General features: G+C 42.1%; 1 protein-coding gene across 1 annotated transcript; it reads left to right on the top strand.

The window, feature by feature from the left end:
• The first annotated feature begins 32,626 nt into the window (after positions 1-32,626).
• GABRP (gamma-aminobutyric acid type A receptor pi subunit) lies at positions 32,627-69,862 on the top strand. The gene is made up of 10 exons (XM_006015731.2): positions 32,627-32,676; positions 48,418-48,519; positions 52,853-52,971; positions 56,659-56,726; positions 60,739-60,956; positions 61,638-61,720; positions 65,526-65,663; positions 67,571-67,723; positions 68,450-68,643; positions 69,548-69,862. The coding sequence occupies exons 2-10, from the start codon at positions 48,464-48,466 to the stop codon at positions 69,860-69,862; spliced, it is 1,344 nt and encodes a 447-aa protein (XP_006015793.2). The 5' UTR covers positions 32,627-32,676; positions 48,418-48,463.
• Positions 69,863-72,089: the final 2,227 nt, after the last annotated feature.

Here is a 72,089-nt window from a genome sequence, read left to right as displayed (position 1 = left end):
CATTCTACTAAAGAAATGGATTTCACAGTCCTTTTATTCTGTTTTCTGTGGAGCACTCCCATACCTGAGAATAAGAAGGATAAGAGAATAAGAAGTTAGGGAGGAAAATTTCTGAAAAACCTCTCCTGAAAATATTGCTAGCTGTTCCCTGATAACCTCCAATTTGTTTGCCCTTGCTTTTTTCTGGGTTGGGCCTTTTTTTTTTTTGGTTTTTCTTTGCGCATGTGTATAAGACCTGGTTAAAAAATTAAACAAAGAAAAAGCAACAACAACAAAACCTGCATGAAGGGCCAGATTCTAGTTTCTTCAAAGACATTATCATTTAAGTTAAAATTTGAATTCTGATGGCCTCAAAGGCTAAAGGCCATGTTGTCTAGAATGAATCATATGTGTGTGCTGGTATTTGCTATTATTCACTTCTGTGTGCATTGCTCATTTAAAAAGGCAGGACCTGAATGGCTGAATACCAGGGCTTAGAGTAAAAAAAATTGGGATATATTTCCTCCAGCACCACAGTGGCCTTAAGCAATTCATTCCACCTCTGTGTGCCTCCATTTTGTGCTGAACATATAAGATATTAAGTCCTACTTACATGGCAGGGTTATTACTTGGCCAAATTAGTAAGGGACTTAAGCATGATATTAAAATCTACTGTCCCCTACTTTATACTTGGTGTTTCTATTTGGCTTATGGTTAGTTAGAGGACGGTTATAAAATTCAGATCTGGGTCTTATTTTGCATTCTAAACAGTAACAGAATTTGAGGATTTGCCTCTGCTATAAAGGCTTAGGTATATTTCTATTAGTAATGTTGGAGTGTGATCATTTTATGAAAGGGATTATATGATAGAGTTGCCTGCTATAGCAAGTGACTGGCCTCAATAACCCAGGAATCCCATCCAGTCCTATGTTCCTCCATTTAGTTAGTTATTAGTGATGAGCAGTAGTTTCTTAATGATGCATTTTCGCATACTAAGATGGAAATAGTAAAGTCTTATTAAAATATAATTAGTGAAGCCATTGAGTGCAGTCATTTGTGGCACAAGGTTCCTAATGCAACTAATATTGTCCTGCATGTTCCGATAGTGGCCTAGAGCTCTTCCTGACCCTCCCAGTGATGCATTTTTCAAACACACAAAACACGAGGGGAGTGTCATTTGGGAGGTCTGCATGGTCAGCAACACACAGCATTTTTTACTGTACAGATCACTCTGTAGGCTTTTTTCTCTGTGTCAAGAAAGGATGAACAGGCTTAAGTGAAGGTTGTGGCTGGGTTTAGAGGGAAAAAATGCATGAAGCTACACTTTTTCTGCTTTATTGAAGTAGTCCATAGAAGAATGTGTCTGGCCTCAATAACAATATGACATTGTGATTTCATGTCATATCCTGACTGTACCTCTAGAAAAAGTTCCTCTCATTTTTCACAGGAGAAAACTGACAGATTTTCTGTGACATTAGTCCATTCCTGATATGCATGTTTCTTCATCAGAATAGGCTCAGCGATCTTCCCCTGCCTTCCATGCTTTATCATCCAAATAGACTCATGTCATGATATGGGAGTATTGACCTCAATGTTATTAGACTGACTTCATGGTTTGCTGAACTATTGGCTTCAGCCACAAACCTATTAGCTCAGTATTAGTATCCAAACTACTTTAATGAACTGAAAAGAGTTGCTTTAATGAAAGATGGTACATTTGAAAATTTTAGCATTGTTCATAGGTATTGACCTGACACTTCAGATCGCATGAAAAGAAAAACAATCAAACTCTGTTATGACTATAGAAATAATCATTCAATTCAGCATAATTTAAAGGAAACTCAGTTTGTCTCATGACAGCCTTGTAAACATTTAGTACTTTGACAAATCCCTGGAGGAACTAAAATTTATTTTTTGTACATACATATGATCAAATTGGTTTTGAACATTCCTGAATGTTTGAATGGCAAGAGTCCAGGAAGCAACATTTTGAATTTTGAAAATGGGTGCAAATATTATTTCTCATGTTCACCTAATGTTAAAGCAATGGTTTTAGAAATAACTGTCCCTTCTTCTTTAGCATACAATATTCAAAAAAGCAATAAAAATATATCCATGATGTTTTCATAATCAGGTTTTCTTTAAAACTTTCCTATGTGTGCTATGCAGGTGCTCAGTCTGGAACTCTGATTGCTGATGGTTTTCCTGGTACTTTTTGGGTACTGTATTTTTAAACATCCTGCATAACTTCCTTCAGGCTTCAAGTATCTGTGTGATGATCTAACATGACTCCAACAACAAGAGACCATAGTTCCTTTAAGGAAACCAGACATTTCTATTCTGTGAATCATATAAATAAGCACCACCTCCTTAGTTACATAAATAACAATTGTGTTGATGTTGTTCTGTAACATAAACTGAACTTGAGAGAGATAGTTAGCCAAGTTAGTCTAAAGTCAGGCAGAAGGCAGGGCAGGATAATACCTTAGAAATTAACTGACTGATTCACAGAAGCATGAATTTTTGTAGAGAACAGCCTACTTCATCCAATGCTTTTACTGGGCAAACAGAAAGCAGGAGTCCTGAATAGAAGGGCATTTAACTATGAAAGCTAGGAGGAATAGGGCACTGCAAGATGGGGAAAGATAGTTGAATATGTCAATTGGGATACATTAATCCATTGAGGGGCACAAGAATTATAAAAGCTAGTCCAGGAGATGGGATAAGAATTCAGTCTCCTGTGAGACCAGACTTAACACAAACCAGTCTGTGGATGATTTTGTGTTCTGCAATTTTACATTCAATTTAGTTCTTAAAGTTTTATTATCTGAGAACAGCTACTCTGAGAGCAGTGACAAAATGTCCAGAGAAGTTAAAATCTTTTGCCATGGGCTTGTGTGTCTTTCTGGAAATTATGTCAGATTGGTGTCCACTCATTCTTTCATGTAGGGATTGCCACATCTGTCCAATGTAGACAGCAAAGGGGCATTATAAGCAGGTGATAGCATCTATGATATTGGTACAGAAACAAGTGAATGAATCCTGAATAATATAATCTGTATTGTTTTGTCCATTGATGATGTGGTTTGTATGGATGAGGAAGCACAGCTGCTAGCATCTGGCTCTGTAGCAAGTTTTGAGACTATGGATTCTTATCCCATTACTCAGGCTAGCTTTTATAACTCCCATGTCCCTCAGTGAGTTAATTTGCCTTATTTATCCCTATTGACCTATTCGACCCATCTTTTCCTCTCTCATCATTCCCCCTCCTCTGATCCTTTGTACTGAAATTCCCTTCTATTTACAATTGTTGTTTTCTTCAAGTCCAGTCATAGCATCTGAGGAAGTAGGCTGTTGCCTACAAGAACTCTTGCATCTCTGAACCAGTTAGTCACTAAGGTACTATCCTGCCCTGCCTTCTGCATTAATTGAACTTACATAGATTTAAACAATAGTAACAGTAATGTAAAGACTAGAACTATACGTAGATCTTAGAAAAAAGTAATTTGTGCACATCCCGACTAGAACGTTGAATCCACGTGCATGTTTTTCCACACACACCTTTGTGATTGTCTTCCGTCAATATTATATTATATTATATACATTCACTAGCAGACATTCACGCAGTAACAGTAGGTGCTAAAGGCTTGGATGTGCCTTTAAGAGCAACCCTGAAGAAAAGGTAATATGAAAGGTACTTTATCTTAGGAGCGTCAGACTGGATCAGACCCATGGTCACGTTTCTGCCTCTGGCCAATGCCAGATGCTTTAGAGAACGATGCACAAATCCCTCCATATGGCAGACATGGGATAATTCAAACCCCATGACGGTCTGCTCCTAATTCCCCAAAATTTGGAGATTATTTTTAACCCTGAAACGTGAAAGTTTTTTATCCCTTCCAAAATGTTTGTTAGGAATAGCTTTAACCAACTTTGGGCCCCTGAGAAATCCCATTATCAATATTCCTCCCTTTCTTATTACTTCCAGGAGGAGGGAATAATACCTCATTGTGGTATTCAACATTTTCATGCAGTCATTTTCTAAATGTAGGCTATACCATGAATGCTTTTGCAAAATTTTTTAAAAAAGGTCATGATACATGTCAAGTAGCAGTTTCAGGATCTGAACTCAACTTTCAGAACCTCTGACATTTACACAGACCTAAAACTTATTGTACCTTTTGGCTGAATTATTTTACATCTTGCAGTCATTCAAAGCTAGGTAATGGTTTACCCCAATAAAGTAGAATTTCCTCATTCTTACTGTAACAACAGAATTGTTGTCTGCACATTCTCCGTATTGCTATGCTGAGTTGTTAAAAGTGAATGCATTGCTTAATCACACCTAACACCAGTTGGAATTATTTTTAAAACACAAAACATATTTCTCCAACTTATTGTCCTATTGATAAGGCATTTTTAAGATTGCTGAACCTTGCCTTTTCTAGTTAACGAGGTAGTCATCTTTTGGATGACGCACCTACTACAGCTGCAGATAAATGCAATGACAAAATTAATGTGATCTTCAACACAATTCTCTCTCCAATTTTGTTTCTCCTAGAAATAAAGCAAAATATTTGTTCATGGGAAATGTATATCATTCATCTCAGTCATTCTTTCAAATGCTTGATAATCACATTTTTGCCAGATCCCCACACCCACTCCCTAAGGCTTTTTCAATCATGAGAAATACATTGATAATAATGTATTTGCTTCCATAGTTAATCATAATGCTATGCAAGGTCACACTGTGATTACATAGCAGAGACAAAAGTAAAGTCCAGGAATACTTTGCTTTCCAGTAGACAAAACTTAAATAGAATTTGTAATATTCCAAGAAAACCTACCATACAGGGTCAGACGGAGGCACCAGGGCAAACTTACAATGCCTGGAAATGCTGCCATTAAGCTGTCTGCATTGTTCCCAGCAGGCTGCCCCTAAACTTAAAGCAGTGCACCTACATCTCTATGGCCTACTCTAGCTAGGCTAATTAGCTTTCGGGGCTAATTAGTTTACCTAAAGCACTATATAGTTATGGCTATACAGCTTCCTGTTTAGGAAGCAGTCATCGTGGAGCAACAAGCCCTGCTTGAGGGCACAGCTGTCACCCATCATAAATTTATCATGTAGACATTGGTCTTAGAGTCTCAGTTCAGGAAAACTGAACTTCAACTGAAGGCAATGGGGTTATGCCCATTTACACCAAAGGCGGATCTGCCCCTGAGGCTCTGAATGAGAAGACTAATTCCTTACATGGTTAGAGATGGCTTAAAAGGTGATTTTTGGATTCTAACTGCATCGGGTAAAATTGCCCTGGCAAAACATCCAAGTAATCTCACCAAAATAGTGTGGCTAACTGACATTTTTAAAATGTATGGGTGTGCCTGATCTGACATACATGCATAAGTTTTATATTTTAGGTTGAAATCACTTTACTAATTTCTTATTCTCATGGGAAAAATGCTTGGGGTGAGGATTACATGGAACTGCTTAAGGGATAACAAGCTGCCATGCTAACTTTTTGTGTGACAAGCTCATTCCTCAGGCACTCATTGAGAGGCGAAGCCTAAATTCTGCTATCCCAAACTCCACAAGTGCAGCTGCTTCTGTTTTCAGCTGAGCCATTCTTCTCAAAGAATATACAAGACTTTCTAGACAGCAGCTACATAGAATTAGGCCAGATCCTGAAAACAATTATGTATCTGAGTAATTCTCTCTCTACATAAGACAATTTCCATTAACTGCAATAGAACTACCTACAGCTAAAAGTGCTTGTGGGATCTGAGCCCTAATGGTGGACAGTTTTGTGTAAGAGATTAAATATCTAGGTACCTTGCTTTACCCTTCTGTAAACAGAGTACAATACCATTTTCTTATCCCACATGAATATTTTAAAGCTAGTGCTATTAAAGTACTCAAATATTATATAGTCAGCAGTCTGTCCAAGTCTAGCAACCCTTCAGACTATTATGGTTAAGGCTCATCAGTTTCTTTAGCCAAGGGCACACTGCGGGTGGTGGAGTTGGCATCATCTCCAGCTGGACTCTCTAGCCCAAATGACCAACTACTCATCTGCAGCTGAGGGCAGCCTCTTGCATAGTTGTAGAGCAGTCTCAAAGGCATAGGAAATACCTTAATTGCTCTTCTGTACCACTGCACCTTTTATGATGTAGTACTGATACCAAAAACAGTCTGCTGGGTCTTCTTACCTTCCACCAACATGGAGCCATCTCAGGAACAAGACACCTCAGTTAGTGTGCAGCAATTCTACACAATAGGCAAGAAATCAAATCTCCCACCAAAATAGGAGCCTTTTATGTCTTTGAAATGTAATCGGTTATGGAAACTGAAATTTGATCAAGACCAACAACTTGTTCTTACTTCAACTGCAAAGGATTTTTTTCACACCCACACACAATTGTCCTCAGGACTTAGTGCAATATTTCATCCAATAAGTTCTGAACCGTAAGGATATTATTAAGTTTCCCATGCATGGAAAATATATACTTTTGATCTAGATAACTGCTGTTTTGTCTTAAGAAAAGCAATCTGTCCCAAATATTTTGGAAAGAATTAGAAAGGCAGTGATTCATTCATTGTCTAACAGATAGAAAATGGCACCTGCTCATGCTGAACGTGCATTCAGAAGCAGAGTGCATAGCACAAAGTTCACACGTCTTTTATTAATGACATAGTTAGAATTCAGTGAGGCAACAAAAAATTTGCTGGTGTCACAAAATGATTTAGATGAATGTGTTGGGGGAGAATAATGGAAAGTTCCAGAAAACTCTAACAGAACTAGACATGTGTGCAACCAAAGAAATTGATAGTTCAAAATATTAAATAGGAAGGAGCTATTCAACTTTTTTATACCCAGTAAAGTATCTGGATAAGGTGTAAACTCTTCAGGAAAAAATATAGTTATCACTAGATACTATTCAGTAAAGAAGATGTCTTAACATGCAAAGTTCATACAAAGTAGTGTGTAGTGGAATATAATTTGTTGTAAAATAGATGGTAAATTGTACTGGAATGGAAATTCATGATAATATACAGCTAAGACAGACAGTAGGCTTTCCATGACTGATAAAGAATTTTTCTTCAAAATTGTTCTTTGGGAACATTTTGATTATATAAAATTCTTCACAAAAAATTGTCTGCTTTCCATAGAAAACCTCCAATTGGATGAAAAAAATATCTCCAAAATATTTTAATTTAAAGATGCTGCAGTGCTGTATGAGAGCTGTTGGCTTGTGTCTCCATTCTGCTATACAGGCTGGGGTCCCCAGAAGAACCACAGCACCCAGGATGCAACCTCCGCATCAGGCAGTACCTTGTATCATTTTACATGGAGACTACAATGCATCAGGAGAGATGTAGTCCCACCAGAATCTTAGCTCCCAAGAGAACCCTTGGTGGCATTTTTTAATCTAAATATTTTGGAATTTGAATTTATGCTAAAAAAAAAAAATCAGAAATTTCCTTATGAAAAAAATCAATAGCTCTAATCCCTATTTTTTAAAGATGCAAAGAGAAAGAGAGAGGTGAGGTTTATTAAACATCCCCAGTGAATCTTATGTCTTGTGGTTGATAGATCCAAAAATGTGCTATATAAATAGCTCCCCCTTGTTCTGGACAAGATTATCCCCACAGCAAAAATCATATGCATCAGGTAAATCTCTCTTCAGCCTTCAACTTAAGGCACATGCTGTTTGTAGGTCAGGGACTGACCTTCTGTACCTAGGTGGATTCCACCAGTAAGCATAAAAACATGTAAAGATTTCCAATAAACAATGGGCCAGATCTCTAGCTAGCATAAATTAACTGATTTATAAAGATTTCAGTGGCTACATTGATGCAGCTGAGGATCTGGCTCAAAATATGTCAGATAACAAAGAACTGTATTGAAAGGAGATCATCCTGGCACTAGGACAGAACAACTATTGCTTTTCAATTTGTGAAGGTAACGGCGTTCCATGCCTCTAATAGTGGCTGACCAAATAATTGTCTGTTCCACACCTTATCTTTTCATCCAGCAGTAAGTTGTACCAACCTTTTAAAAAATGTATTTTTCGTATCAATAAATATGTAATTAGGAAAAAAATGTGCATTTAGGCATGAACATTCAGTGCTGATATATGGACAGATAAAATAATCCTTTCAGGTTGTAATTGTTGCCACTAGGGAAATGAATAAATGATGTTTCAGGTGAAGTAGTCAAGCTGCACCTGGTATTAATCAACTATTTTTATTTCTACTTATGATGTTTATGTAACCCATAGGACTAGAGTTGAGCATTGAAAATGTTAAAGCATTAGTCCTGGTTAGGTCAGAGGATATTTATCATTGATTTTTTTAATATAGAGCACCCAGAATATGCAATGTGCTTTTCAGACAAATGGAACAGACACAGACCTTGCCTAAATAATTTACAGGCTCAGGCGGGATTTTCAAAAGCACTCAGCATTATGCTAACTCTGTTTTTGTTGAAGTCAATAGAGGAAGAGTCAGGGCAACCCTGAGTACTTTTGAAAATCCCAGCCCTGTTTCTCCATTTCCTATACGCATCTTAATATTTGAACAAATTCTGGATGAATCATAAGGGTGCAGGCTATCACTTTTAAATCATTTTAACAAAGAGAGTTTCTGAAGTCTATGGCTATGGACAGATATTCAAAAAGCCTGAGCCTGAATTGATTCCGTCTTGGCAGGTTAGTCTAACCTACAGAGTGAACTGGTTTGCAAGTGGATAGATGTTTGGCACATGCCTGCAGTGGCTCAAGCCAGAAGCCTGAGGGTGCTAGAGCAGCCCTCCCTTCCACAGGGAAACTGAGTTGTGGAGGCGGGGCATGGCCAGGCCCCAGCAGGCCCACCCCAGCAGCTCCCTGACAGCTGGGAACAATCCAGGCACACAGGGTGTTACTTTAAATTCCAATTGCCAAATCAAGATCAAGACCTTATAAAGGAAGATAAGGCAAGATGCCACGTTTATTGATTATATGAACTAGACATAGAGGTTCAGACACACCACTCATATAGACACACACAGATTGTCCATAACATCATTACACACAGGCACACACAAACACAAAGCAACCATTCCATTCAGACATTATAGTTACCAGCAGCAGTTGCTCAATAATAGCACTGGGTGGCCGGCTCAGGCTTTATTGAGAGAGAAAAGATAGCAGCTTGGAGCAGGATGGACAGACGCATCTGTGCTCCAAAGAAACAGCAGTTGATAAAGACTCATCTAACTTGGTATTTTCAAAGCCTTCTTTTATAGGGGTTGTCATCCTTTGTTTCAGTGCTTTGGGGTTTTTCCATACCCAACTTCTGTTTTTGCGGTTGTTCTTCTCCGTCTTCAGCTTATCTCAGCCTGAGGTCAGGTTGGTCGTAAAAGTTCGTATCTCAGCCTTGGAGTGTCCTTGCTGCCCATCTGGCAGGATGTGTGCCTCCCTCCTCCTCATTATCTCCTTTGTGCCCTAGGCCTCAAAGGGATTCTTCAGCCATCCATTAATTAGTTTACTGACTGGTAACTTACATCTGGTGCCCTGTTGCTTATATAAACAGTTAAATCTTCTTCTCCCATCTCTATGCCATTCTCTCACCATTCACCCTTTCACATACTCTCATTCAAAAAAGGCCATGCAGAATTCATTCACTTATGTCAAGCAGAAGGATACAAAATGGAGTTTTCAAGTTGCTTACAGGACAAGACTAACATGGTTATATTTCACTATTATTACACTCTATGTTAACATCAGCTACATTAGTTCAGTTCATGCTACAAGGGCTGCCTGGCCTCAGAGGGGAACTCTTCCCCCTCCTCCCTCTCCCCCATCACTGTAGGGCCAGGGGAGTGGGGGGGGGACTCTGTTTAGTGCTGGAGGGGCCCTTCTCCATCCTCCTCCACTCCCTGTGGTGGGATGGGGAGGGTGGTTCTGTGAGGCTGCCTGGCCTCAGAGGGGGACACTTCTGCCCCATCACTGAGGGGTAGGGAGGGGAGACTATATGGGATGCTACCCAGCCCCAGCCCACTAAGGCAGGGGGAGGCTCAGTTCCAATGTGGGGGGAACTCTTCCCCGTCCTCTTCTTTCCCCCAGAGAGGCAGCAGGAACACAGAGCTCAGCTGGGCAGGGTGTGGGTGTGTGGGGTGTGAGGGAGGGTGGGGGGTGTAGGGACCCTCCCACACTTCCCCCCCGGTGGAGTGCAGCCCCTGCTGCCTGGCAACAGCAGCAGATGGGGAGGTCAGGGTGCTCGTGCCTCACACAGGTGTGGCTCCAGCCAACGCTGCGCAGGGGAATGGAGTGAAGTCTGCTTTATCCCTGTGGCTCTGCTTCCTGAGCCTGAGCCTGAAGCTCCAGCCCCATACTGGAGCCAGCCACTTCCCCCACTTCCCACTGTGCAGTGCCCCCCTCTGCTTCCCTGTAGAGTCCAGCGCAGGGCTTCCCCATGCAAGTGCAGAGCTGCAGGCACAGCGCGGAGCCAAGATAGAGGCAGCCAGTGCTGCACTGGGGTGAGGAGTGCAGCTGCACGCAACCTGCCTGGCTGGTTCTATCCCTGCGGCTCCGCACTCCACCTGCAGTTCTGCACTTGCACGCGGAAGCCCCACAGTAGACTCTGTGGGGAAGCAGGGGGCAGGGCTCCCTCCCCTCCCAGGAGAGTGTGGGGCCCTGAGTAGTGGGAAGTGGGGGAAGTGGTTGGCTCCTGTGCTGGGCTGGAGCTGCAGGCTCAGGCTTAGGGAGCAGAGCTGTGGGGATAAGGCTCCACTACCTTCCCCCTGCATAGTGCTGGCTGGAGCCACACCTGCACCAAGTTTGAGCATCCTGACCTCCCCGCCTACTGCTGCTGCCAAGCAGCATGGGCTGCTGTCCATGGGGAGTGCACCTACACCTCCAACCCTCCCTCACACCCACACCCTGCCCAGCTGAGCTCCGTGCTCCTGCTGCCTCTCCAGGGGGAGGCAGAGGAAGGGGAAGAGTTCCCCCCAGCATGAAACAGAGCCTCCCCCTGCCTCCCGCCCCCACTCTAGGATCAGGCAGCATCACATGGAGTGCCCTCTCCAAGCCTCGCAGCGGCAGGGGGAGGAGGAAGAATCCCCATACAGCGCCTCACAGAACCCCCATCCCCACCCTGGGAGGAGGAGGAGAGGGAAAAGTCCTCCACAGCATGGAACAAAGCCCCCCTGCCCACCCTATGGGACAACTAACCCAGCATAGCCCCATTAAGATGAAGGGGGCAAGAAGAAGGATTAATTCCTCCCTCTGTCCCTTCCCTGCAGCCGGGGCCTGCCATTTCCAGGGGTCACCTCTGCAGCCCCCTCCCCTCTGCTCCCTGGCAGACAGGCTGACCCCAGTGAGGCTGTGGTGGGGGAAGAGGGGAAGGAGGGATGAATTAACTTCCTCAATGCCCACTTTGCCTTAATGGGGCCATGGCGCCTGGTGTCTCTGCTATGGCCCATCCCTGCTTTGGCTAGAGAGCAGGGGGGTGGGGTCTTTCCTGCATCTGGAGCAGAGAGTGCCGCCCAGCCCAGAGGGCATGCCGGGATGCTGGGGTTATCTGGTTTATCTTAAACGAGCAAGGGGTCTGGGACAGACATTGCATAACCCGGTTTGAGCCAAATCAGTTAAGTCTGATACTACATTCAACCAAGTTTATCTCAAACTGGTTTTGGCCATTTTGAAACTGGTTTATATGCACCTAATGTCTGTTCTGTTACAGGTTTCAACCAGTTTCTGATCACTTAAACCGGTTTGTGTGTTATGTCTGTCCTTAGCCTATGAGTTCTCTGTGAACCACCCATGAGTGCTCTGTGCTGCTAGGAGCATGCAAAGGAGAACTTCTCTTTGCATATATTTACACAAAACCTGTCAAGAGGGTGAGGAAGCTAGTGATGGTGTTTGAGGCCCCTCTGGTGGGCCCATACAGAAGAATGGTCCATTCACCACAGATAGTCAATTAGAAGCCACTGTTAAAAAGCAAAACCAGACAAAAATAGAGAGATATTTTTGTGAGGGCTTTTTCCAGGACATTGGGTAAAGGTAATGGAATTGGGGATAGAGGATTCTTTGACCCAGGGGTTAGTGGAATAAAGGAGTGAATGAGGGATTGAATAGGACAGATAGCCTGTGTAGCCTAATAATCTGCTCTACAGGCTCAGATAGGTTAGGTAAGAACTACAAGGAAAATTGTGCAGTTCCCTCATCCTCAGATTGATACTGTATATGGTTTTTCTGCTTGAGCCTTCAGTTTGGCAGTGTTAATAATTAAGTGTGCATTTTTTTTCTTGCAGTTCAAGCAAGCTAAGAATGCTCTTAAAGGGGAAAGAAAATTGTGTGGCTTTCTTAATTAAATGTTAAACTCTACTCAGCACCAATCCAAACTCATAGAACTTTGGGTTTCCGAAACGTAAATGTATTTGCTGCCTCCAACACTTTACATAGGAGAAATTGAGGTGCAAGTGATCTGAGGACAGGAACTAGACCTTGAAAGCAGCAGACATGTCCAGAGATGCTGAGCAAAGAAAAAAGTGGAAGATTTAACCAATGCTGAAAGTATATTTCAATTCATAATTATTATTTATTTGTATTGCAGTAGTGCCCAAGAATCGGATCATGGAACAGAATTCTTGCATGTGTAACCTGAGTGGTACTCCAAGATGTACCCCCTCTCCAATTGAAGGGATCATAGCAGGTGCATGAGCGCTGTGGGAGGTGTAAGGACCCTCCTTCTCTATTGAGCAGAGCCAGGTCACCAATGGGGACTTAACCATACACCTTTTAATAAGAGAAACAGTGGTGGGAATATAACATGTATAAACCAGCGGGTATAGGGGACACTACAATACCCCGAGGGGACAGGAGTCAATAAAGGTTAGGCATTCACATTCATAGACATATTCATCTAGTTAACAAAACAGGTTTAACAAAATATAAAATGCAAGCAACACAATAAACAATACTGATTGACAAAATATAAAATGCACAAAATGCAAAACACCAAATAACAAGATATATAGGGCATAGGTACCTGGAGGGGAGAAAACACAATGACGTCCTGCACTCCAACAAGAATTTTTCCCCTGTCACTTCACTGAGCCCTACTTGAGCCTGCCAGGGCTTAAACTCAGATCTACCATATTGCAGGTAGAAACTCTACCACACAGCCACCACTGCTGGGTGTATAACAAGCTGCTAGGGCTTTTGACCTTCTTGAAGCCCCTGCCTCACATTGAGCTACCCTACCTCTTGCTGGAGAAACTGGAAGTGGAGCCGGGAGCCTCTCGGGTCACTGCACAGCTTTCTGCTGGAGCCAGGAGGGGAACCTCTCCTGGTGGCTGCAGCCTCTTGCTGGGGATCCTGGAGTCCAGCAGGGAGCTTCTCCTGCCAGGCATGGTGCACTGCCAGTGGGTCCTGCTCCTTTAGGCTCTTCTGGGGCAACTGCTTCCGCCCCATCGGCCCAGCTCTTGCCAGCTCTTTGAAACTCCTTCCACATCATCCTTTGCAGGTCTCCCCAAGTCAGCTGCGCTGCCCCTTTTATCCCCCTCCAGGTGACCCAAGGGGCCAATCAGGGGACATGAGTCTCCAGGGCCTGATTGATGAGGAAAGGGAATCCCAAGCCCTCCAATCTTTTTTTACCCTCTCAAAACCCCTGGGCCAAATGACTACCAGCTAGCCCATCACACATGCTAGGTGCTGTACAAAAGCAGAACAAAGACAGCCACAGACCCAATTAACATAGTACAGTATATCACTGTGAGGAGCCTGAAATTCAAATCTGAATCTGGTTTTCATAATGGAATGGTTATTTAATTCAGTACTTTATTTTTATGGTAGTTTTACTCAGCTCTAGACTTTGTTTTATACCAGTGGTGCCCAGTCTTTCTGGCTGTCAGTCCACAGCCTGAATCCAGTCAATGGGGTTGGTCTGTGAGCCTAATCCAATGCAAGGTCCGCATGTAGGTGCATCAGACCCACCGCTGTGGCTCCACATGTGCCAGATCAGGCCCACTGTGGGTCAGATGACGTGACTCTATGGGTCAGATCTGACCTGCAGGTCAGAAGTTGAGTACCACTGTCTTAGATCTAAAAAACAGAATGGCCTTCCTTTCTACTCAATGTAAGAGGTTGCTACCTGCTTTTCCAGCCTTTACTGGAAAAAAACCCTATAAACTATTCATTGATTTAAATAAGAACAACTGAAAGATAAATAAGTCAGTGAGACTGGCTTGACATTTGCCTTTGAGAATGTGAAAACTGGGCAGGAAAAACCTTAAGCTTGATAGGTACTCTGTAAGGATTCAGAAATGCTGGTGTGCTTATGTCACTCTCTAGGCATGTCTACACATGCATTAGATCCAAGATCAGTTTACTTGCAGGTAAACTACTTGCGAGTAAATGCTCACAGACAGGCACTTGGCTCCTGAATGACTACTTTGCTTTGGTATTTCATCAGGATAAGGGGAAAATCATGCCAGATAAGGTACAGAATGGGCATGGTAGGAATGACCGTCTTCATGCTATTGCTGTAGAATTGGTGCATGATCAATTTAAAAAATTAGACATATACAAGTCAGCAGGACTGGATGAACTTCATCCAAGAGTGCTGAAGGATCTGGCTGATATAATCGCAGAACGCCTGGTGAAACTCTTCTAAAACTCGTGGTGATCTGGAGATGTCCCTGAGGACTGGAAGACAGCCAATGTTGTGCCTATCTTCAAGACGGTGAGAAGAGAGGACCTGGGTAACTATAAACCAATTAACCTAACTTCTATCCCAGGGAAAATCCTGGAAAAATTCATCAAGGAGTCTATGGGCGGTATGATTGCAGAAGATAGGATTTTGAATGACAGCCAGCATGGCTTTGTTGTGGGCATGTCTTGTCTTACTAATCTCATCTCCTTCTACAACCAGGTAACTTGCCACCTGGATAAGAGAGAGGAAGATGATATTGTATACCTTAACTTCCAAAAGACCTTTGATCTTGTATCCCACAATGTTCTCGCAAGAAAATTGGAGAATTGTGGGCTTAACTGTGCAACAGTTAGGTGGGTAGGAAGCTGGCTGCAGGGTAGGACCCAGAGAGTTTTAATGAAAGGATCTGTGTTGCCCTGGCAAGAAGTGGCCAGTGGTGTCCCTCGGTTCGGTGCTTGGTCCAGTTCTTTTTAATGTCTTTATTAATTATTTGGATATGGGGGTGAAGAGCTTACTGGCCAAGTTTGTGGATGACACAACCTGCATGCTGCATTTCATCTGTGAGGCCTGGGGAGAGCTCTTCCATTAGGCCTGGGCAGAGGAGACACAGCAGACAGAGACAACCTGGCAGCAGGCGCACCACCTGCAGCAGCTGTGACAGTGATGGATCCCCCCCCACCAAGGCCCCAAGCAAGCTGCACACCTGCCACCAGGGACCATGGCACTGGGTGTAAAAGGCCCTTGCCAACCAGCTCCTCCTGCACTCCCCACTCTATCCCATCTGGACTGCTGCCCACAGTTCCCCCCGCCCCCCCCCCTCTACCCCACCTGGCCTGCTGCCCCCAGTTCCCCCTGCCCCCCCCCCCAGTACCACACTCACTGAAAATATGTCTCAGAAGAACAGAAGTTTTTAATACCCTCACATCAAACAGCCCCCCCTCCCCTCCCTCTCCAACAGAGCTCCCCACCCTCCTCCCTCCCCAACAAACAAAGCCCCCCTCCCATCCAACAAACCAGCCCCTCCACAGCCCACCCTACCAACCAATAATAAAGCACCCTCTTCCCTGTGCAAGCTATTTACAAAGTGTTTTGTGTGCTCTCCTGGGGTGGAGGAGCATGGGGTGGAGGCACCTAGAGGGGCACAGCCTGGGGACAGGTGGCCAACACCCCAGCCTTTCACTGTTTGTGGGTGCAGATGCCATGGTAAGCCTGGCAGGTGGGAGGCTTACCCAGAGGCGATGGTGACCAGTGCTCCCCTGGCATGGTTGGCTCTCCCTCTGGCAGCCAGTGTCCAGGACCAGCAGGGCTGGTGTGCAGTCCTGGCCCTGCTGCAGGCAGCTCTGGCTCTGTGCCCACATGCAGTTGGGGTGAGTGGCAATCCTGCCCAAGTGGGGCACCTGGGGTGGGGGCTGGGCCAGGGGATCCTTGCTGTTGGAGGTGGCACAGAACCTCCTCCCAGGCCCATGGGTGGCCCTGCTGCTGGGTGGTAGGCAGGGGACAGGCAGACCTAGGGTTGGGGGCCAGGCAGCATGAAAGTGACTGCCAGAGCCAGGACAGTGTCCAGCACCCAGCAGTCATCATCTGTGGCCTTCATTGCCCAGGCCAGGATAGTATTCTGCTCCTGCAACACCCAGGTTGCATCTACACATGCGTAACTGTGCAGTAACTAATCATGATTAGCCATTTTTACTGCACAGTAATTATGTGCATGTGTAGACATGTGTCCTTACTGTTCAGTAAACTAGGCTACTATGCAATTAAGTGTCTCATGTAGACATGATCTCTGAGTCTCAGCTGTAGGTGTTTGGCTGTCTTCACCTGGATTTACACTGGGAAGAACTGTATATTCTCCCAGTCTAAACAAAATGATTAAACAAGATTTTTGTAGCTGGATTTTGGCAACACTGAGTTTCACTCCTGTTCATGACAAAAAAAGGATAGGGGTTGCTGCCATTATCTAGCTGCTGGGAGCACAGAACTTGTCTGGCACAAAGTGTAGTTACAGAAAATAAATGTGGTCTGAGCTGCTTGATTTATCTGCATGTTCTGGTCTGACAATTTTTCTTTTGTGAGATAGAACATAAACAACAAACATACTGTAATGCAAGATGAGGACTGATAACACACCTCCATTTCTAAATGTTTTGCTAACAGAGAAATCAGAATCAGCCAGCCTAGCATGCATATTATGGAGAAATCTCCTGAATTCTCTTTCTTTTTTTTTTTGAGTACTTTTTTGCTATTATAATATGTAAACATATAGCAATTCCATAATAATTAGGGAGCTTGGTAGAAATCTTTCCTGACCCTAAAGAGAACTTGACATTTATTAGCAGATATGCTACTTCTTTAACCATCTCCACCTGTCAACATGATGTCAAGCCAGACTGCTTACTTCTTCCCTGCAGGGTTCTCCACCAGCATTTGCTGTTGGCTCCTGAGTAGCTCTTTCTTCATCACTGACCTTTTCTATGTGGAGGGGAGGAGCATGGAAGACAGACCTGCCCAAGCAGGGTTCCATCATCACCATCAGCTGCTCATTACCCCCAGTTACAACACAGTAAAGAGGTACAGAAGCATAATGAATTGAAGGATATAGTGATGTGTGGTATATGGGAGAGTTTTCTGATCACTGTAGAAAAGTCTTCTGACCTTGTCAAAAAAGTAAACTGGGCCTTGAATAATTGGTTTTCCGTTGCTGACTCTGCTACAGAACTTCAGTGTGCTCTTAGGAAAGTCACTTCTGCTTTCCCTGCCTGATAACCATTCTCTAAATTTGGGGGAACAACACTTCCAATCCTTACAGGAGTGCTGGGAGGGCTCAGCCTTAGTTGTCAGGGAAGAATCCAGACACTATGGTAATGATCACTATTATCTACACAAGTATAAGGGCAGGATTTGTTTGGCAACAGCACCCTGATCAGTGGAGGTGTAAGATCTCCTAGTCATTGCTTTTACTTTTCCCTTGTACCCAGAACATATCCGTGCTATGAATGAGTGCCTGTGTTACTATTCATGTGAAATAATCCCAAGGAAGCCTTCTTACACCTTTAGTAAACTCCTAATGAACATCTGTCTTGTAATCTCCTAATGAACATCTGCCTTGGGGCCATTCTTGAAAGGAACTTTTTTCTATTTGAAAATAAACAGGTGAGTTGAACCACTGGACTACCTTTAAACATTAATGTTTAAAGATGTGCTAATGTGGTTATGGTTCTACCTTGATGTGATCACCTCACTGGATGTAAATACAATGTTGATATTGGCATAAAAATTTAAAAATTGCAAATGAAATGTAAAGCACCTCTAAGGTCTGATCTTGATACTTGAGAAGTGATTACTACTTGATACATCTGTCTTATACATCTTTAATGGAGAAAAACAAAAGTGCTTTGTTTATCAAACTTAATTTTATCCATTCATTATCCAGAAAAAGAGTGAAACCAAAGATATGTATTTATAATGGTGTTCCCAGTTAGGTCTCATCAGCATAGAAACTGCACTGATTTAATTAAATCTGTTTGAAAACTGCTGTAAAAATGTCCCTATAGAAGACTTGTGACAACTTAAGTAAATTTGTTTCTAAAGTGATGTAGCTAAATCACTAAAACCTCTATGCATAGACAAGGTGTTACTCAGGAAATGTACTGGGTAAAAAGACTTCCTGCAAATTGGAGACCAAAAGATCAAGTGATTGGAATCAGTAGCCTAAGCAAAAGCCTCAGTACTAACCTACTGGTGTTCAATATTAATTTGTGCCCCATGTTTTGCACTAGTAGTCCATAAAGGATATAAAATGGTAAAACTGCACTTGAGAAAATATCACGCACCCTTGGTGTGAAATACAGCTCTAACGAAACATGACAGTGTTAGCTTTCACATTGCTAAAGTCAATTCATCAATATGATGAGGGCAACTGCTTTGACAGGCGGCTTGAAATGATTAATGAGTAGGCAGATGCTTTATGTTTTGTTGAAATTACAAGCACCTACTAAGCCTGAAATGTTATTAAATGTAAAGGTTGAAGCAACCATCGCGTGAATTATGCTTTTTAAACTGTAAAGTGTAAGTTCTAAGATGCCTTCTGGAAGGTTTGAGTTCAGATGGGGCTGATCCAACACCCACTATAGAAAATAAAAGGCTTCCCATTGATCAGGCCATATGCTGTTTATATTCTGTGGACTTTGGGGCAAAAGTTAAATATTTTGCAGTCAAGCTTGTAATTAGGATCATTGGGGTAGAGTTGTCTCTGTTTTTGCTGTTCCACTATTTGCTTTGAACTTTGAAAAGAAACATCTTAAATGGCTGGTGGTATTCTCCATTGCTGGCTGGCTGGACTGGTTACTTTGCACTATTCATTTATAACAGGCTGTCACTTTTGACAGCAGTTTTATTTTCCCTGAGGCCAACTTGTCCCCACAAAAACCAATATAAACCATAAAACAAACACATACATAAACAATAAATGATTAAATCAAACCCTGTGGTCCATCCCAGGCCCTGAAAGAGAACCCTGGCTCAAGGCTACAGCCTCCAGCTATATAGTCTTCCCTCAGCTTCCTTGCCTGGGAGATTTTATCTTCCTTTGGGCCAGCTAATTATCTTTATCAGCTGACCCAGGCCTCGAAGAAAGGCCTACAATCAGTTTCCTATCACCTGCAGCTGGACTGCAACCCCATCCTTTTACACTTGGCTCTGTATACAACCAAATCACACTGCAGAATCTATCAAATGGTAGCTTGGCATTACCACCAGATGTATGAATTCGTATCTTACTGATAAGCAGTTCTGCATGCAGATACTAGTTGCACTGAGCCATCTTAGCCTGTCCCTCTAACTTAGCAAAACTTAAGCATAAGCTTGTGCCTTGTTGACTTCCTTTAAAGTTAAGCATGTGCATAAATGCTTTGAGGAATTGGGACATATTACATGACTTAAGAAAATGCAGTCACTCTATTTTTCCTACCTTAGATTTTCTTTAAATAAAAGATTCTGTTATTAAAGAAGAGCCTATTTAAAACAAGAAGCTAATGAATATGGTAGCTTTTCCCCTTTTTACAAGTTTAAGCATCTCATCTTCCTTAGAGATCAGATATAAGTCACTTTAGTTGCAAGCCCTGAACAGTAATTTGTATTATGGTAAGACATTTATTGAGTTAATTTATTTAAGACTAGAGCATAATTTCTAATAATGGAAGAGACTTTAGGTTCAGTGAAATCCTCTCTCTGATAAGACATTAATATTTTAAGGGATTGTAATACTCTGTCAATTGATCTGTACCTTTCAGGGAGTATGTTAGCAGTTATTCATGATCTGTCTTATAAAAGATCATCTTAAATAAGACTACTGCTGTACAGCCTCAAATCTGCCATCATGATTTTGACATAGGTAAAAAGATATTTCTTTTTTCTTTGATGTTTCTCAAACTTACAAGAGATACAAATGACAAACACAGTTTTGCATGGTGTAAGTTTCCAGAGTAGCTGCTTTTCTCTGAGCAATATTATTGGAGTGTTGTGAGTGAGAATTTCATTCAGCAGAATCTGCTGAATATCTTGAAGGTTTATTGCATGACCTTGTTATAGATCTGTATTTGCCAAAGGTTTTAGATATGGCAAGGAGCCCCTGAGAAATAGAGATAGGGCTACATACTCTAAAGAGGGTTTATTAATCCTAACAGAAGCTCAGACCTGTATTAATTATACTTGGGAGGCAGATAACTCACTTTTCCTATGCCTTAATTTTCCCATCCATCAACCTAGCATAATAATGTTTACTCAATATTTCAGGTGATTTAAGATGCAAAAAGAAAAGAAAATGGAAGTATAAAACAAGTATTAATTGTTGTATTGGGTTGGTTGTGTTAATGACCTGTCAGAAAAAGAAAATTCAAGATTATTCCAAAATCAAACTTTATTTAGGGCCTGGGCACATAGATAAATTTCCCCTCTGGGAGTAAATTGCCTTACCTTGCATTTGTCAAAAGAGACTGTAAGAAGGTAACCCACAGGAACCAAATATTAGCAAAGACAAAAGATCTGGAATAAATAGCTTCAACAATAATACAAGCTGGGCTATCAATAAGGAAGACTTCTGACTTTATCTAGGATGGAATGGTTTATTCTTCCCATGCCTAAGCCTAGAGAATATTAAATTATTTGAGCTTCAGTCAAAGAATACTTAGCTATTACAGTATGCCAGGCCTAGAAAAGGAAGGGGATTGAGTTAGTGGTGAGTAACTACCCAAGGGGTGCTGACAAGCATGGAAGGCCCAAACCCCGTTTCTCCTCTTATGGCTCCTATACACTAGGGCTAAGCAAAATTTCACCGGGTGTTTCATTTTGAAGCTCTTTCAATGCATTTTGAACTCGAAACAGCAAAATCAAAATGAAACAAAAGCCTTCAAAACAGCTTTGAAATGAAACAATGGGCACTTCGCGTTTCGAAGCCAGGCTTACGTGGCTTCAGTGCTGGTCCCAGCCGGCAGCAGCAGCTTCCTGTCATCTGGTGCAGATCTGGGGACTGCACCCCCCGGGAGGATTCTTGCACATCCCCCAGTCCTCCCGGGGGTGCAGGCACCCAGATCTGCCTGCCAGATGACAGCACACTGTTGCTGCCACCAGGGGCCAGTGGCAGCACCAATCTTCCCGGTGCTGGGTGTGGACTGCACCCAGTGCTGGTCCCAGCTGGCAGCAGCAGCCTCCTGTCATCTGGTAGGCAGATTGGGGGCCCACCTACACCCCCAAGATGGCTGTGGGGCTCTGCCAGACTCCTCCTGGGGGTGTAGACCCCAATCTGCCTGTTGGATCACAAGAGGCTGCTCCCACTACCTGGGACCAGCACTTCGTGCAGCCTACACCCAGCACTGGGAAGATTGGTGCTGCCATTGGCCCCAGGCAGCAGAACCAGCCTCCTGTCATCTGGCAGGCAGATCAGGGGCCTACACCCCTGTGAGGAGTCCAGCACAGCTCCCACAGCCCTCCCAGGGGTGCAAGTGGGCCCCCAATCTGCCTGCCAGATGACAGGAGGCTGCTGCTGCCGGCTGGGGCCAACAGCAGCACCAATCTTCCTGGAGCTGCGTGTGAGCTGCACCCAGCACCGGTCCCAGCCAGTAGCAGCAGCCTCCTGCCATCCAGCAGGCAGATCAGGGGCCTACACCCCTAGAAGGTGTCCTGAAGAGCCCCACAGCCCTCCTGTGGCTGTGGGCAGGCCCCTGATCTGCCTACTGGATGACAAAAAGCTGCCGCTGCCAGCAAGTGACAGGAGTTTTGCTTGTCAATACCTTAACTTGAAGTGCAGTTTCCCAGAAAGTTCTGCATCTATCTCCTTGAAACTTAGCAGGCTTCATTCCCTTAGAAGGGGCTACCATCCCTGCAAGATTCATCTGAATCAGGTGAGAAATGACAAAGTTATAGGCACTTTTGTTCTTCCCCATTATAGACTATGGGCAAAACATCGAAACAGTGTTGAAACAGCGAAACAGTTTCAACTAAACGAAATGGAACAGTGCTTTCAAAACTAGACGAAACTCGAAATGAACAATGTTCTGTCAAAACGTCGAAATGGAAGTTGAAGTGGAACAGTGCTGTTTCACACAGCCCTACTACATACATGCGCAGAGCCTGCTCCAACGCACTGGAAATCCAGCAAGTTAAAGCAGACTCAATTAATCGAGCCTGCTGGAGCACAGAAATTGACACACTCCAGCAGCCTTTTGTGTCAAGTGTTTTGGCACCCCCACACATCTCCTCACTGAAAAAATGGCAGCAGGGCACTTCAAAATAAAACACTTTCAAGGAGCTTTAGTTCAAAGCAACCCACCACTATTTTTTCAGTGTGGGAATGCATGGGGACATTTATACACGTAACACATGAGTGCTTTTAATTAGCACAGCTCGCTAATTAAAGCACCCAGCATCATGTCCCACAGCACATGTAAAAATGCCCTAAGTCGCTTAAGCATAATCCTATTTTACATGATTCAAGTCTCTCAAAAATGTTAATGCAAAAAGTGGATGGATCTTCCATCTCTTTGCTGCTTTTTGTGACTACTCTTATGACTGAATGAAGACAGCTTGCAAAAGATGACACAAAAGAAACAGCTTACTCCACTTTCCTAGAGGGGCAACTTGCTTGTGTGCCCATACCCTAAGTAAAGTTTGACCTGGGATAATCTTTGAAAGATTTTCTGACAGGTCACTGATACAACTGGCCTAATCTATACAACAAATAATAGACAAAATAGACTCAAGCACAGTGGATTAGGATTATAGTTAGGCACTTTATAAATGAAACAGTACTTGGTCTGTGAGTCAGGGTCTGCAGGTTGTAACTTGCTCCCGAAAAGAACAAGAGACATGTTGTGGGGCATCACCACTTGCAATCTCATGAAGCACACTAGGGAAAAAATGAAGTTCCAAATGAAGAAGAGTGAGAGGGAGACCTGGACATAGAAAGAGTCGTGAGCAGCACCCAGTCCCAACAAGCACTGAGGGATGATGCCAACCTGAGGAAGATCATTGAGGAAGAAGTGGCAAGCAATTCCTCGGAGGGTGAACCCCACTATGAGGTAAAAAAAAGGGCTACTTTATCAGGTTAAAAGGAAGATGAGAGAGGGGGAGGTGACTACCCAACTAGTCATCTAGGTACCTTTTCACATGGTATTGTGGCAGTTGACCCATACCATGTCAATGTGAGGGCATTTGGACAAAAATAAAACCACAGCTAAGATCACTAGGAGCTTCTTTTTGCCCGGGCTTTATGAGGAAGTAGCATGGAGATGCACAGTGTGCCCATTGTGCCAGCACACCTGTGAAGACAGGCCACCTAGGGCCCCTTTGCAGGTGATGCTGATGATAGAAGTTCCCTTTTCACATATTGCCCCTGATATTGTGGGACCCTCACCTATATTTTAGTAATTATAGATTAGGCCAAATGGTACCCTGAGGCTGTTCCCCTGAGGACTGTTACTGCCCCTAGTATCATGGAGGAATTACTCAAGTCAACTGCAGGGGTGGGCATCCCATGGGAAATTTTTATGACCAGGGGATGATTTTTATGTCCGGGGTAGTAAAGGCCATGTGCTGTACCCTGGGATTTAGTTATCTCCGCACATCCATGTATCATCCACAAACTAACATACTGGTAAAATGACTAAATGGTACAATCAAATGAATGCTTCGGCATAGCACACAGAGCAAATCCTGGAAGTAGGACTTGTTAACACCACTCTTGTTTGCAGTTCATGATGTTCAACAAGAATCAGCACACTTCTCACCATTTGAGTTGGTGTCCATGGACATTGATTTACATCTTGAGGGAAGAATGGGAAAGACCCAAAGAGCTGCCAGTGGGGACGGAGACCTATCATTAGGAACTCTACACAATTTCAGGCCACCAAATGGGTCATGGGAGAGAACCTCCGAGAAGCCAAAGAAAGACAAAAGGCAGCATACAATACCAAAGCAAAAATGTGGGAGTTCAATGTGGGTGACAGGGTACTGGTTCTGTTACCAACTTCAACTAGCTAGCATCTTAGACAGTGGCAAGGTCCATTCAAAATTCTTCATCAAGTAGGACCTATAGATTATAAAGTCTCCCACCCTGCACACCGGAGGGAGAAACAAATATACCATGTGCAGGAAAAGGGGCAAAGGGGCCAAGAAGTCCTCTTGGCTGAACAGGGTAGTCCAAGAAAGCCTAGAGGCAAAAAAAAGAGGCATCTAAGCTGTGGAAGCAGGAGGTACCTACCAAGGCAGAGTATACCTACTTGGCCCGCACTTTCAGGGAGGCAGTCAGAAAGGCCAAAGCAGAAATGGAATTTAGGCTGACAACAAAAATCAGAGACTACAAAAAGTCCTTCTTTAGGTATATATGGAGCAAAAAGAAGGCATAGGGTAGCGTAGGCCCCCTACAAGACAAACTAGGGCAATTAGTGACAGATAGGGAGGGTAAAACTAAGCTCTTCAATTAGTTTTTTGCCTCTGTATTCCTGAACTTGGATCAGGACAATTCTCTCAATTGGGTCATACACAGGCATAAAAGGGAAATCATCCCACCAACTGTTAGCATTGACTTAGTGAAGAGACATTTGGAGAGGCTGGATGTGTTTAAGTCAGCAGACCTGAATGATCTTCATCCAAGAGTGCTGAACGAATTGGCCAGTGTCATAGCAGAGCCACTGGCACAGCTGTTTGAGCACTCTTGGTGCTCAGGTCAGGTCCCAGAGGACTGGAAAAGGGTGGACCAATGTGGTCCCTATTTTCAAGAAGGGGAGGAAGGAGCATCTGGGTAAGTATAGACCTGTTAGTCTCACCTGTATCCTTGGGAAAACCTTAGAAAAAAACTTAAGGATCCTATTTGTGGGAGTGCAGTGGGGAAAGTAATGCTAAAGGGCAACCCGTACAGATTCATAGAAGGTAGCTCCTGCATAACTAAACTTGTTTCTTTTTATGACCAGGTCACAAAATGCTTAGACGCAGGAATCAAGGTGGATGTCATCCACTTGGATTTTAAGAAGGCCTTTGACACGGTATCCCATTATATTCTCATAGATAAACTGGGTGATTGAGACATAGATGATTACACAGTCAGGTGGGTGGCATATTGGCTTAGGGGTCACACCCAGAGAGTGGTGGTGGATGGATCGATATTGACCTAGAAAGATGTGGGCAGTGGGGTCCTACAAGGTTCAGCCCTTGGATGGGTGCTGTCAATGTCTTCATTAGTGGCTTGGATGAGGCATGGAAAGCGCTCTGTCCAAATTCACAGATGATACCAAATTATGGGGTAGAGTTAACACACCAGAGGGTAGGGCATGAATCCAGGTGGATCCGGACAGGTTGAAAAAATGGGCAGAACAGAATAGGATGCCGTTCAATAAGGACAAATACAAGGTGCTGCACCTTGAAAGAACAAATCACCAGCATGCTTATAGGCTAGGGGAGGACCTTCTCAGCAGCACAGCAGTGGAAAGGGATCTTGGAGTCACTGCTGACTCCAAGATGAACATGAGTTGTCAATGTGATAAAGTGATCAGTAAAGCTAACTGCATGTTTTCATGCATTGGCAGGTGTATGACAAACAGGTCCAAAGAGGTGATACTTCCCTTTTATGAGGCATTGGTCAGGCTGCAGTTGGAGTACCACATCCAGTTTTGGATGCCAAACTTCAAGAGGGATGTGAACAACCTCAAGAGGGTTCAGAGGAGGGCCACTCATGTGGTTAGGGGCCTGCAGGCAAAATCCTACAAAGAGAGCTGAGACACCTGGATCTCTTCAGCCTTCACAAGAGAAGGCTGAGAGGTGATCTTGTGGCCGCCTACAAATTCATCCAGGGGGGAGGGGGATAGCAAGGAATAGAAGATGCTCTGTTTACCAGGGTACCCCTTGGAGTAACTAGGAACAGTGGCGACAAACTGACAGAGAGCAGATTTAGGTTAGACATTAGGAAGAACTTCTTTATGGTAAGGGTTGTCAAAACCTGGAATGGTCTTCCCAGGGAGGTAGTGGTTTTCCCTACCTTAGGGGTCTATAAGAGGAGGCTAGATATGCACCTGGCTGGGGTCATCTGACCCTAGTGCTCTTTCCTGCCCAGGGCAGGGAATCAGACTCGATGATCTGCTAAGGTCCCTTCTGACCCAAACATCTATGAATCATCTATGTCAATTTATTGAGGGAATGAGAAGAGCCTGCAGGATGGCTGGCTGACCCAGTTCAATAACAAGAAGATTTGGGGCCAATGACCCTATCAAAAGTAGAGGGGGCAAGGTTATATTAACATAAACAGATAGGGGAAAACCTAACCCCAGACAGTTTAAACAAATAAAGGATCTGGACTTGGCCTTTCAGGAGATCTTTAGAGATGAGCTCAGTTGGCCCAGAGGGACAATACATGAGATTCATACACTGAAACGTAGTACGACAACGTTGGCGTCCGGCTTCTCATCATCTGCATCATGCTGTACAACAGGAGTTAGAAAAGATGCTCAAACAAGGTATCATCAGGCCCTCACATAGCCCATGGAAAAGCCCAATTGTACCTGTGATGAAGTCAAATGGATTGCTATGACTCTGTTTCGACTTCAGAAAGTTAAATGCCCTAATGACCTTTGACACTTTCCCTATGCCCCATGTGGCCCGCCCCATTACCACACTAGATATGTCAAAAATAGACTGGCAGATCCTTATAGCACCTAAGAATCATGCCAAGAAGGCATTCAGAATGCCAGCGGACTTTACAAATTCCTGTGTATACCATTTGGATTGCATGGGGCAGCCACTACCTTTCAGAGGTTGGTTGATGAACTCTTTTGGCACCACACACAGCCTATGCCACAGCATACATAGATGACATTGTAATCCTTACCAAGACTTGGCATCAATACTTACAGGCCCTAACTGTGATGTTACAAGAGCTGAAGAACATGGGAATGACAGCCAATCCAAAAAAATGTGTCCTGGCAGACAGAGAGCCTGGTTGGTGAGTGGGGGCACCAGGAGAAGCGCCACTGGCACTTCTGGCTGCCCTACTCATGCTTCCAGGTTGGCACAATCAGCCGCAGAGGCACCCCTCCCCCTGGTCAATACAATTGGCCATGGGGGACCACCCCCCAGGTCGTTGACTGGCCAGTGGGGGGCGTGTGCCCCCTTGGCTCAGGAGGTACCAGTCACCCATAGCAGTGAAACATCAGCCCACAGAGCTGTAACTGTGGCAGGAAACCACAGTCACATAGATTCCTCTCCAGCACAGGCTGAGTGCTTAGGAAACTTACCTGGAGGTACACTGCCTACTCCGGGAGGCAGCCATGCGGCAACTTATAATCTCTTGCTCCTTTTGGCTTAGAGGGTGCATGCTGGATGATGTCATAAAGACGCATCATGTCAGGAGCTTAAAAGGAACGGCTGCTGGATAGGTCAGGAGGGCTGAAGAGCTGGGAGAGTGAGCCCAGTGCAGGGGTAAAGCACTGGGAGAGCCAGACATATCTAAGGGAGGGTTGATAGGCATGGTCTGGGTGGGCATGCCAGCCCAATATTGAGAAATCATACCGGGGGGGCAGGAACCGGGGTCAAGAGGTAAAGCCAAGGAGTGGTACCTGGTGCTGGAGGCGCAGGGTGCAAGTCTTGCCATAAGTCCTAGAGCAAGAAACCTCAGAAGCCCTGACTTTGATAGCCAGTAGGGGTCCAGCCCTACTAAGCACTATGATTATGGACTTCATTCCAGTTTCTGTTACCATTTTTAGAGCACCCAGAGGGGCTGTATTTTGAGTTCTTGTTGGGAGAGCTTGACCGAGGGTGCATGAGTATTTCATGCATTTCTTTGGATTATTTTCACAAGACTATTTTGTCAACACCTAATTTCATAGGAGGCATGGAATAGGCCTTGTTGCTGAAAATCCAGGAGAGGATTACCTTCAAGAGACCCCAGAACTCAGCTTGGGTAAAGACTGGTTCCCAAACAACATCATGATTGGTGTCTGGATGGGGTGTAGGGGAGGTGAAGCATGAGTAGATCTGATGAGTCCTGAGGTCTCTTGGGGTCTCTTGACACATGCACATGGTCACCACAGTTGGAGTACTGGAGTTGGAATACTGCGTCCAGTTCTGGGTGCCACACTTCAGGAGGGATGTGGACAGCATCAAGAGGGTCCAGAGGAGGGCCACTCACATGATCAGGAGGCAACAAGGCAGGCCTTACGAGCAGAGGCTATGGGACCTGAACCTGTTCAGTCTCCACAAGAGAAGGCTGAGGGGATCTGGTGGCCGTCTACAAACTGGCCAAAGGGGACCAGCAGGCTATGGGAGAGTCCCTGTTCTCCCGAGCACTACCAGGAGTAACGAGGAATAATGGCCATAAGTTGACCGAGAGTAGATTCAGGCTAGACATCAGGAGGCGCTACTTCACAGTCAGGGCAACTAGGATCTGGAACCAACTTCCAAGAGAAGTAGTGCTTGCTCCTACCCTGGGGGTCTTCAATAGGAGGCTAAATAATCACCAAGCAGGGGTCGTTTGACCCCAGCATTTTTTCCTGCCCATGGCAGGGGGTCAGACTTGATGATCTGTTCAGGTCCCTTCTCACTCTACCTACTATGAAACTATGAAACCAGGCAGCTTGGAGAGTAGCTCCCCACAGGTAAGTCTGGTGGCATGGAGGTATGTGGAAATTGAGGACCCCATAGTGAAGGAAGGATGGAATTGGGCAGGGCTGGGGCTGCTGTCCAATTGGGGGCAGGGGGTGCATAGGGCTTGGGGCCCTGGGCTGGCTGCAGGGCCCAGTTGGGGAGCAGGATGGGATCATGGCCAGCTTGTCTCAGGGGTGGAGCTAGGGGCAGGGCTGGCTCCCCACCACTGCACACACTCCTGGGGAGGGGATGGGGAAATACATGCCCCCCAGATCTGTGTACAGGGTGGGTGCAGGCTGCCTGTTATGGGCTCTCCACCCTGCTGCTGCCACTCAAGGGCCTCTACAGCCCCATGGGCTGGACACGGTGTGGTAGAGTGGGGTGGGTAAGCTGGGCGATGCTGCTGGAAGCCCCACACTGCCATAGCAAGGTACCCTCTGCTCACTCAGCAGCAGTGGGGGTGATGGCATGGAGTTGTGCCCCTCACTGCTGCCAGGTGGGCAGGGGACACCTCATCAGGGTGGCATGGATCTTTTAGTGGCAGCAACAAACTTCCCCACTCCGTCCTGCTCTGCCCTGGTGCATTGGGTTCCGCCCACTGGGTTATAGATACCCTGCGGGGAGGGCAGCAGGGTAGAGAGACCAAGCCCTCAGCAGTAAGCCCACATCTGCCCTCCCCACAGGCTCCACTCTGGCTGTGCCACCCATGGGAGAGGCAAAATCAGGATCCATGCTCTGCTCTGCTGCAGCAGTCACCACCTCCCAGGCAGCAGCCAGGGCTCTGGTGCTTCTGCAGGGGGCAGGGGGCTGCAGATCCAGGTCCCTGGCCCCATAGCCCTGGCAGCTGGGGGCTGCCTGTAGCAGAGCTGGGGGGCTGGGGGTTGTGGGAGAGAGTGAGGGACACCAGCAGGGGCAAGAGGGGCTGTGGGTGAGGAGTGAAAGGCAGTAGCAGGCTCGGGGGGGATTTGGGTGAGGAGTGAGGGGCATCAGCAGGGCCATGGGGCTGTGGTTTGGGAGTAAGGGGCAATGGCATAGGCAGAGAACCAGCATATCAAAGCTGCTCATCACCACAAAGCGAGGAGGAGGACAGCCACAGCTGGACCTGCATCCTGGTGAACAAAGCGGGTAGGGTGAGCTCTGGTTTTTCGTAATAACCCAAAATCAAGCACAAGATTTATAGGTATTTAGAATTTATTTAATTATAGTGATTGAGGCACTGGTAGGCCTCCAAATTGCTTTAAATTTTAAATAATTAATAAAACATTGTGTTCAATTGATACCTATACATATAGTGGTGTTTCACTTTAATCATAGAAAAAACATGGATTTTAGGGGTTTTATTCAGAGAATTTGAATTTTTTTAACAGAGAATTTGTGATTTTTAAACAGAGGAAACCAGGACCCCTGCTTATCAGCTGTTCCATCTAAGTATAAAGGAGAAGAGATCGCTATAGAGGAGGCAACTAAAAAAAGGCAGTGGCAGGCAGAGGAATCCATGTTTTTGTGGGCATGTCTACATGAGATGCTTTACTGTGCTGCAGACTAATGTGCTCTTCAGTAAAGCAGCTGCATCAACATGTGCATGGGAATTAGGATGCAGTAGATTATTTACTGTGTTGCTGGACAGTCCCATCAGATACAACTGGTATCCAGCAGCACAGTAAATTACTGTGCTAAATGCATGTGTAGACAGTGACATTGGGATGAGTTTACTCTGGCTCAGATTGAGCTGGAATATTCAATCACATTAATTGCACATGTAGATACACCCTGTGCATGCTAGAGAGAGGAGATGTATGAAAAGCTCTTGGTTTGTAATCATTTCACTGTAGAGTGCATGCTTCAGATACAGGAGTGGAAGGATGGACATAAGTTTAGAACGGTGGCACCAAAAATCAGACAGCAGCAGCCTGATAACCGGAGTGAGAAAACCTAGGGAGAAATCCAGATATCAAGGGGAAGATATACAGGTAAAACTTTTGGCTACTAGATAAAGACAAAAGAAAGAGGGAAGCCACCAAGCAGGGTGTGAGAGACCATAGATATGATGCAAAAGAGGGGTTCATAAGCACTAAGGAAAAGTGAGACTGTATTTATAAGTAATAATTATATTTATAAACAGTATACTAGAGAAGCTTTCTGAATACTGCCTGGCCTTGCCAGCACTTATTAGAACTCAGTCTCTACTACCAAGTAGAAACACCAATAGCTATGTATGTAAAATGAACTATCATGTCTGAAATACACTCCGTGGGGCATAAACTAACTTTTCATGTATGTGCATTGGTGCATTGACAGTGCTCAAGCCTTCCCTTAATGGTGTAATATTCCTATATTATTCAAGACACTCAAAGCCTTTTCCCCCTTCCATTAAGATGTACTTTGTTGGCAGTTCAGGACAGAGAGGGCTCTGACAGGGAGGGCTCCAAAGACAGAGAAAAAATAATTTTCTTATTCATCTCATTCTCCATCCAAAACCATAGGAAGACCTTCCTTTGTATTTCCCAAATGAAGACTCAGTAGGGTGCCAAAGGTCAGAGAGGACACTATAGAACGTATAGTACTTAGAGTAAAAACATAGGCATCATTCCTTACCATTACTAAGCACAGCAGGGAAAAGCACATGAAACCCTACAATGGACAGTTATGGATAACTTGCTCATAAGAGAAGTTATTTCCCTAACCTCCATCCATCAGAGGTGGCTTATTGGCCTATAGCAGGAGGGTTTATATTCCACCAGGGATGCTACATTTTAGTGGGGGGGAAAGCCTTCATGTTTAATGTAAATATGTATATTCACGCTTCCCGCAAAAATCCATCACCATTTTTTATTCCTGATAAGCTTTTGGCCTCAATGCTATTTTGTGAAAACAATTTCTATAGTTTACTTTTGAATGTATTGGTTGCAAGAAAAGCACCTGTTGGCAATTGCTTTAAATTATATTGAATGTCCCTCTGTTCTATACCACAAGAAGAAAAATATAAGTTCCTGGTTTACCTTCTTTATATGGCTATTTTATGCCATGCCCATCTGAGTCCTTTCTTATCTAAGTAAAATAATCCCAAGCTTTTCAGTTTCTACCCATGTGGACATTTTTCCATGTTAAACCCTTTTTATTTCCCATGTCTGAGCCCTTTCTGGTTTTATGTCAGCGTGGTCAGATTGAAAGAGAATTGGAAGAGAATATTCCAGGTAAGGCTGTACCTTTGATTTACATACAGGTATTGTAACATTTTACAAAGTTTCTGTCCCATTCTTTGTATAATATAGATGGTGTTAGAGGTTGTTCATTTCATGTCCAGAAGGAAGTTAAATGTTGAATAAGACAGAGAAGGCATTTCAGCTGATATGGGCAAAAATAATGCTGTTCCACCAAAATGCATGTGTGTAAACAATGGAGAGGAATCAGATGGGAGAACTGCTGAGGTGGGAGGGACCATAAGTATAGGGTTACAAGTAAAAGGCTGAGAAAGGACACAGTGCTTTACCTGCTATCTGTGTGTCTGCAACGGGAGGGAAGGTGAGCTGTCTGCACCTGCTCCTGGATCCCCACCTGCAGTGGGCTGGTGAGGGGGACTGGTTTACTGAATGAATGAAATCCCTCCTCTGTAACAGTTGCACAACATGAGTGAGCTCAGATAGCAAGTTTGCTAGACCTGTGTTTGCAACAGACTAAAACTGCAGACAGGGTTATATTAGAACAAAAGTTAAGAAATCCAGTGTATAGGGAAAGCGGGGGAAATAGATGGTTGGAGTGGCAAATATATACCCTCACTTATTTATATGATACAAACATATTATTTTTGTTCAAACAGCATAAGTGAACTGACTGACCAGAAGCAAAGCTTGGCATTTTGGAGGAAGAATTTATTGCATGTAAGTAAATCTTGGAAATCCTCATTTTAATCTATTTTAAGTCTTTCTGCATGCATCTAAGCACCTAATCCTGTAAACTATAGGCCTCAGCAGACACAGGTTCCCATCTTAAGTACACAACTTGAAGGATCAAGGCTTATGTTCTAGAATCTTTAGTAAGTTCATTGGGTGATTAATTTAATATATATATAGAAAGACTAATTCTAATTGTATGTACGCATGTCTTAAATCAGTCTAATATCACTAGATTTCTGTGGAGTTACTCCTGAATTTTATTGTTGTAATTGGAAGAATTAAGCAAGCTGGTTAATGTTATATTTAAATTATGGGCCTGATTTGCCTTCTTGTTACACTGAGGTAAACTAGGAATAGCTATGGAAGACAAAGATTTAAAAGTATCTATTGCTCACTACACTAGTAATGACCAAAATTATGTCTTATATTATTGTTATTCTCTGTGGAGAGGTGTTTTGGGGTTGTTGGTTTTTTGGGGTTTTCTTTTCATTTTTAAAACTGGCTGAGAGGGGCTGTGAATTCCTTGGACTCATTGTTTATCAATTACACAAACCTGGTTGATCCCATACTGCCACTGAAGACAGTGGGAGTCTGGTTTATACAAACAGTATAGGATGGGGCTCTGAGGTTAAGACTTTGGTAGACTTGGCTAGAACTCAGTGTGACTATGTGCTCTGGAAGTTCTCTGTGCACCTCAGTTGCACCAATTATTTTTGGAATTTAAAAGTAATTTTTCATATGATGTAATGACAGCAGCTTCAACTGAAACAATCTATTTTTAGCAAGAACAAAAGTTTTCTTGAGTTCTTACAGGACTCCTGGGAGTGCCAGAGAGTCTCTCACTTATTGTTCATGATTTGAGATAAGCTACTTGTTAGCCTTAATGAAAACAAAATGCATAACAAAAAGTTTGTGCCTGCTGCCATAAAGCTGGCACTTGCCTTTAGCTTCGAAATCCTGCACCTGCTATATGTACATCTCCCAAGCAGAACATTAAGACATTGTCTTCCAGACTGCAGTGTCTGTTCCTTCTACTACAACCACATAATGGGGGGGGTTTTGGCGTTGGGGCTAAAGCATAATATCAGTTTTAAAAAAAAAAGGGATCAAGTTGATCCAAGGTGGCACTTTTTCTGGCTTTTCAGCAAAACAAAAAAAAATGAAAATGTCATTTTGGTCAACCCTAAATGAATGTTTCATTTTCAAGTTACTTACTTCTTTTGCCTTTTTTCTCTCCCCCCTCCTTTAAATGTAGGTAAATTTATATTTAAAAAATACATTTTGAAAAGTAACAGTAAAAAAGTTTAAACAAAACACTGCAGCCATTCCAAAATGAAATATTTCACTTAAAAATGAAAAAATTATTTTTTCAAAGATTCTTACGATTTTTCCTCCATTTCTCAGCCAAAATTATTTGCCAGATTTGACTTGCATTTCAAATATACCGCCCCCCCGCAAATCCCTGTTTTTGACAAATTTACTATTAATCTAAATAAAATGACCCAATTGCACTCCAGACCTGTCACAGCACAGCTCCCAGAAATGCTACCACATTCCTCAAGGACCTACACCCACTCCTAAAGCACTTTAGGTTTCCCCTTACAAGTATTGGGAAGGAGTACAGCCAACAACAGCTCTGATGTGTTGACAAGCTGACAGATGCTCTTGATTTTTCTGGTCCACAGCAACACAACTAACCCCACAGAAAAGATACAATGTTAACTAATGAAGAGCTTTACAAGGATAAGCTTGAGTGCAATCACTCATTTGTACAAGTCTGTTTCCATGCAGGCATCATGCCAGTGGACATCTGGGCTAGGGATAGACATTATACATAAACCGGTCTAAGTGATCAGAAACTGTTTTAAACCTGTAAAAAAACAGATGTTCAGTGCACATAAACCAATCTGAGAATGGCTGAAACTGATTTGAGATAAACCTGGTGGAATGTAGTATCAGACTTAACTGATTTGGTTCAAACCAATTTATGCAATGTCTGTCCCAGACCCCTTGCTGGTTTAAGATAAACCAGACACCCCCAGCATCCCAACATGCTCTCTGGGATGGGTGGGGCTCTCTGCTCCACAGCAGGGCTGACCCCTCCCCTCTGCTCCCTAGCTGGGGCTCCAGATACTGTGGGCTTCACCCCTTTCCCTCACCACACCCTGCTAAGCAGGAATTCCCCCCTCCCCTTCACCTTAATGAGGAGGTATCTGTGTATTAGGCAGCAGAACACATGCTGTCTACAGTCCATGTTGAATCAACAGATAGAATCAACAAGTAGCTGGTATTGTCCCTCCGTTGTTTTCTTAATTGGGTGATAAACACTGTTATCAGTTCCCTGCTGGCCTAATCCCAGTGTCCTGCCAGAGCCTGGCCATGCCCCTGTCAGCTCCAAGCTGTGGAAGGAAGGGAGGACTGCTCTAGTCCCGTCCCGTCCCCCCCCCCCCCAGCTTCTAGCCTGAGCCACTGCAGGCATGTGCCTGCATTTCTGGGATGTCTGTCTGGTTACAAAACTGATTTAGCCTAGCCAGGTTAGACTAACCTGCAGAGATGGCATCAATTCAGGCTTGGGCTTTCTGAATGTCTGTTGCTAGCCCTATTGCCTTCTTGAAGTTACTCTAAATTGATAGTTATGGATGGGAATGTAATGATGTCTGGGTGAGCACAGCATGAGCCCCAGGTATTGCCTAAAAGGGGGCTCCAGAAAGGAGCTGGGAGGGGGTGCTTCACCCTCCTGGCCCCTATCCCTCTGAACCCTATACCTTCCTTGCTCTAGCTCCAGCAGCAGCAGTGTGGCTGTCTGGAGGGAAGAAAAGAAGGAAAACAGCAACTATGTGTTGTGGTAGAGTGGCCAGAGGTTCACTTCTGCTTGGGGGAGGTGTCACCCCATTTTTGGCCATCATTTTTTTTGGCCACCTTTTAATGGTAAAAAACTGGGGTGACATTTCTCCCTACACAGTAGTGAACCTCTGGCTGGTCTTCCACACCTCCATCACTTCCCTGCCTTCCCTGGATCTGGACCAAGAACCAGAGACATGAGCCAGAACAGGTAAGGCATAGGGTGAGGGGTGCACAGTACTGCCCAGACTGCAATACTGACTAGTTACGCCTTTACTTGTGGAGAAAATTAGCCGCTAGGTTTTACAGGCCACAGTTATAGGCAGATGGACAAAACTGGCCCCAAAATTCAAAACTCCATTTCTGCAAAATGTAACCTTTTTATTTTCATCAGGGAAGAGAAGGATATATATTACTAGCCAGCAAAATTAGAGTACTTGTACTTCAATAATAATCATATTATAGAATGTTTTTTTCCACAAATCTGCTTTCCTGAACATAACTTTTATATGTCTGCTATCACAACACAGCCAGTATATCAAACTGGATTTGCATGCCCTTGAGTAATCAGAGTGAAATATTTTGGAGCAAAACTTTGATGAAAAATACATATTCAGGTCAACTGAAAAATACAGTGAATTAATAGAATTGTTTCAGCCAAAACTAAAACTGGTGTGTAAAAATTGAACTGTTGAAATATTTAGAAATTATTATTTTAATTTGTATTACAAAGTTGCTTCTGTCTGCAATTTACCTACTTTACTTCTAAAAAAATGAAATGTCTATAAATGATACAAAATGATTTTTCCCATGCTACTTATTTCGGTGAGAAAACCAGAAGATTTTTGTAAATGTTGTTCTGTTTGATCAGTGAACTAAAAATCAGTTATTCAGACAGCTCTAAAGGTAAATATATTCTTACAACACCTGGCTTCTTCCCCAATTGGCTGTAAAGAGGACAATGCATTCCATAAGCCTTTGCTAACAAAAATGTCGCCTCCCCACCCAGATCCCATGTTCCAATGTAGTTTTCTTTTATGATCAGAGGGACCTGTTTAAAATGTAGGCTTTGTGCAAAAAAGGATGGGCTCTCTGGCTTGAATTACTTAACTTCCTCTTCTGGATGAAAAAATACTGACATGAGTTGACAATGATAATTCCACAAAGCCAGTTTCACAAAAGCTGGCACAGGGCAATGCAATTATCCATGACCCTCGTGAATTCTAGGGTAGGACAGGAGGTACTCCAAGTACCATCTCTTTAGAGGAGATCTGCTAATGAACGGAATCTCTGGCTCTACATTCTTTCCTGTCAATACCACAGTAGTGTTAAAGTAACATAGCCATGATGGTCCAGGAATTATGAAAGAGACAAGGATTTTTGGGGGGTGATAGCTTTTATTGGACCAATTGCATAGTTGGGATAAATTTAGAATGCTCTGCATTGGAAAGCTTGTCACATTTTATCCCAATTTTGTCCAAAAAATATCACCCCAAAAATTCTTGCCTCTCTATCAATATCACCCAATTTGAGGAGGTTGAAGTGACACCCAGATAACGTCTTCAGAAGAGAGGTCACAAATTACTACAAACTCAATCACCATTTCAGGACTATACATACTGCAAAAGCTGAAGTGCACTTGAGGTTGATCCAAACCACCTAAACCTCTTCACATGTGAGGTGGAGTTATCACGAAAATAGGCTTCTTCGTACAATTTCCAGCAGTCCTATTCTTGGTCAGGATAAGATTTATTTCTAAGACTCCAGACTCGAGTGAGAGATTGGTCCTATGAGCTGCTGAGTCTACATAGGACACCTGACGTGCAAATGCCACACAGTCATTTGTGCTATTTGTGCCGAAGGCTATTTGTGCCTTCAGCAGCAGCATTCACAGGGGCAAATGTTGACACTAAAAGCAACCTGACTGGAGAAATACCTTACAGAGTCTTTGCCTAGGACATAGACTGGATCTGACTGTGCCTAAGCCAGTAATAAAAGTCTTCATTTTGTGCAGAAATCAGAAACAAATCTTAAATCTTAAATAAAATGTTACCTGTTTACATGTCAGCCTTCATTTTACGTGTGTGAATGCTGGCTGTAAAATGAATCTCTCTTGCAGTGCTCTTTCTGTCCCACTCAAACCAAATTTTGTTCTGTTCTATCCAAGCAACTGTACTGAAGCCCTTGAGGTTGCACCAATGCAGCCATAACAAAATCTGACCTTATAGCTTCATAGTATTCATTGTGTGAAGCACAGTAAATGGCATGTTATCAGTGTATGTATCTTTGATGTTGGCACAATTGGTCAAATATGTCAGACTTTTCTACTCAAACTAGAGAGAGCATGTTTATATCCTTTTTACTGCTTGTGGTTTCACTGCACTGTAAAAATGGGATATAATATCTGTCTTCAGTGCACCCTTCCAATTTACTGTAGTGTTAATTATTTGGGAAGTCAGTTTCATCTGCACACTTACAAGCAATAGTGAATGACCAAGAGTATCAAGCCATGCCTAAATACTATAAGCTTTGGTTTGTCTTAAGAGGAAAAAATACGGAAAAGTATGCCCAGCCCTGTTATTCTAGGCAAAATAATATGACTAACGGACAGCCTTAGGGCCTGAACTTCCCAACTGCGGCATGGCATTCATATAATAAATTTTGGAGGGAAAAGGACAATTGATTACCAGTTCTCTCAAAAAGCATGTGAATTGTAACACAAACATTGTACCCTGCTCCCATCATGAGCAAATGACATGTGGTGGAGAGCACTGGCCTTGCTCCCTTAGTCATGTACATGAAAGAGAGAGTGAGCATGACCTTTTGGAAAGGAGGCTGAAAATGAAGGATGGACTATGGCTGTCAGCAGGAGGGGGCTGGAGGCATTTCATGTACTCCCCTCCAAAAGGGGCAGTTGGAAAAAGGAAGAAATCTAAATTGTCCAGTGCTTTTCTGCATGTTACATAACAGCAATATTCATCCCCATTAACTGTCAGCTGAACTGCTCTTCCCATTAACCTCTGATTTACCAAGTTCTTTATGGATTGTTATTTTGGAGATCATAACCTGCCTTCCCACCTGCCACTCATGATCCATAACTTTTATGCATCCACGCTGAGACAAAATGTGTGTTCTTACCTTGTATCAGCTCCCATAAGGTGCCAAACACATAGTAAAATCCTAGTGATGACAAGGCAATTTAACAATCCTCCTCATTCTCATTGACTTCCTGTATATTGTAGATGTGTTAACACTGCAAGTTTATATTACCAAAGTTAAGACATACTATAATCTTGTAGGATAATGATATTTCCAATATGAATGACTTCACAGAGCAATCTTATCCTACTATATTCATTGGATAACCTTATCCACCTCTTTTAATGTCAGAAAGAAAATAATGAACATGAATCTCATTTGTACTACTCAGACAGTGTAAAGGGGCCTGAAAGTGGAAGTCAGTTATTCATACTTATATAAAGGAGCCTTTTGTTAATAAGAATCAGGCCTCATGGGCTGATGATATGTATTTTTGTTACTAACATTTTATTACATATAAACAAAATTGTGATGGCACCAATTATTTTCCTACTTTTGCATTTGTTACCCTCTCAAAATTCCAAAGTTAAAGGCACATATGTTAGAGTTGAGGCAGCAGAGGATGATTTATAGTGTATATGCATATTTGGCCAGATCTTCAGCTGGTGTAAATCAGTATAGTGTTAATCGCAGTGGAGTAACATAGACGTGCACCAATTTTATCCTACAATTGGTATTGTGGCCCAGCATGTATTTCTGTAGTATTTGCCATTTGTATAACTTAGCAATCCATAGGGAGGGCAAGTTATTAAACTTTAAATATCTTAATTATCACTGTGAAAGTCTAAGTAATATAAAATTGTTCTGAATAACTCTGGAGTTAGAAATAATTTCTCCACCATTGAAACTATTGTAGTAGTTCTGCATTTTCTGTATTTTTACCGACACTATAAAAAATCCAAAATAAATAGTGCTGAACTTATTTTTTTTGCAATCAACTACAATTTTTTACTGGTTAGAGAAACAAACATTATATAATCCTAAACATCATATTTCCCCACACTACTTTACAGGTTCAGTTTTTAATCTTTAATTATAGCTCTTGGAATACAGAAACAGAATGGCAATTGTGTGTATTGATCTGCTGGAACTCCTGTGTTTAAACTAATATCACATAGTGCTGGCATTCCCCTTTCTCCATATATCTGAGGTCAAGACTAAGTACTAGACAACTTTTAATTGTGCTATTATAAGTCAAGAGTTAACTCCACTGAAACATAGGGAGTTGCATTGTTAAACTTGTTTGAGATCAAAAGTAGGCCCACATCTTAGTGAAGTGTAGAATACTTGATTTTATGATTCTGTTCTTCCCCTTTCCATCTTTTCATCACAGACTTCATGTGTAATTTCCTGTGTTTATTTTAACTTCAGGATAATTTAGGAGTATGACAGTAATCATTTAACAGAGACAGGGATGTGGTGTGGTTACCTTTAAGAGGGTTATGTATAAGTTGTTACACTGGCGCAGGGATTGCAGGAGGGAACAACGGCTCAGTAGGTGAAGAAGACTTTCTGAAAAAACAAGCGTTATCATTTTATAAATTTAACTCCTTGATCTTTCGAGACTAATACATGGTACCAGGAGTAGGGTGTGAAGAAAGACAGAAAAATGGAGCATCTCAGAATTCCAGAGGGGTTAAAGCTATCCAGCAACGCAGCAGAAAACTGGAAGAAATTTAAGCAGAGCTTCACCATATATATGACAGCCAGTGGAGCTACAGAGAAGGAATATCCACTCAAGGTAGCTATTTTTTTGAAAAAACAGCAGCCCCAGAAGCTCTGTCTCTTTAAAATTGCTTACAACTGTCAGACGCAGAACAGAAAATCTATGGCATAATAATAAAAATGTTTGAGGAATATTGTATACCCAAACAAAATGAAACCTTTGAACAGTATAATTTCCACATGAGACAGCATAAAAAATGTGAGACAATAGAGTAGTTTGTCAAAGATCTCAGACTGCTGAGCCAGACAAGTAACTTTGGAGACCTAAAAGAATCCATGATCAGAGAACAAATAGTAGGGCTGTGCGACACTTCGGTTGCTGATTTGATTCGGTGGAGATTCAGCCCGATTTGATGGCCAAATCTCCAAATCTGAATCAAATCAGAGGACCCTTTATTCTCTCTGAATTGAATCAGAACCCTCCAAATCAATTCGGAGAGATTCAGAAAGATTTGGAGATTCGGACATAGACACAGCTTTAAATGTTTTTTCTACATACCTCAAGGTACTAGGCAGCTCATGAATGCTTTGATGCTGGACCACATGGAGCATCCCACAGGATTGTGAGGGGCTCCCCAGTGCACTTGGCAGCAGACCAGAAGCACTTCTGATCCACTTCCAGGTTCTCCAGGGAGCACACTGGCCCCCCCCCCCTTCCCTCCCAGCCTGGCAACTGGTGCCTCCTGGGTCTGGGGGGCAGCTGGGGTCCCCCCTTTGGCCAACTGCTGAGCTGGGCAGGTGCAGGGGGTCCTCCGGACATGCTCTCTGGTGGACCCAGAAGTGGACCGGAAGTACTTCTGGTCCACTTCTGGGTTCACCACCGAGCACGTGGAGGGCCCCCTTCCCCTCCCCATACTTCGCAAGCCATGCTGGTACCTCAAGGTATGTAGAAAAAACATTTAAAGCTGTGTCTATGTCTAAATTGCTGATTCTCTGAATCAGCATCGAATCTTTAGATTTGGATTCGGCCGAATTGAATCAAGGACAGTGATCTGAATCAATTAATCAAATCACTGTCCCTGATTTGGGCCGAATTCAAATCTGAATTCAGTAAGGCCTGCTTCACATACCCCTACCAAATAGTATTAGGTATAAGGGATACAAGCCCCAGGAAAAGTCTGCTAGAGGATCCTGAGCTTAATTTGGAAAAGGCAGTTAGAATGTGCTAAGCAGCTGAGAGAAATGCCAGGCTGCAGAAGCCGGAGGAAAAAGCAGAACAAGCTGAACTAAACAGTATTACAAATGCATAAACCTAAGGCAACACACAAACAATACAGAAAGGAGACCCTCACTAGGAAGCAGGCAAGCAGAGGCCAAAGAGAACTGCTTGAAGAAACAATAGTCAGCTGCAGTTGCTGTGAGGGTTGCCACAAATCCATGCAATGCTCATGCATTTGGTAAGCACTGCAACAAATACAAAAGATTCAATCACTTTGCAAGAGTTTGTAGAAAGGAGCAGGATACACCACACAAGAAACAGCAGGTGAATGCTACATACAACAAGGAAGAGGAAGTATTCCTCCCTGGCACAATGCTAAAATAAATTAATTCTTCTGAGGATTAAAACATCACCAATGGATTAATGGTCATTTTTAAATTAGATACAGGGGCACAGGTCAATGTAATATCATAATACATTATTTTAAAAATTAAAACTAAACTAAAAAATTAAAACTACTATGAAAATAAGAAAGTTAAATTTATAGCATATAATGGGAACATGATTGCAACCAAGGGTGTTTGTGCACTGAATGCTAGACACAAGGGTAATATAATAGAAGTTCAGTTTGTAACAGTCCCAGGAAAGCTAGTGCCAATTATTTGTTTGTGAACATGTACAATTCTAGATTTGATTAAGAGACTGGATGCCACTAAGGGACTCGAAAGCAAGAACACAGAATAAGAGGTTTATGATGTGTTTCAAGGCATAGGGAAACTGTCAAACTGAGTACAAGATAGAATTAAGAGAGCCAAATACTCCCACCATACATGCTCCAAGAAATGTTCCCCTTGTACTAAGGAATCCCCTTGTACTAAGGGATAAACTGAAAAAGGAATTAGATAGATTAGTTAACATGGATATAATAGACAAAGTAGAGTAACCAACTTTTTGGTCATAATAGAAAAAAATTAATTGATCAAAAAAAGATGGATCCTTGAGATTGTGTCTGGATCCTAAGCAAATGAACAGATACATCAAAAGGGAGCATTTTCCCATTCCCACCAGAGGAGAGGTTTTTGGCAACATGGCAGAAGCTAAATATTTCTTGACTTTGGATGCCTCTACTGGATTTTGGCAAGTTCCCCTAGAAAAGAATAGCACTAGATGATGTGCCTTCAATACGTCCTTCAGAAGGTGTTGCTTTCATAGGCTTCCTTTTGGACTCTGTTCTGCATCTGAAGTATTTCACAGAAAGGTGCAACAAATTTTTGAAGGTTTTAATGGAACTATGGTTTATACTGATGATGTATTAGTTTGGGGAAATATAATGGAAGAATATGACTTGAGGCTAAGAAAGGCATTTGAAAGAGCTCACAGAGCAGGTTTGAAACTGAACAAACAAAAATGCAAAATCAGGGTCAAAGAAATAATATATCTGCAAGAAAGGCTCTCTGAGAAAGGGGTGCAAATTGATCCTGCAAGGGTTAAAGCCATTACAAACATGCCACCTCCTACAGATAAGAAAGGAGTGCAAAGATTACTAGGAATGATAAATTTTGTTGGGAAATATCTACCTAACTTAGCAGAGCAGACCAAACACTTTAGATACTTGTACAAAAGAAAACTCAGTGGATATGGAATCATGAACATAAAGCTGAATTTAAAAACTTGAAGTAAAAAATAATGAAAGCTCCACTACTAAAATACTATAACCCTAAAAGACCCATTAAATTGTCAACAGATGTTTCTAAAGAAGGCATTGGAGCAGCTTTTCTTCAAAAGCATGGGGATAGCTGGAGACTAGTGGCATATGCATCTAGGGAACTCTCTAAGTCAGAGTATGAGAAAGAAAGTTTAGCTCTGATATATGGCTGTAAGAAATTTCATATGTACATCTATGGAAAGCCTGTGATAGCTGGAACTGATCATAAACCTTTGGTAACTATAGAAAAAAAAAGGGCGTATAGACATGCCACCCAGATTACAGAAACTTTTCTTGCAACTTCAAATGTATGATCTAGACATGCAGTTCACACCAAGAAAACATCTACTTATTGCAGATACATTATCTAGAGCATATGACACAATGAAAAATGACAGAATTCTAGATTCAGACATAGTATATGTTAATCGAATTAAAAGAGCGATTCCTGCCACAGATAAAATGTGGGCACTAATTGCAGAAGCTACTGCTCAGGATACTACAATGAAAAAGGGATAACAGCTATTTGTGCTGGTTGGCCTGGAAAACATATACCTAGCTCCTACTCTCAGTTCAAGGAAGGGTTGTCAGTACTGGATGGCATTTTGTTCAAAGGCTCGTGACTTGTTGTTCCAGTAATACTAAAGAAGGCCATGTTAAACAAAATACATGAGGGGCATCTAGACCGTGAAAAATGCAAAAGGAGAGCAAGGGGTGTTCTATATTGGCCCAATATAAATAATGACATAAAAGATGCTGTAAGGGCTTGTATAATTCCAGCCCCTAACAACTATGAAACTATGAAACATACCTAAAGTATGGATCTGCACAAAGAAAAGAGCCCATGATGGTCATGAAGGCACCTGTAGCTCCATGGTATCAAGTGGGCATTAACTTATTCATGCATGCAGGGAAAAATTATGTATTAGTGCTGAATTATTATTCTCAGTATCCTGAAATCGCATTGCTCAAAAGCACAACAGCAAACCATATCATAATGCACATCAAATTGATTTTTGCTAGACATCAGATTCCACAGATTGTGAGAATAGACAACAGACCACAATTCAACTAGACAACAGACCTCAATTCAACTGTGTTGATTTTAAAGGGTTTAAAACCAAATATGGATTCCATCACAACACTTCAGGTCCTAAATACCCACAATCCAATTATCTGGTGGAAAATGGAGTAAAAATAGCGAAGAACTTTTTGAAAAAATCTACAGTTCTACACGCCAATGTTTACCTGTCACTCTTAAATTGCAGGGCAACACCCATGAAACAGATTGTCCCCAGCAGAAATGCTTTTTAGTGGGAAACTCAAAACCAGGCTGCCAAATCTTGTGGATGATGCTCATCAGAATGAAAAGCAAAACATGAAAACATTAAAAAAATTTGACAAACTCAAACAAAAATGGTACTGTGACAGGGGTTCCAGGGAGTTACCACAACTGCACAAGAAAGATATGGTGCTTATTTCAGATGGATGACAAAAAACAATAGTTTCCCATCAAGTAGCTCCCAGATCCTATCAAGTAGTCACAATGGAAGGACAGGTATTAAGAAGCAACAGACTTACAGCTTATAAAAGGGAGAAAAGAAGCAGCATCATGAGATTCACCAAGGGAAACAGAGCTAACAACAAAGCAACACGAAACAACAGAGGAGGCTGAAAATGGCACAGAAGTAGATATATCTGAACAAGGAAACCAAACAAGAACTGAACCAATAAGGATTGAGAATGCAGAGAAACTGAGAAGATCACTTAGAGCTAAAAAGCCAACACAAAGATGAACAGAGACCTGTTAAAATGTGCTTTAATAATAGGTTGAACTAAGCTTCCAATGTTAGTATTACATGGGGATACATTACTTGTAAAGGGGGAAGATGTGTGGATAGCTTTAAAAAGTGTTATGTATAAATTGTTACATTGGCCTGGGGATTGCAGGAGGGAACAGCAGATCAGTAGACTAAGAAAGCACTCTGAATAAACAATCTTTATTGTTTTATACGTTTAACTCCTTGGTTTTTTGAGATTAACACAGAGGCTACTTTCTGAATACCCAAAAAATCCTAGGTGGTATTGTCCAGCATCCAGAAAGTCCTAGGTGGTACTGAATTTCTTTTATAGAATACAGCGTTAACTTGACTATTTATCTATCCTAAGGTATAGTCAAAGGATCAAACTACAGTGAGTTACAATGAATTAACAGGGTAGTGATTCTCAATCAATGTGCTCAATTAAGGTGCTCAATCAGCACCCTGGAGTGCTACCAGATTATTTTAAGGGTGATGCAGGGTGCCACACAATATCTGTTAAATGTGCAGTGATGTTCAAATAGTTTCGGAGACAACTAGTTTCTTTGGAATAGTAAAAATGTATCAAAGGTCTTTGTCAGATCAATGAAGGCTATGTACAGTGGTATTCATTTTTCTCTACACTTCTCTTGCAGTTGCTTGACCAAAAATATCGTATCAGTGGTGGAGCATCCTGAGCAAAAACTGTGTTGACTTTCAGGATAGATTTCTTTCTTTCTTTCACCTAGAGATTTCATCCTAGGGAGCATAATGCAAGTGACAACAACGTTCAAGAGGAAGATACATCTATAGTTGTCATAGTTGCTTCTATTATCCCCTTTGTTTTTTGTATAATCGTACAAATTGAGCATCTCTGAAATTTCCTCTTTCCAACAGAGCACTATAGCTTCATGGAGCTTTCAAAGTAATTAGTCATTAACACATCTGTAGATTTCAGCAGGCAAGTAGTCACTGACAGTCATTGCCTTGTTCCCAGAAATAGATTTAATGGCTTTCTGCAAATCTTTTAAGGTAGGCTCATTGTCCAAATCCAACACAACTTCAAACTGTGGTAATCCTTCAAGCTCTTTGAGAACTGGTTTGTCCAAAGAACAAAATGAGCCAAGTATAATTTTATGCCCACAGTAACCTTTAGACTTTGAGTAAGCCTTCAGTCAGCAATCACAAGCTGTGACATTTTCGGATTTTGTAACTAAGCAAAGCTAGGGGGTCAAAACTTGGATGGGAAATCTGTGTCACCAAAAAACAAATAGGGGTGATGCAGTGGGTGATGCTCTCATCATGACATTTATGAGCAATGTTCAACTCTAGATAACATTTTTCAGATCAGATAAGAAAATGTTCTTGACAATAGGACATGAACAATTTCTTGGCGCTTTACACAACAAAAGGTTGTTGATCTTGTATCCTGGCCCAGTGCCAACTTGAACAACTGTAATCTGCCTCCCTAAAAGTTTCTCTTTAATTTCAGCTGGATGTAGTTTCTTCACTTCTCATCCTAAATTACTGTATAGCATTGCTGTGAGTTCTTAAATAGCCCTTCCTGGGCCTATGAAGTTATATTTGGGAGGTGGGCTGCTACATAACTGTGGAAAGCACCTGAGTGACATGTCCAATGCAGGTTGCTAAAAAGGCAGTAGCTTATTCAGGAAATCATATTTTACACAGAGAACTGGAGTTATTAGAGCATATTTCATTTTTAAGTCATTTCATTCATATCCTTTTTATTCTCCCACTAGAATGTCCTCATATTTTGGTACCTAAGCTAAAGTACTTACCAGGTAACCTGAAGCAGCCACAGAAAGGAATGACAAAAGACTAGCAAGCCATTTCCCTTGGCTCCCATTTGCTGAGTACATGCTAATTATATCCACTACATACAGCATCTAGCTTATTAATTTGAGAAATTCTGAACTCAGATCCAGCTTTAAGGGCACTTTATGTAAAGAGCTGAGTGGCCTATGAAGGTGAAAAGAATACTCTTATCCCACTGCTATGGGCCATTTATTTCCCATCCAAACACTTCTTTTGTTTTTTACTTCAACAACAGTAAGTGCATAAGGCCTGTATTTTTAATTGTATATTTCCCTAGTTTTCCTGTGCTTCTTTTTAATGTCACAACCTACCATCTTCAAGTGGATACCACTCAGCCCATTTCATGAGAAAGAAGCAAAATCTCTACACTTGCATTTTGTTCTTTGGTGGTAGAGTCTGGGGATGGTTTCTGCTAGTTTCATTTCACTATCTCCTTGAATGACAGAGGCCAAGCCAACCAAAGCCATCTGTCAGCATAACTGGGTGCAGGGTAGGGGTGAGTGGGGGTTGATCCTTTCACACCCCAACATAGGTATGTAGCCAACATAGATATACAGGCAAAATTTGTACCATCTTGGACACACTTGCATTTGATTTCATCTTGGACACACTTGCTCATTTTTTTCTGAATAGTTACAAGATGTAAATGTACAATGCTGAGGTTCCAGCTCTTTTTTTTTTTTTTTGGCCAAGTAATTAGAATGGCTTAGTAAACAGTATGTTGTCCTACAGATGAGCTAACTCTTGTAGTTGAGTCTTATTAGAAAGAATGCTTTTGAATGTGGCACTTAGCCATCTCTATGCTTTAGAAAAGCTGGTTAATTGATCCACTGTTTTATTCAGTGAACATAAGATGGGCTACAGAGAACCGTGTAGTTAGAGGAAAGCCAGTCAATCACCACAGGGTTCATTTTCAGACAAGCACAGACCTGTGTAACTCTAAGGCTGAAAGCCAGTATTCAGTTCCACTCCCAGAAAAGTCAACGAAACCAATTCTTAGTTAAATGATTTCATCACTGCACCAAATGCAGAGTTACTGGCCATCATATAACGATCACAGGCATCATCCAATACAGCACAGAAACCATAGTACTCTTGTATAGCAGAGCTTCGGACCCAGTCCAGACAGGCAGTGAATCCCTCCTGTGATAAAAAGCAATCAGATAAATCCAGAGTCAGATTAAATTGAGTAAGTGCTGAAAAGCCTTGTTATGTAATAAAGCTATTGTACCATAACCAAGATAAACCATCACAGAATGCTATTCACAACTCCAACTGTACTCCAGATCCAGAGATGCCATGAAGTCTGCCAGTGACCTGATTGTTGCTAATCTGTTTTATGTGAGAGATGCTAAAACACTATGGTACTGGGCCTCGATGAGAATTAGTGTGCGCGAAGAGTGCTAAACAGCTTGCAGGATCAGGCCATGGAGTTTAGGCTTGAGTTGGAGGAATTAAAACTTCTTGTTCTTCTTTCTCTTCCCTGCCCCCAAGTCCCCAAATCTGATATATTTAAGAAATCATTTTTATTAAGTTGCATCCCATTCTTTTCTGTTTCACAGATTATTGGTACAGGGATTGTTGCCAGCACAGAAACAACCTTGAGAAATGTACTCCAGATATTTTTGCTTGTTCTGCATGTGGCTTTTTCTTCCAACTCAAAGGTAAGTTTTCTTATGATGCAATTGCCTGAGTTGTTATTGATAACTGTGAGCATGTCATGGTCCAGATTACAGCTCCCCTTCCATAGATCTCAGGAGAGCAGGCTGGGTCATCCCAAGGGATAGTATAGCCTGCACAGTTCTCTTAGGCATGGTGGCACTGCCCTTCCTTACCTGGTCAAGCCCTAGATAGATTACAGTTTTGTATAACTTTCACTAGGAAATCTGAAACCATCACTTAAAGTTAGGAAGGTCTGTGAACTTAACTTATGCTCAGTTTCCAGGGAGGATCTAGTAATATATAATAACATAAAATTTGCTTTGAGACTTTGGGTTCTTTTCAGATTTTAAACCCATAGGAAGCTTCAGGGGGAATGAAACCCATCCATATAAGAACTGAAGATAAAGCTCCACTGAAACTTCAGGAACCAAACTGATGCACTTCACGCTGCTTACCCCTGGGTATCCTTTGGCACTGGGAGTATTTTCATGCCTTGCATGTTGCAATGTATACCTTTGTAATGGGATGTAGCATACCATCAAACCAGAATTAGCTGCTCAAGAATACTGCTGGTAACATGTCACATCCATGTTGCAGAAGTGTAATTGTACACATATAAGGCCACCCACTTACACTGAGACATTAAAGCACGGTGGAATGTGACCTAGCTGTGCCTGATTAGCTGGGTATAGATAGTTATTAGGACTATGCAAAGCTTTGGTCACTGATTTGATACGGAGGAGATTTGGCCTGATTCGGCAGCCTCCGAATCGATTTGGAGAGATTTGGAGAGATTCGATGATTTGGCCATAGACGCAGCTTTATATGGTTTTTCTGTGTACCTTGAGGTACCAGGCACAGCTCATGAATACTGAGATGATGGGGGCAGATGGAGTATCCCACAGGAGCACGGTGGACCCCCCCTACCCCCTGGCTCAAAGACTGGTGCCTCTTGGGTCTGGAGGGGCACCCGGGGTCCCCCCATGGCTGATTGCTGAGCCAGAGGGACATGGGGGGGGGGGTCCCTGCACACTCCCTAGCAGACCCAAGAGTGGACCGGAAGTACTTCTGGTCAAATTTCAGGTCCACCACAGAGCACTCGAGGGGACCCCCCCACTCCCATGGGATGCTCCATCTGTCCCACCATCTCAGCTGCCTCTGTCCTCATGAGCCACACCTGGTACCTCGAGGTATGTAGAAAAAACAAATAAAGCTGTGTCTATGGCCGAATTGCTGATTCTGTGAATCAGAATTCAATCTTCAGATTCAGCTGAATCAAATTAGGACAGTGATCTGAATCAGTGAATCAAATCACTGTCCCCTGAATCAGGCTGAATCCAAATCGGAATTGAATATTGCCCACATCACACACCGCTAATAGTTATCTGTTGAAGGTATTTATCTGACCCTTTTCACCTGAGTGTCTGGCATGCACTATTGATTTATCTTCATAGCCCCCATGTCAGATTTATTGCCTCCTACAGAATGCTGAATTTGACATCAACAGCAACCATAGATCTGAACCAAAACTTTACATCTTAAATCCTCTGGACCAAGAAGTTTGACTTGATTCCCTTGTCTGGCTATGGAAGCTCATATCCATTTCTGATCTCACAGCCACAGGATGAAATGCAGCAGCTTGCCTTAGCCATGTTACTTGCTTGGCTCAATGCTAAGAAGCTCTGGCATTGGTTGCTATCTGCCCCTCCCAAACCAATTTTTCCAGAGGCTTAAGGTAATGTTCCTTTTTTACTGCTGATATTAGCTGCAGGCACACTCTGTCTGACATTGGAAGTTTGCCACTAAATAATAGCAAGTAAAGTAGAAAACATTTCTAGGAAATTAGTAAACAGGAGGAGCTGATGGCTTGAAGCACAGCTTAATATACTCATAAAGTGACAGTGGAAAGAAAAAAAAAGGTGTATTAATGTGTGTTTCATAATGGAGGATGCAGTTTTAGATGCTGAAGTTAAAAGGCACTGCCTAGGATGCCATTCCATTTGCTCTATAGCAGGCATTCTTAGAAATGTCTAAATTACCCTAGATGCTAAGATGTCAAACCCTCTGCTCCAAATGACTGGGAAGGCCACATGATCAATAAAGCGACTGCAATACAACTAGGTTCACTCAAGCTTGCTAGAGGGCAAGAGATCTGCAGAGGGCATCAGGTGCTGACAAAGCCTGAGGCACTTAGTAAACTCACTAATATGTTAGAACAGCTATAGAGAAGCTTAGCACTTAACCTGTAGATGACACAAAGGAATTGCTTGAGTCCTCTTCAGCATTCTGACTTCTACCTGCCCTACGTTTTTATGCTGCTATCCATCTATTCCCCAAGAATAGCCAACTGGTTAGAACTCTAACCTGGGATGCAGGTAACCTAAGGTAAAGTCCCTGCTCTTTCTAGAGTTAGTATTTAATGGTGTCCCACAGGACAAGTGAGTTGGGTTTCCTTCTGGAGTTGGGTCTCCTTCTCTGTGTAGTATATCACATTCTGTGAAACATTCACAGCAATAGCAAAGTCCTTAGTGAACCTCATGAGTAGTGAAACAACCCTTCCTTTTCAGGAATTGAAGGTAGGATCTGGAGCAGATCAAACCTATGATGTCATTGTAGGTCTTATTGCCAGCCAAAGGTCACAGATACGAAAAACCCCAACAGATGATCACCCAAATCTATTCAATATTCTTTTTTTTATTTAATACTTATTCCTGCATAGAAATGCAACAAGACACCACAGGTTTACCTGGTCTGGCTCATATTTTCACAGCTGTAGAATGTCTCTGAGATCCTTCTGCAGAGTACAGGAGTATTTACTTCATACACAGGAGCACAGGTCATTGTGAAAACATTACCTTAAGACATCGTCCTTTTCTGCAATTTTCCCATTGAGAATGAAGTGCAGTTCAAGATCTCTGTCTTCAATCTTTCATGGTTGGCCCTGGCTACTGAAGAGATCATCTCTCTCCCTCTAGCCATGGTCTCCTATGACAGCTATATTGTACTTGAATTAAGAAACTATAGATAACTAAGAATTTAAGACCAAGCAAGTCCTGAAGGGAGAAAACATAGGCATGTTGTATATAGACAGAGGTAAAGTGCCTAGTCCTGAAAGATTCTGAGCATAAAAAGTCAACAGGATGGGTTCCCATAACATGGCTAGGAGACATTTTCCCAGTTGGACCAAGCCAATACCTATCTGTCCCAGAAGAGAAAAGAACAGCCACCACCATCCTCTGTTAGAGTTAAATGAAGCCATAAACAATAGTGCCCTTTTTGTGCTAAAATACATTTCCACATTCAGAGAGAGGTAGTTATCCATGTTAGCCTGAAGTCAAGCAGAAGGCAGGGCAGGGTAGCACCTTATGAACTAACTCATTTAGAGAGACATGAGCTTTCATAGGTATCAGCCTTCTTCATCAGATGCATGGCATCTGTAAGTAGCATACAGTAATGATCACAACAGCTAATATCATGAAATAGTATAGCTCCTACACTGAAATATGTCACTTGATAACAGATGGCCATAACCTTTAAATACATTTGGGCCTGTATCGTATGTGGATAACAAATCCATAACAAAATTATGATTAAATATTTTTAGGCGTCAGATTTGTCAGATCCTCTGCAGTCTTTAAGTGCCTAATTTATCCTGACAAAGTAGCTATAGCCTACAAGAACTCTTGCCTCTTACAACAAGTTAGGCACCTTATACACAACCTTTCACGTTTGGGTCATGAAGGACACCCAGCTCTTGTCACCATGGTACAAAGTGAAAGGACCTGTTGATTCTTTTTATAAGTTACAAGCTTTTTGTGTCAGAGACCATCTCTCTATTCTTGTACAGAACCTGGCATCAAGGGACCCTGGTCTCTGACTGATATGCTACTACCTGCAAACCAGTAAAATACTGGGGGAAATTATTACAGTTTAGAGAGATGCTCATGTACTATGGTCTTGGCCTTTAGTCTAAGAACCTGAATCATCATTAAAAAGCCATGAGCAAAATGTAGCTGTCAACATGTGACTGGTTACTGGCTCATAATGTGGTTTTCTTTAGTAGCATGTTCCATAATCAACTATTCTTCACCAAAACCATGGCAAAACGGTTAAACATAGAGTTGTTTCATTAATGTGCTGATTTGCCCCAGTCTACCTCTTCCACACAAATTAAACAGCAGTATCAAGTGTGACTGCCTTCAGCAATGTCAAAATTAGTGCTTTTTGGAGTTCCTGTTTGATTGTTTATATATGTGCAAATGACAGGGTTTCAGCTACTCAGAAAATGTGCCCAGCATGTCCTGCCACATGTAACAAGACCTATTTGTATTTTAGAAGGTGCACGCTGGGTCAAAAGACTGACGGTGACTTGCACAGCAGTGACACAACATCCCTCCCTGGCTTTGAGAACCTCACAATGGGATACAACAAATATCTCAGGCCATTCTTTGGTGGTATGTCAGATGAACTTTTAATCTCTGATAATGGAAAGGTTATAAACTGTTCTCCATGACAGCTATGGACAGGACAAGAAGTAGTGGCCTTGAATTGCAACAAAGTGCATTTAGTTTGGATATCACAGGAAAACATTATAACTGTAAGGACATCTAAGAACTGGTAGAAATTAACTATTGTGGAATCCCCCTCCTGATGGTTTATAAAAGAAGGTTAGATATCTGTCAGGAATGGTTTAGTTATAGTTGATCCTGCTTTAGGGAAGGGAACTTGAGGTCCCTTTCAGCCCTATTTTCTAATATTTTACAAAAGGAGGTATATAGTCAGTAAAGTTTATGTAGAAGGAATAAATGTTGCATGGGTTTTGTTTAGCATGAACCTGTTTGAATTTTACCAGTTTACCTGTTTACATTATCATGTACCTGCCTTCACTTAAACCCATCCAACTCTGTTTTCTATTTGTATTTAACTGGAAATTACTGCAAGAGAAACTGTTTGTGGAATAAAGAACATGAAGCTCAGAAGTTTCAGTACTTCAGCATAAGGTCTGGCAAATGAGATATCCTGGGCTAAATTCTGCTGTTAATACCCTTTGCTTAGAATTTGCCCCTGTGGTGTGTTTTTCTTAATTGGCATCAGTTTTAGAAGTATCATTCCGGATGCAAATGAACTAAGCCAGGTTCCTTGGCTGGTTGAACAGTTGCATTTTTCTTTTTGCAAAACTCTTTCCTGTTTAACCCCAGTCTCGGGGGAACTTTTTTCCAATGTGGAACTGAATTGGTTAATTTCTAAAGAGCTGTATATAGGTTATGCCTTAGATTTTGAGAAAAAAAATTAGAAACAAAAAATCACAACTAGCTGCTATTATAACTTTTTGTGTCTCATAATATTATTAGGCTTGCTAACATTTTTTAGCTTGTCCTTCTTTTATCCTTCTATCTCTGGTGATAAATCTCTGATACAATGAAATAACATGCAGTAATGATTGCAATGTCTGATACCAAGTAATAGGACAAATTCTTCATTGAAATATGTCACATGGGGCACACGGCTACAAGCTACAAGACAGAATTTTAAATTCATTTGTGCCTGTCAGCATGTAGATAACAAATTCATAACAAATTGGGTAAAATTTTTAGGATTCAGGTTCCTAAGTTACCTACAGTTGAGATCCTCTGAGATACTTAGGTGCCTACACCTCATTCATTTAAATAGGAAGAAAATCCCTGAATGTCTTTGAGGTACTGTTCCTAAATAACTGTTGAACATGGGTTCTAGGTCACCTAAGTCCTTTTGAAAGTTTTACATTTTATATAGTATTGTTAGACAACTGGAGAAACAGATTGTAGAGAACTAAGAATTTAAGGCCAAGCAAGTCCTGTAAGGAGAAAACATAGGCATATTGTATATAGATAGGGGTAAAGTGCCTAGTCCTGAAAGACTGAGTATAAAAAAATCCTGCTGATTTTCTGGTGCTCAACATTGCTCAGGATTATGTCCCCACTCTCTAGGCCCAGTTTTGTAGGCCTTCACAAAACTTACAGCAAGCCCAATGGATGGGAAGTAATGTTACGGAATGTTTCTGATCTGGTGAATAAAATAATGATCACATTCATAATGATATTATGAAGAAAATAATCAGATCTATTAGTGCATCATTTTAAAGTAATCCTCTTATTTAAAAAGAACTAAACAAAAAGTGAGTGAGCTGTTTTATAGTGACAAGCTGTCATCTCCTAGGGTAGAGCTGCCCTCTTGTGGTGAATTTTAGGTTTAATTCTAGAAAAGATCAGTTGCCCTTCCAAGATATGTGACCTTGATGTTAATATAAAAGTGTGTGTGTGTGTGTGTGTGTGTGTGTGTGTGTGTGTGTGTGTGTGTGTGTGTGAGGGAGAGAGTAACAGATAACTGGACTGGATGAAAGGGAGTTTCAGTTTTGCCCCAGGAGAAAGGCAGAGAGAGAAGCTTTCCAAGACTGGGGCCTGGCAAAGTTCTCTGCAACTACTCCCTTTGTCCTCTGTATGTGTGCAGTTAGGAGGAAGAACAAGCTGAATACCACATTATTAAAAAAAACATAACGTTACGTCTGCTGGCAAACAGTAGCTCACTGGAACACTGTGTTTGTTCACTGTAAAAGGTTTCCTTAGATCCTCCTTGGCTGGCATTTGGCTGTGAATGTGGAGGGAATCGGCACTCCAAAAGGAGGAAAGGGCCCCCAGCACTGGTCTCCATGCTAACTCCAAGCAGTCATTTTCAGTTAATAGTATTGTTTACTTGAAAGTAATAGCAGTTGATTGGAGCTGCAAAGGGTGAGATACTCAAATCTCTTATAAATCCCTAAACGATCAGGTCTTATGCAGGTGTCCCACAAATAATTGTAAGAGGCAAAATCCCAACTTTCTGCACTGAGGGACAGAAGGAAGCACCAGCAGCGCTCTTCCTGAGTCCAGTGCAGCAGTCAGAGAGAAGTAAAGCCAGGACTCCTCCACTGTGTTGCATTCAGGACAGGCTGTGTGAATTGGGGTCCCCATAGCTATTCCTGCCTCTAGTTCTTTCTCACCCTGGATGCACCTTCATGAGACACTTACTGCAGTGCACAGTAATATATTAGCATCAAGGTCATATATCCTGGAAGGGCAACTGATCTTTTCTAGAACTAAACCTAAAATTCACTCTGGGTGCGTCTACATGAGACCCTGTGGGCATGAACCGTGACGCAACACTACTGCCCAGTAGTAACAAGCTACTGCACAGTGTCACTAGGCAACCATGCCGGGATGCTAGTACTTGGTTATGTGAGTACTAAATAACTGCACAGTAACAACTGCGTAGTGGGCAGCTTGTATAGATGCCCCCTCTGTGACTCTTGATAAGTCACTTAATCTCTCCATTATTCAGTTTTCTGAGTCTGAGAAATGAGGATGAAGCTGGTCATTCTTACCTACTTCTGCAGAGTGCTTTGAAATCTATCCATGAAAAGTACCATTAAGCAGCTAAGCATTCTTACCATTACATGTGTGTGAGCACATTCCTAGTGAGCCACTGCCTGCTCAGGGTCAGACAACCACATTTAGAATCAGGATGAAACTTTACCCCACGGTCAAGACTGGCATGGACTGTGAGGGTTTTGCCTTCCTCTGTAGGCAGAACGTGATCCTCTTCTTTAGACCTCTCAAGTGTTTTTAGGAGACTATTTCCTGTCCTAGTGGTGGCAGGACATTAACAGAGCCCTCATCCTCCTGGTTTACCTGTGGCAGGTTAGAGGGTTGGTACTTGAGGGCAATGTACCTGATCTTTTCACAACAGAGCTGCTCGTGTTTAGATAGATAGGGATGAACCTGCCTTAAGATAGGTCCCTTCAAGCCCTACTTTTCTATTATTCTGTGGTGGCTCATGCATATAGCCAACATTATTGCATCTTAAGATTTCCCCTGCTGAGGCTACCAAAGACTTCTATCTGCAGCCCAGATGTAAGCTTTTGATTGGGTTTTGAAATCTCCTGCTCACGTCTGGTCTAGGTTTTGGGTCAGTGGCAACTAGGGATCACCACATATGTAAAATTAGAATGGGGCCAATGAACTTCCATGCAGGATTGAGGGCTCATTACTTGAATTGGATGCCCAAAAGCTTTCTATTGCTTTCACTTTTTGCTTCTTTCTAATCTCATCTTTTCTTTCCCTCTCCAGGAGACCCTGTTCAAATAGCAATGAGCCTGGACATTGCAAGTATTTCTAGTATTTCAGAGAGTGACATGGTAAGTGACATAATCTGAATTAAATATAGGGGTGAATGAAGTAAGCTGAATGTTGCTGCCCTGAAGGGGATCTGACCTTGAGGCACCAGAGTTCAGGGCCAACATATTTAAAAGTGATTAGAGATCTTGCATGCCTGTTCTTGAGTGCTCATTGTGACTCAGCCACAGACTTCAGGTGAGTCTCTTGGGCCTAGATCCAGAGAGGAAATTTGACCTAGTGATGCTCACCTCATTATCTCACTCATTGCCACACCTAATGTTTAGGTGTCTGACTCTACAAGTGAAATTCAAAAACTCAGGTAAAGTACTTAGGAATAGGATTCATGAGAGCCAGCCCACTGACGGAGGGTGTGTAAGATAGCCAACAGGTAATGCCAAAGAGTATGATATGTCAAAAATCCCCCATTAGTCTCAGACAGAAGTGCCTAACCCTCAGCTAGGTTCCTTTGTGAGACCAGGATTCACAAGCATTATGTCTTTGGGACCAAAGTTAAAGAATGGGTGGAAAGTGGGTCTCTCTCAAAGACACACACAGACACTAAGCCCAATCAATATCCTGATGATTAGGGTACTTGTCTGGAAATTAGATGTGGGTTTAAACCCTCTCCAGCTGAGGGAGGCATTGGACCCAGTTCTCCCATTTCATTGATGAGTGTTCTGACCACTGAGTTGTCCCATAGAAGGTGAGTGTTGGCAGCATTACCACCCTGTTCCTGAGCGAAAATCATCATGGCTGGTGTGTTTATTGTTCAACTCAGTACTGTTGGTGTGTGTTAGGTGAGCACACCTACCAGATATGGGACTTAAGTGGGAGGATACCTAGTTAACAGGTACTGAGAGGCCTTAAGCATGAGATCAATGTCTGGATAGTCAGCAGTCAGGATGGCATGAGCAGTAGTGGAACTTAAGGGGCTATAGTAACTTTACTGGCAAAAAATTAAACAACTAGAGAGGGAGTTTGTGCATGAGATTATGGAAAGTACATTTCTAAATTCCATATCACTGTAGTTCAGACATACCCCCCTGCTGCCTTCATGTCTCAGCTCATCAACTTCAAGGAGACTGTGGGCACGTCTACATATGCCCCTGACTGCACAGTTGGCACTGTGCAGTCATTTAGTATTTGCTTTAGCTAGTACTGAACAGTCCCAACAGCACACAGATCCTTTTCAACCCTACTGTGCAATACCAACAAGCTACTGTGCAGAAGCTCATTGCTACTGAGCAGCAGTAGTGGCATCACAGTTAGTGCCTGCTGATGTTACGTCACTGTAGCAATGAGCTACATCACCCTAGCTCATCACTACAGCAACACAGTGTCTCATGTAGACGTACCCTGTAAGAACAAAATGTATTATTAGCTATGAAATTCTCAGAGAGTGAGGTAATAATAGCCTATCATTTCTAAGCTAAACAGGAATGGCAAAAAGAGCTCGATTGAGACTCAGCCATTTTTATAACCCAAGTCCCTTTGAAATGACTCGGGTTGGCTGTCCAAAATGATGGCGCCCAAACCTGTGATTTTTGGACAATACCCACTTTAGACACCAAGCTTTGGACACTCCCACCCCCCTGCCCCCATCCCATTTGTAGCATTTAATCTCACTTTCCCTTTCCCTTGAAGCATCCCCTCTAGTCATTTAGAAATGGCATTGCACATTCTTCTAGAAGAAGTCAACTCCAATCCTTCTTTTCAGCTTGGAGATGATAGGGGAGTAAAGTGGGTTAAAGCTGAGCAGTCTCTGGAAACCAGAGGGCTTGCAAGACTGCCATCCCTAGGGAAAATAGAAAAGGAAACTAACCAGAAGGAATTTTCCTTATGCAAACTTTTCTGGTCCATTCCTATTATCAAAGGCTGAGAACCTTTTTTTTTTCATGACTTTAGTTGCTGAAAAGTACAGTTGGGGGTCAACCAAAACTATTCCTTTCTGAGATTTTTAAACAAGCAGTTTGACTTTCTGTTTTGAAATTTGGGTTCCTTTAATTTTTAATAAGGTTTTCAACCCATGCCTCTGCACCTCCTCCACTCCTCCTCACCACCACCATGATAAATAAAGTATGTCATTGGACATTCTTTTTTCTGGTTTCTCAGATTGGCCACTGAACCAAAAAAATCAATTATTCGCACAGCTCTAATTAAAGGCCCTTGTAAAATAGCCCCATATTACAGTAGTTTTCTCCTCACCGTCCTGCCCAAATTCCCCTGGTGTCAAGAAGAACATTATAGAGGCATGCTCTATAGCTAGATAAATAATTGAAATGACCCCAAGGTTTTCACCTTCATCATCAGTATTAATAATTCAGTGCACAGAAACTCATAGAAGTGCATCATTTCATTCACTTAAGTGGTGAAATAGGACATCTTTTTTTTTCTCCTAACAATTTGGGCATAAAATTTGAAGAGTAAAGATAATATGATGATATCTGATATTTATTTGGCACCGTTTACACCAAAACACATTAAAAAATTTATACTAAATCATAAAGAATTCCTCCCCAACCACAGAAATGCAGTCTGTAGCATGGTAGCAGCTTAATGCTGCACAGCACTACTACACAACAGTTTTTTTTAGTCCATAACTACCAAGTCCAGACCAGAACTTAGAGACAACCTTTGCAGAAATACCAGGCCTCACAAACTGCATTTGACTGGGGACTACTTAAGGGTCCTATCTGTGTCCAGAAGGCTTAGTAAAGACTTACTTTGTATTCCTTGCACCTGAGCACAGCTTCTTGCTTTGTCAGAGGGCAGTATAAGAATATTTCAATCAACCTGAAATGTCTGGGGGCTTTCAAACAGACTAGATAGCAAAGCCAAGATGAACTATGACTGGAAACTGTGATTAAATTTCCTTCTCCTGCAAGACAGGCTTTGGAGTTGTTCATCTACCTAAATTTTTTACCTAAACTGAAACCTTTGCTCACCAGACTAAGACTACCATTACTACTGAGTTATGTGACACTTCCAAAGAACAGCATTATTCTACTCACCACCATTGGGCCCTCTCTATAGCATTTGGGGGTAATCTTTTTGGCAGGCTTGCCACAAATTAGTCCCACACCCTCCATGAGTACCAATCTGATGCCCTTCACCCGGACAATCTACCGTTCTATTTTCTGTTCCTTGCCCTGTGTTCTCTGTCTAATCTGCTGCCCTACTTTTTGCTCCCTGCCCTATCTGCCACTGTATTGTCTGTCCCCTCACTAATCTGCCAGGTGCCACACACACACTCTGCCTGTGTCCCAGTTCTATATTTTGTATATATTGCACAATACCCTTGAGTGTCATAAACAAATGATGGACTTCCAGTAGAGTGAACAGTTTAAATTCAGGTGACTACATTGTTTATTGAACTTTAAGTCTTGATGTAAGACTAAATAAGTTGCAGTTGCTTATCTGCTTTCTCTAATTTTGGCTATCTGTATGTTTCATGATCATATATCTATATGGTACCTACACCATTTTGGAAGAAATATCATGGCTGAATTTTAATATGAAATTGATTTCACATGTGGCCCGAAGTAATCCAGTCAACCTTTCTGTTTTATCCGCTGCAAAATGGGGCTGTGATACTTACTGACTCCTTAAACAGTTTAAGGTTTTGGTGAAAAGCATAATAGAAATCTAAGTAGTATGGTAGTATGTTATTACCTACTGTTTTCAAAGAAAACATGCAGGGATATCAGTAAGAGAAATAAGTTATGCAAACATAATTAATGAAGGTTATAAATAAAATCTACCACTGTTGTCCTGTACGTTCTAAGCTGAGTTTTTAGCTGTTAAAATTATATATAAGCTATCTTTTGCACTATTTCCATAACCTTTGGGAAAGACAACAATTAGTACTGATTATGACTGAGACAGCGCTTTTGGTATCAAAGAAAAATACATGGCTAGATTTTGAAGACTATGGTTCAACCACATGAATGAGTTTATTTCTTAGAAACTGGACATTAACACCTTCATATTGCTGTTACTGAGTATCTTCTTGTGTCTTTCTTTCTTCTTTAGGACTACACTGCTACAATATACCTGCGGCAGCGATGGACAGATCCCCGCCTAGTTTTTCATGGCAACAAGAGCTTCACTCTGGATGCCCGTCTGGTGGAATTCCTCTGGGTACCTGACACCTATATAGTGGAGTCCAAAAGGTCTTTCCTGCATGATGTAACAGTGGGGAATCGCCTGATAAGATTATTCTCTAATGGCACTGTCCTGTATGCCTTAAGGTAAGTCAGTGTGCTGTTGAGGACCAATAGATTATTAAATGACATGAGACCAGAATGTATGTAGCCTGGTGTATGATTTATGGTTAATAAGAGCTCTGGGATCAAAAGGCCTCCAATTTTTATGTTACTTTATCTCACCCTCACAGCCACCACAGTTAAGCTGTCAGTTATATGTCTCGTCATAATATCTGGGAATCCTGTTTAAGGATCAGGGCCCCCTATCGTGTCATTGTACAGACCAAAAGCATCTGATATGGTACTTGACCAGAGAGCTTACAAACATGATATAACAGGTGGACAAAACTATCAGATCTAAGCAGCCAGTGGGAAGACAATAAAACAAAAAATAAATCAATTAAGCATATGTCTACAAGCCTTGGTGACCAGCAGGTATGATTTGTAGGGATCAGGGCACATGGTCCTTTAGCTAACACCACTGGTGCCTTATGCTGCTAAATTTCCCACACACCTAGGATCCTTATTTACACCATAAAACTCCTGAGCAATGCTGATTAGGCCATGATCAGAATTTGTACCTTAGTGGTACCTCTCTGGTTCTATCAGTCTATTCACTTCCAAAGTCAGTTATCTAAAAGACATAACTCTGTTATCTGTTATAAAAATAGAGAGATTCTACAGCATGCTTTTATTGAAACCCTTCTACACTCTCTCCCTTTGTAGAATCACAACTACTGTTGCATGTAACATGGACCTGTCAAAATACCCCATGGACACTCAGATGTGTAAACTGCAGCTGGAAAGCTGTAAGTATAACATTCTACAGAAGACTGAAAATATTTCCCTGGCTCATTTTAAACCTGTTTATTCATATGTAGGTGTCCATTTCAAATATTTGACTTCAGCTAATGTAGTCTTCTCGAAATGCACTTTTGTCCCTGCAAATATGGAAATATTTCAAGAGGAAAACAACTCATCTCAATTCCTCAAATGAATAGGATCATTATTACATGGCATAGAACGTACCTGTCACCCTAGTCCCCAGGTGTAGTCCACACCAATTGGGATGACAGTAAATAGTATCTTCTCCCAAAGGCTAACAGATATTTCAATCTTTCACCTAAAGAATTAAAGTATAGCATCTTTCTCCAGCTTTTAAGTATATTACTTCAGGGACTGTGCTTTGGTACAGCAGGTGTACAATAGGACCCAGCTTTTCAAAAGATCATTCAGTTACCACCCATGCCACATGCCATTTGCACTAGGCAAGCCACGTTTGTGTTTGTGCTCAGGCCTGTCTCTACCTTGAGTGTACATGTTAAAAAATGCCCTTGAGCAAGACAGACACGTGCACTTGTGAAAATTAAAAAGGAATGGCTAAGGCAAAATTTGGCTCTAAGAGTATAATGACTGACTTGATTGTTTTCCATAGTAATAGATATGTCAGTTACTGATGAATTAAGCAAATGCATTGCAAATACTTTCACTGACTTGTAATAGGCATTGTCTACATAACTAAGAAAGTCCCACATCTACAGTTAGCTGGTATCCTTAATGGAATACTGAGTGCTCTGCTTGCAATGTTGCTTCTAATTCTGCCTCGGGAATAAACAATGGACTATTGTCTTCAGTGCACTCGGCCAAGCATCTTTCACATGTGCCAGAGAGGTAGGAGGTGATGTATTAAAGGTTTGTTGCTTGCTGAAGCTAAAGTCTGTCCTAACTCAGGAAGGAACAGGATGAGCTTACTCATCTGTGCCCTTTGTCACAGTAACATAAATGATGACAAGTGTGGGGACCCAATTCTGCAACTGTTGTATGAACAGGGCTGTCAAAATACACCGGGGACACCCCTTCTGGATCAGGAATTCCGGAGAAGGACTGTTTCTTGGTTATTTAATCTCAGTGGCCAAGATATTGCAAAACTGAACAAGAGACAATTACCCAGGTCATCAAATAATAGTTTCCAGAAGAGCTTAGAGCACCAAAAGGTTTTCACAAATACAATATAGCTTTCAAGAAGGAATATTTCTGCTTCAGAGTCTCAAGAGGCCAAATATCTCTTGTGTAGACAGGCCTTTTTCTCAGTCTTTGTGCACTTGGACATATCCATAACTGAGGAAGGGAACAGGGAACATCCCTCAGATGCAACAACTCATGAATATCTCAATACAGTTAAGGACTTGCCCAAATAATGCAAGAACAAAAACAGTGGGAGCTGCCACCCAACCTGTAATGGAAGCTCTGTTCATACTTCCCAGCTCACTGTCTCAAACTGCGCATCTATCATCCGTCTTCCCTGAGTGTTCCTTAAATACAGCATTTGAAACAATGTCTCTGAGCTGCACTTCAAGAGAAACAAGGCACCAGTCCCATCACAAAAAGGAGGACATGAACAGTGCAGTCTTTCTTGCTGCTATACTTCTGAATCCCTGAAAAAAAGCATCAGCCATCTCCCATTTAATGTCACAAAAGGAACTGTCTGGAATCTCATTATTTAAAGACCAGGTTTGACTTGCCAGTTACTAGAACAGTGTTCCTATGGAAGCGCATATTATTTTCACATTAAAATCATATTAGTTCATCATGATTAACTTTATTACAAAGAATAGCACCTGAAATAATAATGATTGGCCTCTTCTTTTCAAGTGTAGCTGATTTCAGCCTTTTTTAAAAGTAATTGGGCCCTACGTCATGCTCAGTTGCTGTATAATTCCAGTGAAATTACATGCGCATTGCCAACTAGAGATTTCATTAGGATAAATGCCTGGAATTAATGCTATTTAAATATATGCCAGACGAATTAACAACCATCTATCATTTATTATAAAGTTTCCCTCAGTAACCACAATTGTCATTATTACAAAACTGCCAGAAACTTTGAAAAGTCACATGCCTAAGATTTGTACCCTGGGAATCAGGCCCTGTGCACATAATTGAAGAGCACATCAGATGCAAGCACCAGTAATTTGTGTCTAATAGAAAACACAATTAGACAAACAACAGAGTTGAAAGTAGGTTTATTTTTCCTAAAAGGCATGAACTGGTGGCTATCAGCATGAGAGTCACCAGTCATTTTTCATATCCTGACATTAATTAAAAGAATCAAATTAATGAGAGTAATGGGCCTGTTTACCAAATTAGTGTGACTTGTTTGAGCTGGATGGCTACTAAGCAGCAAATTCAGGTTATTGCAAAAATGGCTCATTTCAATTTGTGGCCATTTAAATTATTTAAATAATTCCTTTAATTATTAAATTATTGTATTGTGATTATTAGACTATTTAAATTAAAACATTTAGCTAATTGTTATTTAAATTCCCAGGGTCAGAATTTTAGCTAGCGTGAGCAGCTATGTTGATGTGCACCATCTTAAGACTTAGTGGGCTCTTCTACATGTGACACTATGTCACCAGAGTGACGCACTATGGTGATGTAGCATCAGCAGGCACAAACTGTGATGCCAATGCTATATCACCATAGCAACAAACTACCTCGCTATAGTGTGTCGCTACAGCAACATAGCTACTAAATATAACTGTGCACCACCAAGACAGTGCAGTAACAGCTGTTACTGCTCTGTCATTTAGTGCTTCCTAAAGCAAGTACTAAATGACAGCCCAGTAACAACTGTTCCATGGGGTGCACATGTAGACACACCCAGCTTGGACTCACTGTTTTCACGGAAGGGAGTTCAGCTTCAAAATCAGTGGGAAAGGGTATATCTATATGGTACAACCAAAGGCAACACCATGCAGACACCCACCTTTATGTACAGTAGCCCTGGACCTGGAAACAGTGTAGCCACGTCAGCTCAGCAGGGAACCTGGCCTAATTAGCACTTTTGGAAAGCAGGGCTTATTTCTCCAGGCACAACATTGTGCTAACATAGATATTGTACTTCTGGTTCTGGATATAAAATATTCAGAGCTGACTCAGGGCATCTGTGCCAGATACTTCCATATACTATGTAGACAGCCATGAGAACATAGCATGACAACATAGGAGAGTAGCTATATTTATAACAGGTTAGCAATTCCATATACAAGCTCATACAAAATCCTAAAGGAAAAGAAAATCTATTCTAAAATTTGACGTTCAAAAAAGGCCTGGTCAAGTTTGATTCCAGATCTCTGGGAAGGGGTAGGTACACCAGTGTGTCACTGTTTGTTTTTATCAGCTCATCCACTGTGATGCCATATGGTAGAAGTAATTATGCCTTACAATCATTTCAAATACTTATCTATATGCTTTCAAACAATTTAGGGCTGAGAAAAGTTTCCCCATTTTTTAAAATGTTAGAATTTTTTTTTTTAAATACTGAATGCAAATAAAGCAAAATGGGAACTGATACTCCACTGCCTCACATGCAAGTTTGCCATTACCCTATGCAAATTTCAATCTAAATTTGATCCATTAGAGTAAAAACATGATTACTCCAAACCTGTCCATTTTAGCTAACAGTTCAAAGTCATGACACAATTTGTGTCCATCTGATACCCAGAACGCCATAGCTGAACATTTCTGAGTCTCTCCAACAGAGGGCAGTATGACAAAAATGCACTGGTTGGTTCATAACAGTAATGAATATATTTTTTATGATCTCTGCAGGGGGATATGATGGAAATGATATAGTGTTCACTTGGCTGAGGGGAAATGATTCAGTCCGAGGCCTGGAAAATCTCCGTCTGTCTCAGTACACTGTGGAACGTTATTATACCCTAGTCACAAGGTCCCAACAGGAAACAGGTAAAGCAGGGAACTGGAACCTCAAGAATGTGTATGTCATAAGTATCTATCATTTTTTCTTCCTTCTATGCAGCAACATCTTTTGAGCTGAGAGGACCCAAGCAGTGAACTCTTAGCAGACCTAGCTCTGTTGGAGAACAGACAGTAGCATCTCTTCAACAAGAATAAGGGATGTGTCACGTGGCAAAATCAAATTCATTCAAGATGGCCTGTAACAAGTGGAAAATATGGGGTTTGTTACCTGCCTGAAATCCAATTGATATAGTTTCATTTTATTGCATCAAACCCATAGATCCTGCTTCCATGTCTGCAAACTATAACTATTGCACTGGGTATTCCAGATAACATGCACAATAACTGCGATCAAAACTAACATATTAAACATTCCTTGGTTTCTAAAAGATGCTTCTATGTTGATGAAATGAGGCTGCATTATTTGTAGTCCATTTTATTTCTCAGGTGGCATACCTGCCGGTCTGTATTGTCACATCATATATGTGATGATGAAGAGAAAAAAAATCATTCCTCAAGTGACTAGATTTTCAAAATGAACCATGTTCCAGAGTGCTGAACAAGAAAGGCTGAAGTGTTTTCAGCATCCAGGTTTTTGACAATCTGTATTCAGATCCTACCAAGATATGGCTTCACAGTCTTTCTTTAAAAGGGGATTTGTATTTAAGAGTACAACTATAAAAAACCATGCAAACTGCTACACAGCTTGTGTTCCAACTGTGGTGATTCGTGTTTACCAGGAATAACCTTCTGTCTAGAATGCTATACAACACACAGATGCCTATAGACGCTAAATAATACATGCATTTTACCTTATCATTTGAAGCATGTGTTGCAGCAGTTCTATGGTACAGGAAAAACTTGGAGTCCCTGAGCACAGTCTCCAGACCAGCTGTAACATCAAAGACAACTTCTGTTTTCCCTGGTTTTAGAACTATACCACATGATGTTTCCATTTCCTGCCAGCCTCATAAGTTCAAACAAGAGATCAAGTTTCTGTGGGCTGTTATTAAGCCACAGCACCAAATCCCTCACCATCCTTGCTTTTTAATGTAGTGATTTATTGTACCAAGCATGTTAACGTAGCCTTAAAGTCATTATGGACCAGATCCTTAGCCAATGCAAATTAATACTGCACCATGGAAAGCCATGGACCTATATCAATTTACAGCATGTGAAGAGTTTGTCCATAGATAAACATATCATTGAGGCCCTATTCATTTATAGGGTAGCTGTCAGATCATGCTTAGCCTGAGACATAGCATTTCTGAGAAATAAAATCTCCGCAGCACCAGAACATTAGAAAAATGTCTCTATCTGTTTATATTTTTATTTCTTTTTCCTCCTTGTTTTAACATTCTGGTGTTTAAATGCCAAATACTTACCTCCTGCAGTGTTTCCAACTCAGGTACTACACCCTCAGCTAGCTGCATGACAAACTGACTAAACACAAAGTAGACTGGCTGCCATCAAGCAGTTACCAAGCAGCATGAATTGATCCTGTAGATTTAATATAGTGGAGTAGTACCCATAGGCCTTCTAGGTAAATGGAAAGTCCACTGTTCCCTTTAGTGAGCAGTGAATCAGACTTTTAACCTGACAACATCCCTATGAAGTATCAGCTCTTCTCTAGGCTATGGAAGAGCACTAAGAAAGAACAGATCCAGGTTGAAAACCTGTAACAAGCTGCATGATAACTTAAATACTTTTTGCTGGGGTGTATTGTTAACTTACATTATATGTTGTTCTTGTTTAAGAAATGGCTATATACTGGTAAATAAAAGATAAGTGGGGCCAGATCACCAGATGACAGCTTGATCTCTGCTATGTCTGAATCTTTCTCAGCCCGGATGGAAATCTTACTTTCCTGGCGTTTGTCATCACTTTCCCAATAGGCAATTACCCAAGACTGATTCTGCACTTTGAACTGCGAAGAAATGTCCTTTACTTCATTTTGGAGACCTACGTCCCTTCTACTCTGCTTGTCATCTTGTCCTGGGTGTCTTTTTGGATCAGCCTGGATTCAGTTCCTGCAAGAACCTGCATTGGTGAGCTGCTGTTTGTAGAAGGGCACTTCAGGCACAGACAGACAGGTGGCCTCTGATGTTCAGCAAAATTACAGCTTTCCTTAGGCTAGCCAGGAAATAAATAGCAATAAGCAAAGAGGGCCTAATTGAGCTTCTGTTCTGATACATGGAGGAGAGCCAGATGAGAAGCATAAGGCACATGGAGGAGTATGTTTTTGTTGTTGAAAGTTTTCCCTTCCGTTCACCAGAGCTCTGAAGGGCCCGGGTTCCATGTCGATACAGAAAACAAGGTACATCCTGCCCCGCCACATCTGGCTTGTCTCCACCTACCAAGATTCCTACACCGGGGTTATCATCACAAGAAGTCACATTAGGTTAGATAGTGCACATGCACCTTCTCCCAGCAAGGGCATTTTTGCAGCACCTGGAGATAAGGCAAAAGGAGCCCAGTTCCTATTGCAACTATGCTAAAGAGAGAGAGCAGCAAAGGGTCTGGCGATTTATATAAACACATAATCTGTATGTGATTGGAGCCCTTCTCAAGGGTTGATGGCTGCACTTTTTGCTGTCTCCATCTGTGCAAAGTTCCCAAAACAGGAGTAGGTGAAAGATTTGGATTTGTAAGGTGTTCAGCTCCCTGTGCAAACAACGCCACAATGAGCACAAGAATCTAGTACTGTATTTCCTGCAGTGCCAATGAAATGCTTTCCCATGGTATACGAAGATATTTATTTCCCTGCCTTACAGGAGTGACAACTGTGCTGTCGATGACAACTCTGATGATTGGCTCTCGGACCTCACTATCTAAAACTAACTGTTTCATAAAGGCCATTGACGTTTACCTTGGTATCTGCTTCAGTTTTGTTTTTGGTGCCCTGGTGGAATACGCTGTTGCTCACTACAGTTCATCACAAAAATGTGCAACACAAGAGCCTCAACAGGTATGAGCTGTCTTAAGGAGTAAGGTCATGCTTGATCAACAAGAGTTGGTACTCAAGAATTGGCTATCCAGTAGTCTTCCTATTAACAGAATAATAACTGCATGACTGTTTTGTTTTTGTTTTATTACTTATTTCTGTGGTGAGCATAAAACCCAGTTTGTCAGTCACATAACATGAATCCTCATTAGCACTGTTTCCCTTTTATCCTGCAACTGTGAAGCAGACTGTTTCCCAGGAGCTTCCATAAATTAAGTAGGGCTGGGCAAGCTTAGTGTTTCGACAGGAGACCTACAAGTAATGTTTTGGTGCTTCATGACAGTGGGATATGATTGAGAAGAATGGCTCTTGCTGCATGTCTAGATTTCATGTGTAAAAGCAGCATCAACCTGGAGCATTGACAGGGGCAAAACCTTTAGGTACAATGCACAGGCTTCTGCCACTTTGGCCCTTAATCATCAGCAGTGGTAATCTCTAATCCAGAAAGGGATTTAAGTCACCTGGCCACTATAGCAAAATCATCAGCCTTGAGTTGGTGAATGTTGGACATCTGAGAATGGGATTCATAAAGCCATCAATCCTAGTGGGGACCTGTCTAAAATAACAAGTAGGAGACCCTGAGGGGAGTGGAATGTCATAAATCTCAGGGGTCTCTAGAACATATGTACCCAACTCTGGGCTTCACGGAGGGTCTCCCTAAAGTTAGGCACCTAAGTCAGCATGAAGGAGGAATCAGTCATTTATTTCAAAACTCAGCCAGGAGGAATTAGGCACCTAAATCCTATATCCATTTGTGTATCTAGTCCTTATTCTGTTGGGAGCAGCCACCAAAGGGAAGAAGATGCACTGAGCCAGGGTATACCCAAATCCCACCCTCTAACACTGAATGCATTCTGTAATCTTCCAGGGATCTACAAAGGAGTATTGCAAAGAAACTGAAGATGTTAACATCATTGACATCCTCAACAGCTCTGACTCCAACTATAAGCGGAGCATAAGTTTTACTAGCATTGAGATCTCCAGTGATAATGTCAACTACAGTGATCTAACCAGGAAGACCCATGACAAGATTAAGTTTGCTTTGAGGAACAAAATGCACAGGATCATCAACTATTTCACTATTCAGAATCCCAGCAATGTTGATCATTACTCAAAATTGTTCTTCCCTTTATTTTTCATGCTGGTCAATGTGTTTTATTGGGCTTATTATCTTTACTTTTAAAAAAATGTCATTTTTTGTTCTGACACTGCAAAGATGTAGGAATCCTGTTATTGCTACAGTGTACCTATGCATTAACCTCACTGAAGTGAACACAAAACAAAATGTTTTGTGGTGTTGCCTGTATTGCTAAAAAGAAGCATGGTAACATGTGTGGTTACTATTCATTACTGTACAGAAATATCAGTACTTCATCATTTGTGGCTGCTACTCTGGTCTCCCCATCACAGTTTTATCAAGTCTCTGTGCTGGGGCCCAGTGCTACAAATGTACTTTCCAATGCAGCACATCCCAGTGCCCATGCTCTAATCTGTGTGGAAGCTTAAGCAAGAGAGCTGAAGTACTAGGATGATGACAAACCATGACAGTTACTGGAAAAGTTTGAGATCAGCTTTATCAAAATGCCTAATTTAGATCCTCAAGAGCATTTTAGATTTTATTTTTATTTTGTGTTTCCAAGAAAAAAAAGTAATAGGGGAACTGTCACTGCTGCCTCAATAGCTCTTTCTGTTCAAGCAACAAAAAGTAAAGGAGCATTAGTGTGATGATTATAGAAAGAAGCAGGTCTGTCATACTGACTTTCCTTATTTAAGGGTGCAAGGCCGTGCTAGAGCACTGAGCTTCTGCAGGTTGGAACAAACATACCTTTATTCCTTGCTGCCCCTTAATTAATCCTAGTCTTATCCCTGAAGGAAAACAAAGCATTTCACAAGTCAAAGACCAATGCATGTTCCTTAGCACTTCAGAAATGAGGAATGCCATGTAGCAAATGCATGTCTTTGCTTTTTAACCACCATTTTTGCCCTGCTCCTTGGGCATGTCTACATGTGCCCCCTACAGCACAGTTATTACTGCACCTCATTGATACAGCAACGTAGCATTGGCCGGCCCAAACTGTGATGCCAACACTATGTCACCATAGCAATGAGATACGTCACTGTAGCACATCGCTATAGAGACAGAGTTCTGTGTAAATGCGCCTCTTGGGTTTCATTTCAATACAGGACTGCTGTGGTCTAGTGTGAGTCAGTGACTTTCCTCTCTAAACAACCCTATTCATCCCACAGAGCAGCCCTGCTTCAGCTTTTGCTGCCCCCAGACAATCCCTGCCTTACAAATTGTATACAAGGGCATCCAGCTCATCCCATCTCCCAGCTATGCCGACTCAGGTCTGGGGTGGCCAGGTCCAGGCCCACACAGCAGGAGCTTCCACTCCCACATTCTCCACCCCTTGCAGCCCAGCAGCCACTGAGAGGCACAGGCAGGACCTTGCAACTGTGAGCCACACAGCTGGCAGTAGCAGCTGGGCATGGAGGGGGGTGGGGAGCAGAGGCCCCCACAAAGTGATCCCAGGCATGGCCCCAGTCCCAGAGCCCCCAAACCCAAGCCAGCACAGCTGGGGGGGGCACTCTCCTGCCCTGCTGCTGGTGACCACCAACTCAGCTGAGCTTGGCCTTCTCTGGCAGCCTGCTGGGAGGTGTGCAAGAGTACACTAACCTGCCAGCCTTGACCAGTGCAGGCAGCCTCACCCCCAAACAGCAAATGTGTGTTGTGTTTGCTCCCAACCTAACCTAGGGCATTTAGAGCAAAGCACGAAACTTAGATCACTTCTGCCCTGGGCTTTTTGAACATCTGTACCTAGCCTAAAATTGGACCCTACACATCCTGCCCCCCCCCCCCCAATATGTGTGCACCAGTCTATTTGGGCAAGTCTATCTTGTACATGACCCCTGTAACCTGGATGTACGTACCAAGCTGAGATTGTACCTGAGCAGTTTGTGCATGCTGACACCACTCATCTGCACTAAAATATGCTCTTCATGCAATAACATATACCTATGACAAATTGCTTACACATACAAACTGAAAAGATGGGGAATAAAGAAAGATACAAGGTTCAGTCCACTTTGCAAACTGTAATTTTCTAGTCTTTCTAGTTTCCAATAAAAGCTTAAGCGTAAAGTATAAATGCTCAAAAAGCAAGGAGTAAATGAAAATAACCCAAAATATGTATTTAAAATGTTTGAGAGAATCGGATATATATTTTTGAATTCTTGGGTTGGCAATCCCATTTCTATCCTTGAAGAGAAGGCCAAACAGCACAATAAGTAAATCAGAAAGATGTTTAATCACAATAAGGATTACCTCTTCCTGCCTTTAAAAAAAAAGGTTTTCTTGTTCCCTGGAATTACATTGAATAAGCTCTCAAATGCTTCTATTCTTTGTTTGA

Source organism: Alligator sinensis, unplaced genomic scaffold (genome assembly GCF_000455745.1).
Source record: "Alligator sinensis unplaced genomic scaffold, ASM45574v1 scaffold156_1, whole genome shotgun sequence".
Lineage (NCBI taxonomy): Eukaryota > Metazoa > Chordata > Crocodylia > Alligatoridae > Alligator > Alligator sinensis.
This window is presented reverse-complemented; position numbering and strand designations above follow the sequence as displayed.

Excerpts from the sequence above, each read along its gene's own strand:
- GABRP (XM_006015731.2), top strand. The coding sequence starts at position 48,464 with ATGTACTCCAGATATTTTTGCTTGTTCTGCATGTGGCTTTTTCTTCCA. Across the intron at positions 48,520-52,852 it reads CTTTTTCTTCCAACTCAAAG|AAGGTGCACGCTGGGTCAAA; the intron begins GTAAGTTTTCTT and ends TTTGTATTTTAG. Across the intron at positions 56,727-60,738 it reads GTATTTCAGAGAGTGACATG|GACTACACTGCTACAATATA; the intron begins GTAAGTGACATA and ends TTTCTTCTTTAG.